Source organism: Lactuca virosa, chromosome 5 (genome assembly GCF_052849685.1).
Source record: "Lactuca virosa cultivar CGN04683 chromosome 5, Lactuca_virosa_CGN04683_v6, whole genome shotgun sequence".
Taxonomy (NCBI): Eukaryota; Viridiplantae; Streptophyta; class Magnoliopsida; order Asterales; family Asteraceae; genus Lactuca; species Lactuca virosa.
Genome location: NC_136430.1, coordinates 459,667,329 through 459,739,417, shown reverse-complemented (window position 1 = coordinate 459,739,417; position 72,089 = coordinate 459,667,329). Strand labels below are relative to the sequence as shown.

At 36.0% G+C, this 72,089-nt stretch overlaps 5 protein-coding genes and 1 long non-coding RNA gene across 7 annotated transcripts; 3 read left to right on the top strand and 3 right to left on the bottom strand.

Moving 5' to 3' along the window:
* The first annotated feature begins 8,860 nt into the window (after positions 1-8,860).
* LOC145114559 (R3H domain protein) lies at positions 8,861-10,919 on the top strand. Its single transcript, XM_079050604.1, has 7 exons — positions 8,861-9,054; positions 9,188-9,255; positions 9,655-9,763; positions 9,878-9,960; positions 10,026-10,187; positions 10,286-10,387; positions 10,559-10,919. Exons 1-7 carry the CDS (start codon positions 8,979-8,981, stop codon positions 10,709-10,711), a joined length of 753 nt encoding a protein of 250 aa, XP_078906730.1. The 5' UTR covers positions 8,861-8,978; the 3' UTR covers positions 10,712-10,919.
* A 9,110-nt stretch (positions 10,920-20,029) lies between these two features.
* LOC145114557 (uncharacterized) lies at positions 20,030-21,953 on the top strand. The gene is made up of 5 exons (XM_079050603.1): positions 20,030-20,187; positions 20,346-20,546; positions 20,784-21,077; positions 21,185-21,346; positions 21,588-21,953. Exons 1-5 carry the CDS (start codon positions 20,158-20,160, stop codon positions 21,777-21,779), a joined length of 879 nt encoding a protein of 292 aa, XP_078906729.1. The 5' UTR covers positions 20,030-20,157; the 3' UTR covers positions 21,780-21,953.
* A 302-nt stretch (positions 21,954-22,255) lies between these two features.
* On the bottom strand, positions 22,256-23,087 carry LOC145117515 (GATA transcription factor-like protein). The gene has a single exon (XM_079053802.1). It carries the CDS (start codon positions 22,973-22,975, stop codon positions 22,256-22,258), a length of 720 nt encoding a protein of 239 aa, XP_078909928.1. The 5' UTR covers positions 22,976-23,087.
* Positions 23,088-43,231: 20,144 nt separating this feature from the next.
* LOC145114556 (uncharacterized) lies at positions 43,232-45,092 on the top strand. The gene is made up of 6 exons (XM_079050602.1): positions 43,232-43,385; positions 43,525-43,725; positions 43,950-44,258; positions 44,341-44,502; positions 44,596-44,679; positions 44,807-45,092. Exons 1-6 carry the CDS (start codon positions 43,356-43,358, stop codon positions 44,912-44,914), a joined length of 894 nt encoding a protein of 297 aa, XP_078906728.1. The 5' UTR covers positions 43,232-43,355; the 3' UTR covers positions 44,915-45,092.
* Positions 45,093-45,654: 562 nt separating this feature from the next.
* Positions 45,655-49,048, bottom strand: LOC145114555 (uncharacterized). Of its 2 annotated transcripts, none has more exons than XR_013711075.1 (3): positions 48,682-49,048; positions 48,505-48,573; positions 45,655-46,930 (listed from the first exon to the last, which is right to left on the bottom strand). It is a non-coding gene; the product is annotated as an uncharacterized LOC145114555 (long non-coding RNA). The 2 variants fall into 2 exon arrangements; XR_013711074.1 differs by having other exon boundaries at positions 45,655-45,975.
* Positions 49,049-55,585: 6,537 nt separating this feature from the next.
* LOC145114554 (SNARE associated Golgi protein family) lies at positions 55,586-58,351 on the bottom strand. The gene is made up of 9 exons (XM_079050601.1): positions 57,928-58,351; positions 57,262-57,323; positions 57,047-57,101; positions 56,863-56,961; positions 56,618-56,704; positions 56,402-56,518; positions 56,223-56,315; positions 56,095-56,125; positions 55,586-56,009 (listed from the first exon to the last, which is right to left on the bottom strand). Exons 1-9 carry the CDS (start codon positions 58,039-58,041, stop codon positions 55,834-55,836), a joined length of 834 nt encoding a protein of 277 aa, XP_078906727.1. The 5' UTR covers positions 58,042-58,351; the 3' UTR covers positions 55,586-55,833.
* Between the last annotated feature and the right edge of the window lie 13,738 nt (positions 58,352-72,089).

Below are 72,089 nucleotides of genomic sequence, written 5' to 3'. Positions count from 1 at the left end.
TCAATTAAGTTCTATGTCAAACAAATCAGAAATCGGGAAACAAAATGTTGGACATTGAGTATGACTCTATTCCATGTCTTTGTCCACAAGATATTTTATAGAACGAATGATTATATGATCCCTTATCTAAAGGACGCGTCATTGACTAGGTCAGAGTTCGACAATGGCTTTTGAGAGCTATGATTGCTAATTCGATTTTGAAGTCGTACTTGCAGTCATAGTTATTAGACTTATCCAAGTAGGAGACTGTAGAACTAGGTGTCTAAGCCCATAAATATAATTGGTATGCACTTGATCTGATAGTAACATGGTCCTTTTGGATTGCCTTCACCATAGCAACTTGATAGGATGAATTATGGAAAAAGAGGTTGATAAATGATTTATTAATATATTATAAGAATAATATATTAATTGAGAAATCATATTATTTAATTAGTACTAATCAGAAATTAATTTTGGGATTAAATGAACTAATTAAAAGGAACAGGGACTAATATTGCAAATCATTGATAGTTGCAAGTTGGGCTGATGGACTCCTAAAAGAAGGAGTGGACGAAATCTATGGGAAGCCCATAGAGATTTCACCCATAGGCTTTTTAGAAGGGTTCCATGGACTGCTTAAGGCTTAAGCAATCAGATTAGGGTTTCACCTGGAAACCCTAGCAGCCTCAACTATATAAAGGACCCTTGGCTTACAGTTTTCGGCCTATGCATTCTAAGAAGAACCCTAGCCGAATTTTGTAGAGCCTTCATCACCTCTCTCCTTCATCCTTTGTTAAGTGGTGTTTGTGACTCCATTAGAGGTGCAACGCTTGCGGTACTAAGCTCTTGAAGGTAAAGATCAAGCTAGGAACCACTTGTTGCTACTAGTTAACAAGAATGGTATTCTTCTAACTCTAGTTAATTCATTGATTTCGAAAATTGTATGCTAGATTAGGGTTCTTGCTTTGGAAAATTAATTTGCATGTATAACTTGAGAAAAACCTAGATCCAAAGAAATTATGGTTGCATGTGCACATAGGAATGTCATAATGCTCAAAACTCATCAACAAAGACATTTAGCATCCTACATAGTATAGTGAGAAGACTAACATGAATTTGAAAACAAACAAATCTCACACTCGAGCTGTCGGAACTGGAACTCCCCACACTAATCATATACAAAATAAGACCCTAATTAGAAATTAAGGTAATAATCCACACTCGAGGGTCTTGGTTCATAGTTGCTCCACTTGGGATAAAAGACCATTTTACCCTTCCAAGGTTAGAACCCTCTCCACTTGACCTAATATCTGAATTGACCAAAGGTTAACCTTCTTGTGATACGCCCAACATACACCATGCTCTACGCCCAACATACACCATGCTCTACGCCCATCATAGAGCCTCTTGATGGAACACGAGGCATAATCAGGCTACGCTCAACATAGCTAAAATTAGGCCCAACGTAAATACGATGTTTTGCCAACTTCTTATTAATCTTAATACACAAAGACTAAATGTCCAATTCTTAGATCTGGACATAATGAACATCCTAAGTGATAAAGTCCCTTACTTTACACCTTTGCATGGCTTAAAAGAGCACAAGACCAAACCCTAAGTCCATAAAACACTCCAATGCTCAAAAGCTCATGCATGGATGGATGAGAGTGACCAAAATCCTATTTTTATAAACCTACTAGCTCAGAAACGACTGGAAATGATACTCATGTGACATCCCCAAATTTCACGGCCAGAAAAGACCGATTTGTTTATGCTTTATTTGAAAATCAGAGTATATTTTTAAATAAATATATTGTGGAATTTGTTCCTAGAAAAACATGATAAATATTTTATCAAAGCATTTCTGAAGAAATATATTTTATTCATATTAAAACTTTGGGATGTCATCGTCGATACTGAAACATAAGCATAAACAAACCTTACATTTATTTACACTTGTGATCTACATCTCCTTTAATCTCACAGTGTAAAGTAGCTTCGTATCGATACTTGTGATACAAATAAAATGAGTGGGTCAGGTTGGGAAACCTGGTGACTACATAGAGTTTTCAACCCACAATAATATAATTATTATGTTTAAACATCAAACCATCAAACAATCAACCCAATTACCCATCCCCATTGTCTTCTTTTTTCTACCCTAAGAATCAGCTATTCCTCGTTCATTTATTCCTAAGGGTTATCCTAAGGAATAGGCACGAAGTCCATCGTTACCAGGGTTTATAGATTATAACTGGTGACCATGTAATTCAAAACATCTAGTGAACACTTAGTTCTAAAATACCTAGTGAACACAATCAGTTCAAAAATACCTAGTGAACTCTTAGTTAAAAAATACCTGATGAACACATAGTTCAAAAACACCCAATGAACACATAGTTCAAAATCACCTAACAAACACATAGTTCAAAGACATCTAATGAACACATAGTTCAAAAACACCTACAGGTTACGAGTCTACTAACGTTCCACTTGACTGTCTAGAAAGGTCCGTGGTTGTCATCTATACTCCGCTAGATGACTACAACAACAACAACAACATCGAGGCCTCTCCTCTTTTTAACACACATTTACTATTTCATCTACCCATGTTTTACCCAACATATTTGTAGATAAAAATACATATACAGTATAAAACTTGTATAAAACATCTATTCAACACCATTTCAAATAAACAAACAACATATATACACATAGCACATATTTTATATAAAATACTTCATATCTATGTGTAAGATGAAAGTGACTATACACTCACATTAGTAGCATGATCTATAGAATCTAAACGGTCAGAGGCTCGTCCTTGTCAGGATCGGGAAGGGAAACGACCTTTGGAAACGAGAGAGAGGGAAAAGAATTGGTGTAAGGAATCAAAGGGCTGAACTTGCTATTTATAGGGTGTTTTGGGCCAATTCACGTCGTGAACATGATAGGTTTACGTCGTGAACTTCCATGAGTCACCCCGTAGCCTTAACACGTGTTTTCTAGCCCCGATTAGTGTCCCTGACACGTTTCACGTCGTGAACTTCATGTTCACGTCATGACTTAAGGCGAGTAGGGTTTCTGCCACGTGTCATGCCCTTACACAGCCGAATCTTCGGAAGGCCATAACTTTTGCATACGAGCTCCATTTTCGACGTTCTTTATATCCACGCGAAGGTGGAGACGTTCTCTAAAACTTTCATTTAGAATCCTAAGGCTAAAAAGTATTCTATCATAAACTCACTTTTTATGATTCCCGGTGTCGTGTTGGTTTTGTCGCGAAACTTCGACATGTCATAACTTCTTCGTTATAAGTCAGATTTCAACGTTCTTTATATGCACTGAAACCTTGTGACATATACTAAAAATTAGTTAAGATTATTTATTCTAAATAATCATCTATAAAAAAGTCGTTTTTTTACGCTTATCGTCTCTAAATTGACTAGTCCGAATCTGCGGGCGTTACAACTCATAAGGTCTGGAGTAGCTCATACTCATTAAGACCAAGGTTATGTGTAACATCCCAAAATTTAAGACCAAAAATTTCATTTTTAAATAAGTTATTATAAAACCAATTAGTATAGTAACCTCCATAATAACATCCCATGTCAAAACCAAAGTGTAAATAATCAAAACATAGTAACATAAAACAATATCAGAGTGTAATCCCAAGGATCTCATGTGCGGAAAACATAGTGTGATGCGCTGCGATCAAGTCGGCTCCTTTCCTTTGAAAACGAGTACCTGAAACCAAAACTGTAAACCGTAAGCACGAAGCTTAGTGAGTTCCCCCATCATACCACATACCATATAACAAACATACTGTCAGGTAATTCTGGGGTGCCTGACTTACCCATGTCAAGCCATTTTGGGGTGCTCGACCTACCCTGCCAGACAATTATGGGGTGCCTGACCTACCCATGTCAAGCCATTCTGGGGTGCTCTACCTACCCTCCGGTTTATCTGAACCGGCTAAGGGACTATTTCACCCCTACTACTACTACTACCATATAATAACATAACATAAACATACTGTCAGGAAATTCTGGGGTGCCCGACCTACCCTTCGGTCCTTACGACCGTGACACAGGGACTATTCCCCCTACTTCCAATATCACACAACATCATATCATGCTAGCACATATAACATATCAGGTATTAGCAAACCTAGATAATTATCACAAAGACAATCATCTAACAAACAACTCCTACTAGTGGGCCGACATTGTGGCCGTAGACCCACTCCTACTGGAAGGTAACTTACCTCACACTGCTGAAGTCCCGTAGACAAAACTCTAGCTGCTGGATGACAGGTTCTCGAACTGTCCATCATCAAAATAACACCCTATCAGCAATTGGGTTCCAACATATATCCATAAGTCCATACTTGGGGTAAAAGGCTACTTTACCCCCATCTTAGCTTGATTCAAGCTCAAGGCCCAAAGGTCAAACTGTGAATAAAAGCCTAACATATGGCCCAATTTTCCAAATTGGGCCGAAACCTTTACATGGTCTTATTCTAAGGCCCAACTAATTAGTCCAGTCCAAACATTTGGCATTTCTAATGGCCCAATATCTCATAATCATAAAGGCCCAATTATAGCCCATCTATGGCCTAATTTTCCAAATTGGGCCCGAACCTCACATATGGGTCTTACCCTCTAGCCCATCTAAATATTTTAGTCCATATGATTGTTCTTGGATGGCCCACCAATAACCCAATCATCAAGGCCCAATAGAAAGGCCCAACTCAAGGCCCAAGTGAAATTAAGGTTTTCATATAAAATGATGATTAGGGTTAAGTGTTTCTCACTTAACCCATTAAGGACTTAATCCATTAAGTCCATCACTCTACTAGACAAATCATATGGTGTGGTCGGGCTTAATACATAATCCAATTCCAATGGCCCAAAATGCGGGTCCCGATAAGTCCAAGCCCATAATTCCATAATTAGGGTTTTCTAAACCCTAATTAGGGTTTCCAACCCAATCACAACCTAATAGGCCCAAAAGCTAAGTCCTTAGATCCATTAGGGTTTCATTAGGCCCATTAGGGTTTCACTAGGCCCATTAGGGTTTCGCTAGTCGGGCACCACCCACTACCACCTCGGGTAGTGGTGGTCAACGGCGGCTCAAGGCGGCGGCCACCACCTCACGGTGGTGGTTATGGTCCTAGCCCATTTTGTCCAAGCATCCCAAACGAATCAAACACAAACAAGGCACACTGCCACCCAACACGGCGGCTGGTGGCGGCAGGAGGCGGCAACCACCACCTCACGGTGGTGGTTATGAGTTTTCTTATTATTATTCCGACACGATTACAATTTTACAATGCAAAGTCTCAAATAAACACACACACTCACTAAGATAAAAACACACACACGGTGGTACATGGTGGCGGTGGCTTTCTTGGTTTTTCGGTCAACAAACCCTCACACAACACCCACTCATAGCAAAAATACACACTCTATATGTTCACAAAACAACCCTAGCCACCCACCTGGTGGCGCACGGTGACGGAAGTGACACGGAAAGGTGGCAACAACAGCGTCACAGCGGCGGCGGAGGAGAGAATATGCGACGGTGAAAGAAAACGAAGAGGGTGGGGTGCTTCAACTAGTGAGAAGAACGGTGGCCACGATGGTCCACCACTCGACGTCAGCCGACGAGTTCCAATGTCGTTGGCAGTGGAGCGGTAGCGGCCCAAAATAGCGGCGACAGTGGCTCTGTCAGCCGAAGATGGCGGCTACGATATGCTTCCCTTCATTACCGACTGAACGGCGACATCACACGATGGTCTCCGTCTTCAGCAACGACGGAATGTGTAACACCCGGAATCCGGAAGACCAGGAAAGTGAAGGGGTAAAGCCTAAAGTTAAAGAGTCAACTCGCCGAGTCCAGGGAGGAATTCGACGAGTCATGATCTAACTAGATCTAACACAAATGAACATCAAGATGCAAGCTTTATACCTCCTGGAGGTGGATGATGAAGTCAAAAGTTTGGATCTATAAGTCTTGGAGCTCACAAATGCTTCTCCAATGGAATCCTTCATCAAGAATGCACACAAAAACACAATCAAGCTTCAAAACTCTCACAAGATGGCTAGGTTTTCGAGGTTTATTGAATATGAGGACAAAGGTTGAGCATGGGGAGGACCTCAAGGAGTTAGAGCCTTTAAATAGGGCTCATAACCCCTCAATTAGGGTTTAGATCTTGCGCTCATACGCCCGGTGTAGACATCTCTACGCCTAACATAGGGTATTAAGTCCCTCGATGGAATCTTTCACATACGCCCAACGTAGGAGGCCATCCTACACCCAACGTAGGGCACCCAAATGTACAAATGACAAAATTAAATATTAAGAATCATGCCTGAGGATACAGGTGTTACATAGTCTCCTATGGAAATAGATAATTCAAGATCAACTATCAACTTCATAACATTTCTTTCCCATGTTCTTTCTTTCGCACCAAGTTCTTCTGTCACCACATTATCCTCCAGAACATATTCACTAGAATTAAAAGTTTGTAATGGTGATGTTGGGATAGTATGTGAACTTTCCTAGAATCTTGTCTTTGATTTAGAAGTTTCTTTCCAAAACTAGGAGAATTATAAAGATTGACCATGGTAGTTTTGATTACTCTAAATATGCTATTGTCTTTCAACCAAATAGACTGCAATATCATTTAGATTACTATGAAAACCTTCCTTGCCAAGAGAATCCTTAATTGAATCAAAGTTACTATATGATGCCCATAATGCAAAGCTTGTCTCCTGTTGAATGAATAAATGTATCCTTAGATTTACAAGGATGTCAAGGACAAACTATGATTCTAGCTATAATCCAACAACAAAAAACCTTTTAGTTGAGTTAGGTGAAAATACCATGTTAGCAAGTTATAACCTATGAAATTATTGGAAGAGAAAACACGAAGATTCTCTTGTTCAGAAACAAACCCCATATTTGGTTGAGGAGTTAAGCACCGAATAGTGACTTACAAAGAGAGAATCCAAATTCTTCCTTCTAATAGAGACTAATAATCATATAAGAAAGAAGGCCATGTGACTAACATGTTTCCGTTGAAATGTGAGGCAATCAATTTCGAGCTAGAGGCCGAATATAGGGATTTAAAGTCGAGCTTTTTGCAATGGTTTTCTTGACTGCTGAAAGGAGGAATTATGTTTCTATGGAGGCATTTGAATTTTCATTGTATTGGATAATATTTAAAGTTTAAACCTTTTATTAGAGGGTAAATTGCACATTTTATTAATGGAGTGTCAAAATAAAAAAATAATAATAATTTAGTGTCAAAATCGCAAAAAATGAAAACATAGTGGCTTTTGTGTCACTTTTTTCGACTTCGACATGTCATCATATAACCAGATAATATCCTGTAAGCATGCCACATCATAACCCCATGCCACGACAGCAGTAACAACCGGGTGACCTGAAACAAACCGATCGAAATTGCAACAAATTGAAAACATAGTAATTTAATTGAAAAAAACACGGTGTGATAATCTAGGGATGAGATTTAGAACCGGAAAACCGGACCGAAACCGCAACCGTTAGAACCGGAATATATCGAACCAGTTCCGGTTCCGGGTTTAAAAATTGGCTTTATCCGGGTTCCGGGTAATCCGGGTTTGGGTCCATCGGGTCCGGGTAAACCGGGTCGAAAAACCGGAACCGGTGTTAGGAACCGAAACCACTTTTAGGGCCGGAACCGGTTTTTGTGAAACGTTTAAAAGATGCATATCTCATTCGTTTCAACTCCGATTGACATGCGATTTTTTCCAAAGTGTAGTTTAGAGTTTGTACATGATTTTAGACTATAAATATTCCACTTTTAGTTTTATATTCATTGACTTACAGTCCCCCAAAGTCGAGATATCAAAGCTGAAATTTTTAGTTTTTCAGTTTTTTTGTATTCTGTGAAAGTTTTAAAACATGCATATCTAATTCGTTTGAAGTCGGATTGACATGTGGTTTTTTTTAACTTGTAGTTTACAGATGGTACATGAGTTTAGACTATAATTTTATCATTTTTGGTTCAATATTCAATGATTTACAGTGTCCCGAAGTCGGGATATCAAAACTGAAAATTTTCAACTTTTCAGCTATTTATTTTTGTACTTTGTATTCTGTGAAAACGTTAACACATGCATATCTCATTCGTTTAAAGTCGGATTGACATGCGGTTTTTTTCCAGAGTGTAGTTTAGAGTTTATACATGATTTTAGACTATAATTTTGTCAATTTTGGTTTCATATTCAATGAGTTACAGTCCCCCAAAGTCGGGATATCAATATGAAAATTTTCAAAGTTCAACCCATTAAATAGTAAGTTATTAACAAAAAATTCCGGTTTTTCCGGGTTTTTTGGTTCTAGACCCACTTTACCCGGTTCCAACCTACCCACTTTGATGTTTGCGGGTTTTCTGGTTCTAGACCCACTTTACCCGGTACCGTACCCGAAACTGGTTCTTATATACCGACCCGGTTTCCGGTTCTACAAAATCCCGTTAAGCGGTTCCGGGTTTTTCGGGTCCGGGTCCATCTGGTCCGGGTTTGGACCCACTTTCATCCCTATGATAATCGCAAGAAATAACAAGTTAGTGACTTTTCTGCAATTTACCTTATAATAAATCCATTTAGTTTTTTTAATTTTCACCCTACAAGTTATTGTTTCAATGTTTTCATTCCACATGAGGATCTTTTGCAAATTTTCATACCATATGGATATGGTACCTTTTTGTAGTCTTTTATATACTGTGGGAAGTTCTGTGCAATTATTCATACTTTAGAGGACCCAAATCGCCTACTTCCCTAATCTACAGATATACACACAAGAAGCATCCCGCGTTCGACTGCATCGCATCACAGCATATTCCCCCTTTTCTGCTTATTTCTATTTAGGGCTCAGATTCCGCTAATCTTCTCTATCTTCAACAAGATATCAGCTTCTGCTATCCATCAAAACGTTCAGCCATGGCAACCCCAGATGTTTTTTTGCAGGGAGAACACGATATTTTCTCATCGGCTTCTCGATTTGATCATACGAAAGGTACCAATATTTACCCTAAATTTATCGTTTTTTTTTTCTTTTGAATATAAGTTAATTATCTGTATTCTGGTTTGAATTGGACAATTTTTTGGCTAGCTTTCGAACTAAAAGGGAAATTTTTGGATCTTTGCAGGCGATGCGAAATCCCGAGGATTTGCGCTTGAGAAAAAAATCGAATATCTTGAGAGCTTGAACGACAGAGTAATTAAAACTTACCCTTACCATCTTTTAACTTTCCGGAGTCGATTTTTAATTTTTGTTGATTTCAAAAGAAAACACCACGCATATGTAATACTTAATGTGATAAATTGAATTATTGACGGACAAAATTGACAACTTTTTGGTTATATGTTTAGTGCCATGACTATGATCTTGCTGATTGTTTATTGAATCTTTCAATTTACTAAAGCTTCTTGTTTACCTTATTTATGGGAAGCTCTATGCTAAAGATTTGGTCTTGTTTGTCGACTGAATAATCCGAACATGATATGGAAGTTGGATGATTTTGATAATACCTTAATTTTCAGCCATTTCGTGTGGTTTCTCCATCATTGTTTTTGAAATCATGTAGTTAAAAGTTAAATCTTCCATTTTGTCCAGGTCAGCAACAGACGTGCACGAAGATGGATAAATGATCGTATCTTGTTGGAGCTTGTACCTCGTTTGACTGGAGATGAAATTAGAGGCCTGTTTGCTCCACCACCTTGGGGTAAATCCATTTATACATCTAAATATCTTTTTGAATTTTGAATAATAGTAGCTTTTGTATAAATGGTTTAGTTTAGACTTTATTAGATAATTGAGTTGCCATTTCATTTTACAGGTGATGAGGCACAACCTTCACCCTTTTGCTTCACAAATGTGGGGGAGTGGGACAAGTTTAGGAACATAGACATGGATAAGGAGGTAACCCTGTGTCTTAATGCTTGTAACAATGCTTCAACTTTGAAAGCTTTTGTTGTTTCTGGTAGGCTGGTGCAATAGAAGCACTTAAAGGTTCTTCTTCATCAAAGAAGAAAAGCCGTGTGGATGCTGATAAGATAGCTGCTTTGACTGCATGGCACAGGGTTGACTGCAAAACTAGAGACGCATTCCGCCGAAGCTTTCTTCCTGAACTTGTTAATGGTTATGAGGTATTTTACACCTTCACTTGGTTATATCATATAATATATGTGATTGAATGTCTAAAATTCCCTTCAACAATGCCAAAATAATGATATGACAATGGCAGGAGAGCATTCGTGGCTTTGTCTCGGAGGCAGGTAATGAGGAGGTTCTGGTGATATATGTCCAAGACCCTTTCCATAGGTTGCTACTTCATGGTGTTTGTGAGGTAACATTTAAAATCTACTTCAGACTTTGCTAAAATCATATAACTGATTTCATGTCTTCTAGTCAACCAAACATGACGACAATGGAATGTAATGATCCATTCCATTACCTTCACGTTGTCGATTCCATTCCATCACATCAAACAGACTTAACTCTTGTTGGTGGTTGACAGTTCTATAACTTGGTCTCAACAACCGAGACGGAAACAAAAGGGACAAAGGTTGTGAAGATGACAAAAATCAAGAAGAAGAAAGCGGGTAACAACGACCTCCCAATCATTACACTTTGCCAGTTTATGAAAATGGCAAAAGGCGGGTTCTGGTAAGCGGATCCGGATCCGGATCTGGATCCGACCCATGTAAATAGATAAGTTTGAACCAGTTAAAATATGTCTGGATGTAAAAACTTATTCTGTTCTGTTTTACTCTAGCTGATAGATATAGATAATATGGGGAAGTGCTGAAGATCTTTGGCTAATACTATATGTTCCCCCTTTTCTGTTGCAAATTGGGTGGGACTTCTCTTTTAACCAATTTGTGTATGTCTGTGTGTAATTTCCTTTTTATTGCAACTTATGTAACCATTTGTTTCATTTGTTATAAGTAAAGAACTATTTATTTGTATATTTCTATTATTTATTTATTATAACGATGCATTTTATTATTTTAATCTGTTGTATGATCTTTTTTTGGAAAGTCAACTGTCATGTGCCAAGCATAGAAAAACATACTATATACGCATCATGTTCAAAAGGATTTGAATTACTTGTTACACAAGAAAAATCAAATTGTAAGAAAATATCTAACGCAAATCACGTTGTATAAAAGGAATTTGTAAGAGAGTTTCCAAAATGTTTAAAAAATTCAATTGTTTTTTTAGTATAAAAAATTATCATTGAAGTACTAATGAAGTACATATTTTAGGAAAAAAAAATACCATTTGAAGTTTCCAAAATGTTCAAAAAATACTATTGTTTTTTTAGAGCATGTTTTGTTAACTTCGTTGTTTTCGGATTATGTAGAACACGGTGATCAAAGATCATTCACCGTCATATCAATTCACACCAACCGTGCACTCTCTTTCATTCCCTCACTCGATCAGTTTGTATCAAAATACAATCATAGAAAAACACATAACTAAGAATCCATCAATTAGGATGCAAGTCGTTCAAGCGCTCCTATACATATGCTTCTCTCTCTACTTTGACTAAAATTCGTCATCAAATCAGCCACATAATGCTGAGTGTTGTTGGCTATTCATCTCTCACTGGTCCTGAAGAATTAAACGCAACTCTTACTCTCTACATCCACATTTAGGAATTCTCATGACATAATGTCACACTCATTTCTCCTTTGTGTCTCTCTTGTCCCACAACACTAATCAACGACTAACCTTGATATATATTATGTGTATCTGTATAACGTATATATGTTTTAGGTTTGAGGCATATAATGCGATCGGGAAGCAAGAACGTTTAACTAAGGTTATTACCTACTTACTTCTCATGTTACCACAAGAACGGTCGAGTGAGGGAATGAAAGAGATTGAACAATTGTTGTGAATTGATATGATGTTTCATGATCTCCAGTGACCGTGTTCTACATAATCCGACAACAACGAAGTTAACAAAAAGTGCGGTATTTTTTAAACATTTTAGACTTTTAAGTAATTTTTCCATTTACATGAAGTAACCAGTTACCACAAGGTTTTATTTGAACACATGTGTACTTCGTTGATATTCTGTGTACAAATAGTATACTTTAATGATATTTTTTTTTACTAAAAAACAATGATATTTTTTGAACATTTTGGAAACTGGGTAACCTGATGGTTACCTACAATAACCGATTCAATGATATTTTGTATACTTAAAAAAAACAAGTATATTTTTTTTGTACATTTTGGAAAACTCATTACCTTTTTAAATCATTTTCCCTAATCTATATTAATCCTTAAAGAGCATCTATTTTAGGTAATCTAACCTTTTATTTGAATATATAACTAAGATAAATTCTAATATAAAATACATATATAAAAATAACATTATATATAAGTATATTATTTTACTTATAATTTGGTAAGTTTTTTTTGGAACCAACAATTTTTTTAAGAGAAGAAGAGAAAGAGAGCCCTACCTAGCCGTGAACTAGGCAAGGGTGGAGGAGCACAAGACCAATACTATCCAGAAACATCACCACCGTATACACCACCAAATACAGATGACATACTTTTATATTCCTACTATTACATGAATGGATTAATACAGTATACTCACCACTGTATACACCACCATATACAGACGACATACTTTTATATTCCTACTATTACATGAATGGATTAATACATCAATCTACTCAATTATATGCTACTTTACTACTCTTGTGTTTAATCCAAATGAATACCAATGACTTAATTATGTCCACCACCTTTGTTGATATAATCCGCGTTCAATTGAATGTTCTGTCATTCCTTACTTTCCATAAACTCCAAATCGTATCATAGCAAATGTTTATTAATTTTTTTTGACAAAACTTCAAAAATGGTCCCTGTGGTTTTCGAAAATATCAAGTTTAATCCCTAAGTTCAAAAAACCTCACGGATCGTCCCTGTGGTTTCAAAACTTTTAACATTTGGTCCTTCCGCCTAACTCCGTCAGCTTTCTACCGTTAAGTGAGGGGTATTTTCGTCATTTCAACACCCAGGGACCATTTATGAGGTTTTCTATTTTTTTTTTGGAAAAAAAAGAAAAAATTAAATTTAAAGGGGTCCCACCCATCTCTCTCTCTCTCTCTCTCTTTGTCTCTCTCTACAATGGAGGAGTCCTAAAAAAAGCTACAACAATGGAAGCTGCAACAGCTGTGTTACCAAATCTCACTCATTCAAATCCCCCAAAACCCCTGAATCGCTCCATAAATCTCACACCCAAGTCTACTAACTATGGTTCTTAATGAAATCTCCAACTCACAGCTCTCCAATTCACAGCATCTGGGTCTCAACCATCTGGGTCTCAACTTTTTCTGCTCATTGTCTTCCCCATACACACCCACAAATAAAGAAAACCCAAAATCGGAAACTCCAGATTTGTCCACCGAATCACATCTTCAGAATCCGGTCTCGACCCGTGAAGAAGTACTACCACGTACGATCCAGAATTGCAAACCCGGAATCCCATGAGATAAACATCGAAACCCAGAAAAAATTCGTAGAATCTTGGTTTTCTTGAGTAGAATCAAATTGAGTACCATTACAGGAACCCACTAATCTCTCATTTGCCTCAAAACGTCCCAATCTATCTAGTAGCATCTCGATCTGGTAACTGCCAAATTCCTTTATCTTGTTGGCGTTTGATATGAGTTCTTACAGAGCCTTCATCCTCTCTGCAATAAGAACAAGATTTTAAAGAAAACATAATACAAGGTTTATTGGAAAGATAAGAAACATGGGCCTGAATCTTCTAGCTCTACTTCTCTGACGTGGCTGTAATGGTGCTCCACCACCAGTGTTGCAGTTGCGGTCTGTACTCATGATTGTTGACAACGATTTCAACAATGTATTTTGGAACGTAGGTCAACTACTCACGATTGTTGACAACGATTTCAACAATGTAATTTGGAACGTATACAAACACAGGACGAAACAATAAAAACCACGCACACACATATGGGGAAGGGCGGTGATTATCGCATCCACAAATTGATGATGACAACAAGCAGCTGACAGTGGTTGGGAGATGTAATCGAAATCGACGGCGCTAGGGTTTTAGGAGGTGGTTTCGTCGTCGGAGTCGATGGGTATTATATGATGCAGTGATAGTCGGAGCGACTGTATCGTGGAATCGTTACAGAGCAACAAACTTCAAACAAATATGGTTACGATGATGCAATAATGATGATCATAAATTATGGACGAATGTGGTGGAGGTGAAGTTATATGATAGCAGGGATTGAAGTTATGTGATGGTGCTCCACCACCAGTGTTGCAGTTGCGGTCTGTACTCATGATTGTTGACAACGATTTCAACAATGTATTTTGGAACGTAGGTCAACTACTCACGATTGTTGACAACGATTTCAACAATGTAATTTGGAACGTATACAAACACAGGACGAAACAATAAAAACCACGCACACACATATGGGGAAGGGCGGTGATTATCGCATCCACAAATTGATGATGACAACAAGCAGCTGACAGTGGTTGGGAGATGTAATCGAAATCGACGGCGCTAGGGTTTTAGGAGGTGGTTTCGTCGTCGGAGTCGATGGGTATTATATGATGCAGTGATAGTCGGAGCGACTGTATCGTGGAATCGTTACAGAGCAACAAACTTCAAACAAATATGGTTACGATGATGCAATAATGATGATCATAAATTACGGACGAATGTGGTGGAGGTGAAGTTATATGATAGCAGGGATTGAATTTTCCCTTTTTATTTTAGGTTGCAAGTGCTCTTCCTGTGAATGTAAGAGAGAAAACAAAGAGAAAGGGGTGGAGTGGAGTGGGGAAGAAGGGAATAAGGGTGGGGTTGTTGGGGGGAGAGAGAGAGAGAGAGAGAGAGAGAGAGAGAGAGAGAGAGAGAGAGAGAGAGAGAGAGAGAGAGAGAGAGAGAGAGAGAGAGAGAGAGAGAGAGAGGGAGAGAGAGAGAGAGATGGGTGGGTGGGTGGGTGGGCCCCCTTTATATTAAATAATTATATATATTTTTCTTTTTTTAAATGAGGAAAAACTTCATAAATGGTCCCTGTAGTAGTGAAATGACGAAAATACCCCTCACTTAACGGTAGAAAGCTGACAGAGTTAGGCGGAAGGACCAAATGTTAAAAGTTTTGAAACCACAGGGACGATCCGTGAGGTTTTTTGAACTTAGGGATTAAACTTGATATTTTCGAAAACCACAGGGACCATTTTTGAAGTTTACTCTTTTTTTTTTTCTTTTTTGACAATTCCCCCGTACCGCCGCAAACTCTATCACCTCCCTTGTCTTACCGAAAAGAGGCATCCATATGTTTTGTAAATATCCAATAAAGAATGGGATAATGACTTGAGAGGGTAACATACTATTGCATTTTGTCACATTTGGTCACTAAACTTTTTTTCGTGCTCTAATAGCCATTTAACTTGTTCATTTATGTAAATTTCCCCCTTACGACTGCTTTTTGCCGGTTTCAATGGACTGGTCGATCCTACGTGTCAGTTTGATCCTACGTGGCATGTATGGCTAATGTTATTAAAAGAGGGATGTATGCGGTTCCTTGATTGTGCCCTAATACCCCGATGGCTTCCTCCTACAACTTCTCATCATCCCTCAATCGATCAAGCAAGAAATCAACTGCGAACGATCCAAAAACTTGTGATTGTGGGTTCCCTGCACGTATTCTAACATCAAAAACACCAAAGAATCCAGGGAGGCATTTCATGGTGTGCAATGAGGTAAACTATTTCACTTGAATCTTCTCCCTTTTCTGATTCTTTTTTCCTAATTTGAAATCTTATTATGAGTTATTTGTGTTGAAGGGTAAATGCAAATATTGGAAATGGTTGGATGTAGAACCTGTAGAAATGCCTCTAATGGAAGTGGTGGAGGGAATGAAAGCTGAATTAGTAGCATTGAAGACCGAAGTAGAGAAGGTGAAGGAAGACATGGAACAAATGAAGAAGGAAAAGTACTCTGATGCCATTGCAATGAAGGAAAAAATATATAAGTTTACCATAGGATTTCTTTTCTTGATCATCGTGTATATGATGAAATGATGTGAATGATGTATTGAAAGATGTTGTTTGAATGGAATGAATGTATTATCTTAACTTCTTGTTGGAATGGAATGAAGTAATTTTGACCGGAATGGAATCACAAAGTAGTAATTTTGACTAGAATGGAATCACAAAATAGTAATTTTGACTGGAATGGAATCACAAAGTAGTAATTTTGACTAGAATGGAATCACAAAATAGTAATTTTGACTGGAATGGAATCACAAAGTAGTAATTTTGACTGGAATGAAGGCATATATGTACAATTAATAGCATTACACATCAAGACTTCTTTCTAACTCCAGTCAAAAGCTTAGCTAATTCCAGTCAACAGCTTAGTTAATATGACCATAATCTTTCATAATGCTCAATTAGACTTCCTTCAACTAATAACATTACACATCAAGATGTGTAAATAACTTGTAACAGACTAGAAAGTAGGAATTGACGAAACTACCCTTGGTAGTTAAAACTGATTAACTGTCATATTATCTAAGCTAACAATATAGGATTCCATTCTTTGACTGTAATGGAATCAATGAGACAACAATGCATAGAAATAATAAGAAACTAATTGAATATGGTGGTTGAATTCATTGAAATACTCCATCAATATTCTAAATTAAATAAAGGGTGAGTAGTTGTCTGCATACACAAAAGATAGGACAAAAGATTCCTTCTAGGGACCACAAAAGAAGGGCCACCATGTGCCCACAAACCCAAAAGAAAAGCATAAATAAAACATAGTATTGTCTTTACATCACAACTTGATAACAAAAGATGTGCCCACCCACTACCTACACACCAACTTAAGTAAGGACTGCAGGGTTCTCTACACTGCTCCCAACCCCAGGTATGTTCCTCCTCAATGCCATTTTGACAATCCTTTCAGAATATTTCCTCCGTCCAGTTCTACCAATTGGGGCCCTTCTTGGGACAGGCCTTGCAGCTGGTGGTGGTGGAGATGGTTGGGCTGCTATTGGTGGTGGTGGTGGTGGAGGTGGTTGGGCTGCTGGTGGTGGTGGTGGTGGAGGTGGTTGGGCTGCTGCTGGTGGTTGACTTGGTCCTGCTCCACTACCCCTGGATGAACTTGGTGCTGCAAAAAAAATTGAAGTCTCAATTACTTATCAAAATGATGTATTATGTTCAGATGATTGGGACATTTACCTGATGTATTTGTTTGCTGCTTAGATGGACACTTTTTCTTGTTATGACCTGGTTCCTTGCAAATACTACACTTTATCAGGGATCCCCTTCTTGTCATGGAATGTCTAACTGGTCCACTCAACTCCCTTTCCACTACATCCCTCTTCCTTTTCACTGATGGCCTACCAGGTAATCTTCTTCTTTTGGGAGGCAAAGGCTTTCGATAAGGAACTTCTGGCCACATATCACTACCATTGAGAGGGTTAATGATATAATTATAGCATTTTAGATAAGCCTCTTTACTGTATGATTGGGACACATATGTTTCTGCATCTTGATTCAGGGAAGAGATTGCAGCTACTCCATGTAAGCATGGTATCCCTGTAAGTTGCCATATTCTGCATGCACAAGTCTTTGCAATTAGATCCACTCCATATGCTGCATCATTGAACCTAACTTCATACTTTTGATAACCACAGGGAGTAACCCCCACAATCTGTATAAGGCAATAATGACTACAAATTAATAACTAATAACACAAACTAATACTTGGACAGATGAATTGTAAAACTACATGTTACCTCTGTTTAACCTTCAAATCTTGTATAAGCTTCCTAATACTTGGACAGATATTCAAATCCCATTCAATTCCTTCTACTCTTTGACTGTATATCCTCTCCATCACAAATATCCTAATCTCCTCTAGCATAGTGATGATTGGTTTCCTTCTAGCATGCCTAATAGCAGAATTGAAACTCTCACTCACCCCATTCTCAACTGCATCACAATCTCTGCCCTCTTTAAAAAATGCCTTAGACCAGGTAGTAGGATCTCTGTCTATAAGGTAGTCATATGCTTGAGTATCTAAAGATTTGATCTTTTCCATTACATGTTTGAACTTCTGTTCAGTACTAGCTCTGACAGCCCTCCAAAAAAGCTTCCTGAAATGTTGACCGGTAAACCTTTTAGCAAAATTAGCCACAATGTGCCTGGCACATTGTCTGTGTTCAGCTTCTGGACACCTTTCTTTTACTGCTTCTAGCAACCCCTACAAATAACAACAACAAAATTAGTGAAACATGCATAAAAACAGATGTATAAATATGAACCAATGCTCACCTTGTGTCCATCAGAAAGAAGGGTAATGCCTGCACCAAGACCACCATCAATATCATCCATGAGGAGATCTATGAACCACTTCCATGTGGCCTTGTTCTCAACTCCAACTCCAACTTCAGTACTAGCCCATGCTACAGCCCATAATCTCCCATAATGTTCAATTAGACTTCCTTCAATTTCTTGTAATGCAAATTTCTTTGCATTTCTGCATTGCCCCTCACTCACATTTATATTGAATGTTGTTGAAACTTTAGCTTTCATCTTCCTAACACTCATTTTTGGCTTCTCTATAATTTCACTCATAAACTGTTTTCCTAACCACTTATAAGTTACTATGGACCCAAACTTAAACACCTTGCTACAATTATGTTCACTAACTAAAGATTTTATCTGAAAAGTCCTCTCTTTACTCATCCAAGAGGCCCAAAGTCTAAATGGACAATTAGGTGACTTGTTTTTTTTTGCAACACTTAACTAACAACCTTTGGGAGTCATTTTTTTCAAACCAGAGATCATATCCATTAGCAACTGCATAGTTGCTCAACATGTTTTTAAGCTCATCAGGGTTAGAAAATCGCATACCTAACAGTGGTTTCATCTGATTCCATGGTTGTCTATCATCATGTACAGGGTATTGAGGTTCAACATATTCAACATCTTCATCTAATGTGTGTAGACAAAGTTTGTTTAAGAACCTGTCACCCTTGGTTTTGTTGGCTGGGAATGGATATTCAACATCATCTTCTTCATGGTTAACAGAATAAGTCTCCGACAATACTGAGTCTTCATCCTCTTCACTGCTGTAGTCTTGATCTTCATTTTCCTCTTCCTCAATCCATTCGAAGATTGGTTCATTATAGTGGTCCACATACACATTCATTCTCCTCTCATTTGCATAAGCCAAATCCAAAAATTCTTTGTAATCACCGTCATTCACCAGTGTATGAATTCCCTGACTTAAAGACTCTTGTGGAAGGCAGAAGTAAATGTCTTTGCTTCTAGTTCTGGTGAGCTTTTGAAGGAATTCCATGAACTCCTCGTACTCAAATGCACTGAAGTCAACATCTCCTACTGATTGTCTGTCGGGATCAAAGTATACTAATGGGTTGGGTGCAAACGTTCCATTATAGTGGAAATCCACTACAATGAAGTTTCGATCAATGGGACATTGTGATGAAGCCATTACAGAGACCGATTGAAGATTGAAGGAGAAAAAATCGGGGGTTAATGAGACGTGCCCTAATCGAATTTAAGAACCAAACGAGACTTCACTCTTAACTTTAATGAGGATGGGAGGCAAAATCGGGGCCTACATGCCACCTCATTGGCCACCTAGGAAAAAAAAAGTCACATCAGACCCATGCAATCATTGAAACCGGCTATAATCAGTCATAGGGGGAAATTTTACACGAATCAACAAGTTAAATGGCTATTAGAGCACGAAAAAAAGTTTAATGACAAAATGTGACAAAAATCAATAGGATGTTACCCGCTCAAGTCATTATCCCATAAAGAATTCATATTTTAGATTATTCAAGGGATGTGATTTACTTGTTGCACAAGACTGGGTGAAATTATCAATAAACATTTATGTAATAAATCGGAAGTGAGACTTTTTATGTAAATTCACCAATTCTTTTCTACATTCGGACACAGTTGCCACTTGCCAGGAAGGGGAAACCAGTCGGATACTAAAACGCAGGTGTCGACTCCGGCGGAGAGTGGCCGACGTTGACCTGAAGGCTTCCTGTTAAAATGGCGAAAAAGCTTGTCAAATATTCCGTGGTAAGTTCCTTATTATCATCTCTCTCGCACTTTTCACGCACTTGCCAAAAACACATAAGGGCAAGGGCGCATTAGTATATGAGCTGCAAATTGCGTAGTAACCGAAAGCTTGAAAGCTTAAAAGGTTATTAATCTGGTGTTTTTTCTTCGAGAAACAGGTGGATGCATTTACTGATACCGCGTTCAAAGGAAATCCGGCGGCTGTTTGTTGGTTAGAGGAGATAGAGAAAGATGATAAGTGGATGCAGTCAGTTGCGACCGAATTCAATTTATCCGAGACTTGTTACTTGACTCCAATCCTCGACCACGGCTCGGAGAATCCTAGATTCCATCTCAGATGGTTCACTCCTGTAGCTGAGGTTATCACCAGTTTGATTGTTTGAATTTCTATATATGATCGCCTTTATTTATATGTTTATTTAGGTTATCATTTGTTCATTTAGGGGAATTTGGTAGAACTTCTGTGAGAACATTTGCCAAACAATTCTATATGCGTACTTGCAGATCAAACTGAATTTAGTAATAGAAACTAAGCTAAGATTAGTTTGTTGCCATTCATCAATCTAAGTTTGTTCTATTCTGATTTCTGATGATAGGTCGAACTTTGTGGTCATGCAACTTTAGCAGCCTCCCACTTCCTTTTCGAATCTTGCTTGGTGAAAGCTAACACAATTGAATTCTCAACCCTTTCTGGAATTTTAACTGCCAAAAAAGTTCCTGAAAGAAGCAATGAAAATGGTGCAGCACAAACCAGCTTCCTGATTGAACTGAACTTCCCTGTTGTTCCAGTTTCAGATTCTAATGATGTTGAGGTTTCAACAATAATTTCTGAAATATTGAATGGTGTTTCTGTTGTTGATGTAAAGAAGACAGCATCTGATGACATCCTTGTATGTATCTTATTAAAACTGCTCTTACATGAGTCTCATTTAACAAAACAGTTGTGATCAAAGTGAATGAAGGTAGTACATGATCTTTTGTTCTTCCTTTGGTGCAGGTGGTTCTTCCATCAGGAAAGGAAGTTGCAGAATTGAAGCCGCAATTTGATAAGATGAGAAAAGCACCAGGCAGAGGGATATTAATCACAGGACTTGCGCCTAATGGATCGGGGTTTGACTTTTATAGTCGATTCTTCTGCCCTAACTATGGAATTGATGAGGTAATTTAATTATATTGAAATTCTTTTTCTTTCTTTCCTTCAAATCAAAGTGTCCCATTTGAGAATTGAAGCAGGTAGGACGGAAGCACACCAAAATAACACCAACTTTATTATATCTTAGAATATTCTTTGGGCTTAACAATTTTAGCAAGTTGAGTAAAAAATTTGCTAGTTTGGTATGCAATATATGTTGTTACTGTCAGTAGTAGCAGAAATGTTTATAATTGTCTCTCTCTTTTAGGATCCTGTTACTGGAAGTGCACACTGTGCCCTAGCAGCCTATTGGAACGATAAGTTGGAGAAATGTGATTTTGTTGCATACCAAGCATCACCTAGAGGTGGCATTTTAGATATCCATCTAGATAACAAGAATCAAAGAGTACTTCTTCGAGGTAAAGCCATCACAGTCATGGAAGGCTCTCTTTTGGTCTGAAGATGTAATAATGTAATTAATCAAACGCCATCTTGGATCCAAGTAAACTAGCTATTTTCTGTTATTGCAACCAAGATCAAGATGCATGGAAATTATGAAAGCATAATTAGTTTACTGAACCTCTATGTATAATGTATTTGTGGGTTATAAATTTGGTTCCTCGGAGTTCTGAAAGCTGCAAGTTTATAGTGAGCATTTCGTACGTGCACCGATTCTTAATTTTTTTTATATGCACAGTTTCTGCAGATCATAAATGGACAAAATTCTGCGCAGTGCAGCGATTGTAAGACCAATATTCGGCGCACACGTTGATATATATTAACATTGAACGTAATCCTTAATTAATTATGTAACACACCATATATATATATATATATATATATATATATATATATATATATATATATATATATATATATATATATATATCATACAATACTCGATATGACTGAAAAAGCAATTAATTAGAATTAAGGCTACCAATCCTCGCCACGAAGTTGTCGGAGTCTCCTTGAATGAGGCAGTTCCGGAATTCCTCTCGCAGCTGATTCTCGAAATATCTGTGAGGCTCTTAGTAGAGACTGCTCCGCAGTATCAAGTTGCTCCGGTGTCCACGTCATCACCTGCTCATCACCAAAATAACCACCCGCCGTCCCATGAATGACTCTAGTAAGAGGTTTCCTGGAATCAGCTATCTCAATTTCCGACAAGGGAGAAGCCTTGTGGTGCTCAAAGTAGTGTTTGTCATCCTTCTCTTGCTCTTGCTCTTGCTCTTGCTCCTTCCTTTCATGAGTTCCAGTACCCTTGTGATCATTCTCATTCGGCCATGGTGAACCATCTAGTCCCGCGCAGCTGAAGCTGAGCTCCGCCTTGGTGCGCTTTTGCTGGACGTGAGGATCAAACGGCGTGTTCACCCCCGGAGTTTCTAGCTTTGAGGCTGACAAATTTGGCGGCACTGTCTTAGGACGCATATAACGATGGTCTTCTCTGGTTGGAATAATATTGTCATCATGATTATCTGGTTTGGCATCTCCGGTTTCACCCTCGGTGTCAACTCCTTGTGTCATGGCATCCTCCATGTTCTTACCAGAGGAGGAGGAGGACGAGAAGAGTCGTGGGTGGATTGTTTGATATTTGGATTTGGGTGTTGCCATTAATATCCTGTTGAGCTTAGAGACTGCTAATCTCGACTGCATGATTGATTCTTGGGGATGCCGGATGTGTGTGATTCGATAAAAAGCAAGAGACGAGACTGGGTTCTTGTAAATATATATCAGATTTAGGTGGCAGGTAATTTCGAGAGGTGTCTTGATTTTACTTGGACGTGGCAGATACTGGCGGTGTCATGTGGAAGCAAGGCCTAGTCCCAGCTTTTATGATTTTGCTTAAATTTAAAATAATGAGAAATCAAATTTCTTTTAATTTTATGTTTTTATCATTTTTTAAAAGCAAGCATTAAAATCAATAGATTTTATATAATATACAAAAAATAATAATAATAATAATAATAATAAAATAAAAGATATTTATTTTTTCATTTAAAATTTATGATGAACGACAATAATAATATGTTAAATAAGTACAAAAAAAACATAGACATACTTCTATAATACGTTAATTCAAAATGAGTGCTAACGGTATTTTCGTTCACTCATATATAAATTATCAAATGATAGGGAACACAAAAATTATTCTACTCACAAGGAAAATACATTAAACAATTTGGGTGATACATATAGAATTTTCCTTCAAAATTATCTTAAATCCATTATCGTATTATATATATATATATATATATATATATATATATATATATATATATATATATATATAGGTTTAGGTTCTATGGAAAACAAAAAAACCCTAAAAATCATAAAAATGCATAAAAAAAAAACTTAGAGATCACAAAACTTTTTTTTGAATTTTTTTATCAAAAAATCGCAGCTTTTAACATAAAATCGCTGAAATTTTTTTTGAAATTTTTTTTTTTTTTACAAAAAAAAAAAAAAATTGATTTTTATTTTTTTTTTCAGCGAAATTGTCAAAAATGCTGCGATTTTTTGATAAAAAAATTCAAAAAAAAGTTTTGTAATGTCTAAGTATTTTTTTTATGCATTTTTATGATTTTTAGGGTTTGTTTTCCAAATAACCCTTCCCTATATATATATATATATATATATATATATATATATATATATATATATATATATTAAAGCGCATTACGCATTTCAACAATAACATTTCCATGTTTATAATTTTAACACCATATTTTTACTTTTTTTTTTAATTTTGCCACTAAATTTTCAACAAACTTTTCATTTTTATAATTTTGCCACTTTATTTTTACTTCTTCATAATTTTCCCACTAAACTTTCGCTTTTACTTCTATAAAACACTTTTTCTTTATTTTTTTATAATTTTACCACTTTATTTTTACTTTTTTATAATTTTGCCACTAAAGTTTCAACAAACTTTTCCTCTTTATAGTTTTGGTACTTTATTTTTACTAATTTTGCCACTAAAGTTTCAACAAACTTTTCATCTTTATAATTTTGGCACTTTATTTTTTACTTCTTTATATTTTTGCCACTAAACTTTCACCCGTACAACATACGGGCCTTTTCCTAGTTATTATAATAACACGTTAATTAAGTGTATGATGCATAACAATAATACGTGAAGTCTCAAAAGCTCGTTGCCGACCTTACCCAATAAACCTATCGGGAAAAACAGCAAAGACATTGACAATTTAATACCATCTACATCAATACAAATATAAATTATATTTTAATTATGTTATGTCAACTTTTGCAATTATTTATGACAACAGTAAAATATCAACACTCTTTCAAAAGTAGTATCCACGGACACATCAACATCTATTATTAATCGGTTATAATTTATAAATAATTGTTAAAATATATTTTTCAGTTTGTACACATTCAATCATCCAAACTTGAATTTGAGTCACGTGGAAGTAATCATAAAGAAATCTCGTTGTCTGCTATGGAAATATACGAAACCGAAATCGAAGACATCTTCTGTTTAGAGAAAACTAGAACACCATTATTATTTGACAAATTCGTAAATTAGGTTACTGATATAAGTGAGGGAGGAACAATGTATGAGAACATCTCATTAATAATGGTCTCACGTATGAGAACATCTCATCTAAACACTTTGATTTTTTTATTAAGCCTTAGTATTTTGAAAAAAATTTAGCATTATGCTTTAATTATTTAACACGTATTAAGATATTGCACTTTTAATATCTAATATTTTAATATATTGTACTTTGAAAAATTCTAATATTATTCGATTTTGGTTACAAATTATTGCATAATAAGTTCAAAATTTTGGTTACAAATTATTGCATAATAAGTTCAAATGTTTTCTTCCTATAAGACATCCTAGTTTGAAACTTTTATCAATTCTAGCATTATTCTTCGACTATAACAACATTATACCTTTAAACTTGTTTAATTTCTATCATTATATGTTGAGTCTTTTTTCCTATAATACCATCCGTTATACACACAACTCTAACCATTATATTGGTGGGTGTTACATCATCATCACACTTCCTACAACTAACCATGAGATACTTACCATTAAACACACCACTCCACCTCATTTTTAATTAAATTTAAATAAAAAATGCATAAAAATCATATAAAATTGTTTAAATACTAGTTTTTTATTAAATTAAAATACCAAATTACATTAAATAAAAACTACACTAATTAAAATAAAAAAATAAAAATTACATTAAAAATAAAAATTACATTAATTAAAATAAAATAAAAAAAGTAACATTAAAAATAAAAAACCTAAAAATACCAAGCATAACTAAAATAAACTACCCCCTATTCCTACGTCGGACTCGAACTGACTCTTTCATCGCGATAAAAAACTCCAAATCCTCGCCGTCGAGGTCGTCCGCTTTCATTTTCAAGATTTCCATATCGGTTTTTGTTTGAAGCGTCTCTTGTGCCTCTTGAAATGACGTTTATGCTTCAATCATTTTTTGTTCCATCCGAGTCATTAGCTCGGCATTGTTCGTTTGAACTTGCACATATCGATCAAATTTCTCTCCAAAATGATCCATAACACTAGAGCTCGAAGTCGTTGAAGCCGCTTTTTTTGCTTTTTTTCTTCCAACGGGCCAACGAAGAGGTTGCTCGTCTTCAAGATCGAGCGGATCATCGTTGATGTCGATGTGTGTTCACCCGCCCGATTGTTGGGAAGTTGCATCGAGGTTTTGTGAACGCTTTGAACTGGAAGATTGTGAAGTTCCTTCCCTTTGCTCTTTCCATTTTGGAGCATCTTTCAACTTTAGCCACAGTTTCACATACGGAAAATCTTTACGGGTTGGTGTTATTTTTTCAAATTGGTCCAAAGCCGCCTTGAAGACATCGAAATCGTTTGACTGCTTCTTCGTATGTTTAGGAGGTTGTTGTAAATTCCTCCAAATTCGGTGCATTTTAGTCGAATATCGCACCACTTCGAGCTAATTTGATCGGGATTTTATTTTTCACTTCCCGTTAAATCATAGAACACGACTCAAACTTTCTTCCAAATATAACCGAAGGTTTGACTATCTCCTTCAATTGGGTCTTGGGAAACCGAAATCCATGTCTCCGCTAGCTTTTCTTCTTCCTCTTTTGTCCATGAGATCCTTTCTTGGGTGGTGGTGGGTCGGACCGGTTTTTTAATTTTTTTTTCTTTTTTGGTTGTGGTGGTGGTGAAGGTTGAGTTTCCGAAACAAAATTCGGCGAATGAGGGATTGTAATGGTGGTGGTTGTGATGCTTGTGGTTAGAATTGTTGTTGTTGGAATTATTGGAATTGTTGTTGTTGGAAGGTCGGAAAAGGTTGATATTGTTGTTGGAAAAGTTGTGTTTGTCGGATAGGGGAACCGGTTTGAAGCAAATTGACAAAACCACCTTGAGGTGATTCCATGGTGGGGAATTGACGAGGGGTTGTATCTGATGCAAAAGTGTTATCAGGTTTGCGATTTCTAAAGTTTGGAGGGGTATTTTGGTTGAGATCCATGGTTTTTGGTTGTGAAAATGTTGTGTGTATTTTGTGTATATAGAAAGAAAATAATGATGTAAGAAATAAAGGTTAGAAGAATGTATTTATATAGGTAAATTTGGTATGTAAAAAATGTTATTTAAAAAAAAATATTTTTCAAAATTTCGGCAGTTGGAACGGCTAGTCAACCGGTCAAAGGAAGAAGAGCCCTCATTGGGCGTTGTTACTCGTGGTCCGGACAACGAACCATCACGAAACGGACTTACCACGACCGGTCGGGATGGTGTGCACGGTCGTGGTCCGTTGCCATGTATACCACGAACCTCCTCGTGCAATGTATACCACTCGACCTAAAGACATTTGTACTTCTTTTTAGGACGTTATTCTTTTAAAAGTTAACCAAGTATAGTATTATGATTTCAAAATATAATTTATACAGTTCTTCGTTTACCTCTTATAGCATTACACAAAGTTTTTTCCTTTTAGGACATTGTTATTTAATTTTATTTCCAATTAAGACATCATATTTTAGAAATCCAACCATCTTTTCTCATCTTCCCCAAAACAATTTTTTTGTACTTTTGTTATCCGTTGTTACCGACTATCATCAACCAGTTTTAATACTTATATGGTGTTTAACAAGTGTTATTGAACATATATTTGTCCATCTAAGGTCCCTAAAACCCTAACCAACAAAAAAAAAATTATTTTACTGATATTTTTACCAAAACCTAAATAGATACCAACTCTTCAGTCTATTAATTCCCAAAACTCCAACCTTTCTGCTTGAGACCGAACCCAAATGATAACAACTTAATGACCTATTACTCGGTTAATTAATTTCAAAAACTGCAACCTTTTGAAAACCCAAAAAAAAAATCAAAATTATACCCTACAACATGAAGTTTAGATTAAATAAAATCCAGATCAAACTAGTTATCAGGAAATCCAAAAAAAGTCAAATATGAAATGTTTCGTCATACCAAAAAATAAATATCAATAATATTATTCCTTTTGTTTAGGGACTCTAATAGTACAAATAAATGTTCAGTTACCATTTTGAAAAACCATATAAGCCTTAAAAATTAGTTAAATATGTGGTAATCGGTTATAATGGTTAGTAATGGTGAACATGATACGATACTGAATGTTATTATTATTATTATTATTATTATTATTATTATTATTATATTTTCCTTCTAAACCATGTAACGTACTAAGTACATGTTGGGTTAAGATGTCTAAGATCTTGACTAATTGGTATAATTTTAGTAACTAAAAGTAAAGTCTTTTGTGGGTTGTCCTCATAACCAAAGAAATATCTAAGATTGATATTAAGATAGAGATAAATGATTTGTTAATATATTATATAATTAATATATAAATTAGAAATAGTTAATATTGATTAAGAGTTAATCAGAATTAGATGAAATTAATTTTGGGTTAATTAGAGTTAATTAAGGGTGCAAGGGTTGAACTACAATTGTTCAATAGTTGAGCAAGGAAGACAATTCTAGATCATTCCCTTGCTATGTACGATTTTAAGGAGCTAAAGGAAGGTTTCTGGAGCCTCCTGAATCGGATAAGGAAACAAATTTGAATCAGATTAAAATACTATTATTTTAATATTCAAAACTAGGGTTTTAGGGTTATCTGACAGCTATATAAAGGGTCATAACCCTTTGCAAAACCGATCCCTTGCCATACATAAGAAGAAATCGGTTTCCCCCCTTTCTTTCTCTCCATATTTCGATCCTAGGGTTTCCTAGGTTTTGGGTGTGTCATTAAAGGCTTCTACATTATTGGAGCTAGCTTTCCAAGGAGATCTACAAGAGAGTTTCTTGCATCATTAGATTGTTCCAAAAGGTATCTTCTCTAGCCTTATGTTTTCCGATTTTCACAGGTTAGACATGGTTTCATAAAGTATGTTGCTATAATTAGAGAAAATGCAATAGTATTCTACGTTGCATGTACCCATAAGAGTTTATGATAAAATCCGATGTAACATCCCAAAAAATAAGACTAAAAATTTCGATTTTTAAATTAATAAAACCATTATCCAAACAACATCATAGAAACCATAGTGAATCAAAGTGTATCAATAAACATCCAAGTACATCAGAGTAATACAAAAGGCGGAACAATGTGGTGTGTGCACTGCAATCATCCCAGACTCTCCCCCTTTGAACCATAAGTACCTGAAACATAAACTAAAAATCGTAAGCATAAAGCTTAGTGAGTTCCCCAAAATACCACATATCATACATATAAAACATATAATGGGCCCCGCCCGGTATACATACAACATATAAACACATGCATAAAATCACAAAGATAAATAGCATACAATATAATCATCAGACCCCGCCCGACATCGGTCCCCGCCCGGTATACATATAAACACATAACACATGCAAGATTCACGCATAAAACTAGCATCCTAAACATAATAAACCATGGACCGACATTGGTGCCTTTGACCCGCTAAACACAGTGAGGAAACTCACCTCAAGCTGCAGAATCACTCAGATAAAATCTCAGTCTGCTGGTCCGGAAGATCCTCGTGCTAATATCATTAAATAAATATCCAACTAATAATTGGATCTCGACCCATAATCAAGAATCTAAGTTACTTGTCTAATATCCAGGGTAAAAGACCATTTTACCCTTTTTCTTACTTGACCCAAAACCAAGGCCCAACCCATTGCTTAAAAGACCCAAATTCCTAAATGGCATCCCAAGGCCCAATAAGGCACATCTTTGAAATTGGGCCCAAAAGCATCATGGACCCAATACCAAGAAAGTCCATAGTCTATCCATGGCCCAAAGTCAGAAGTCCAACGGCCCAACAAGGCCCAAACCCTAAAAGACCAAAATATGGCCTAAACCGAGAAAATCAACCCAAAAGTCAAACAGCTGAGTACGTTGGGCGTACTCAGGCTTACGCTTGGCGTACTCCATCTGGGACTAGTACGCACAACGTACAAGCTGTGTACGCCCCGCGTACTCCGCATGCAACCAAACCAATCCATTAAGCACTTATTCGGTTAAGCCAACATGCCATATTCTTAGATCTGATTCTAGAAGGCGACTTAACACGGAAATTTGGCAACTTTACCACCTGCATGACTTATTAAGACCCAAAACTCAAAAAGAACCATATTAAGAACCCTAACACTTGCATGGACCAAAATAACCCATAAAGATTGCATTTTTATGGACAATGGACCTCAAATGAGCAAAGATCTAACATTCATAGCTTATGGAGTAGACTATAACTTCATATATGACTTAAAAGACCCAAAAATGCATAAATAACACCCTAAGTTGGATCTAGTACATAGAATCATCAAGATGAGATCTTTTTACCTCAAATGGGTTTCTAAGGTGAAGATAACTCTGGATCTACAAGCTCAAGAAACTCCCAAGCAACCTCCAAGTGTTCCTCTTCTTCTTCTTCACCACAACACACCAACAAACTCACTTTCAAGCTCAAATCTCACCAAATACACTTAGGGTTTTGATATTAGGGATAGGGTGATGGAGGGTGATTAATAGAATGTCCAAAGGTGTTGTATGTTGTTTAAATAGGGTGCAAACCCTAAAAATTAGGGTTTGCCCCTGCACCATGTACGCCATGCGTACTCCCACGTACACCCCGTGTACGTAGGCGAACCTGCGATCGGGAAATGAGCTAGTACGCTAAGCGTACTCAGAGTACGCCCCGCGTACTAGCTAGGGACTAAAATGAGATGATTTTTGTATTAAGTGGCTAAAAGAAACACACCAAATTCTCGAGTGTTACTTCCGATGTGCAAATCCTTTTGTTGTAACCTAGAAAACCCATCAGTGGTATCAGAGCCTATGATTTTCTGTTATTAGTGCATATTATGAAACTGGAATCAAAACCCTGATGAATTCGATAATATGTTCGTACCACGACATGGTGTATCTTCTGCCACGACGTGACGCGCCTCCTGGAGAAGTTACAAGATTTACTTGCCTTTTTCAAATTGTAGGATAATTATTAATCATTAATTGTTATTTAATTGATTAAAATTTGCACCTTAAGACTTGATAATTATGGAATATTAATTCGAAAATTGAGGAAGTGTAAAAGGAAACTAATATTATTTAATTTTAAGATAATTAAGATAACAGATAATCCTTAACAAGATTTAATACAATTAATTAAATGTTTAATTAAAAGATAAATATTAAATCAAAATTGGTTTAAAAGATTAATTAACTAAAAGTTAATTAAATTTAAACCTTGTATTATTAAAAGGTTTTAATATATATATATATATATATATATATATATATATATATATATATATATATATATATATATATATATATATATATATATATAGGCTTAGGTTATTTTATTCTAATTATTTATTGTGTGGATGTAGGATTGATTGTGGACCAATCATTTTAGTTATTTTAAGAAAGTGATTAATATATAAAATTGAATTAAAGATAATTGAAAAATAACATCTAATTTCATGATAATGGTATTTTAGTCAACTAACATAAATTTAAAAAAGGAAAATTGAAGATTTTATGGAATAACTAATTCTTTTAACTTTAAAAATCTGATTTTTTTTGGATAATAATTTTATTAATTCGGACATTCTAACAGAATGTGATTATGGTTATCTTGAAAAAAAATCATTTTTTTCTGATGTTATCAATACTACTAAAATCAGTTATTACATTCATTCTTAAAGAATACAACTATGAAGGGCATAAAAAAACATTTTATTATGATGTTATCAATACTACTAAAATCATTTATTACATTCATTCTTAAAGAATACAACTATAAATTACATTTATTCTAAAAATGTTTGATTATCACTATAACATTCTTGAAATTGTTGTAAGAATCATCATCTACTTCTTGTAACAACTTCATCTTCTACCAAAATCCATCTTCTACCGGAATCCAGAATACACTTGATCTTCTTTCAGAATCCAAAATGCGTTTGATCTTCTTTTCGAATCCAAAATACACTTGAGAAAAATTATTTTTGCAAGCTCATTTGATTCCACCATAATAGGAAAAGTCCACATGACTTGATATTCTTTAAGAATCCTGAACAAGTGAACTAATTTGTTTGTAATTAGAATATTAGAACTAATTTTTGCATTCTTCAAGAATTTGAAGATCAAATTCTCTTTCAGACATTTCTACAAACACCTAGTGTGAAACTAAGGGTTTTCGAGAGAAAAGTAATGAAAATTTAAATTGGTAATGCGCATATAGGGCGTACGTGAGTGTCAGAGTCAATGGAAATTCAATGGGAATGAAATACAAGAAGGGTTTTCGAGAGAAAAGTAATGTAAATGAATGAAACGCAAAACAATTTTCTCAGGGGAATTTGATCGAGCAGTTGAACTACAATGAAAGAAGCAGACGCATCTACGCACCTGTGATCATCTTATTGTTTTGATCCCAAATGCAGATCAAAGAACTGAAGAACACGTGAAATTACACAGTGAAAGAATGAAGATCGACAAAAGATTAAATGCAAATTTTTTGTTGTATATAATACCGACCTTCTACTGTGCACAGTACCGAGAAGTGGGAAATACACGTAAAAGTTGATTCTGAAACCAACACTTGCTTTTAGGGGGTGTTTGGCTTAGCTTTTTAGAGGTCAAAAGTCCTTTTTGGAAAAGTTGCAAAAAGTCAGGTTTTCCTGACTTTTCCAAAAAGTTGATTTTCCTTCTATCCAAAATCCAAAAGTAGCTTTTAAAAGTCTTTTGCCAAACATCTTTTACCTTTGATCTTTTCTAAAAAGACTTTTGGCCTCTCAAAAGCTAAGCCAAACACCCCCTTAATCGGTGAAGCATATGCTTGGCTTACTGGAGGTTGCATATACGATGCTTGTAGATAGGCCCATGAATTTGAGGTCGACCTGAAACATATATCTTTGAACTTTTTCCACCCATGACCTCTATCCAGTCCTCACGGGTTCTGATTTCTAAAGAATCATGGCTCGTTTCCTCTCTCAAATCCTAATTCCAACGGAATCGCCATCACGAGGAAAGCGCAATCAATCGAAGTCGATAGGTATGTTTTAGGGTTGTGGAAGCTTAATGATGTAATCGACATCATCATGTGGTAATAGGCTCGAGATATCTTCTGATCACCACAAGAACACCAACAAGGCATGAAGAATGAAGAACTTGACATCGGCTTTGAAGATTTAGGGATTTAAAGATGATATTGGCTTTGAAAGAAATTAGGGCTTAACGAGTTGAAGAGATATCGGATTAAGATATATATATATATATATATATATATATATATATATATATATATATATATATATATATATATATAAGAGATTAAAAGATGGATTTTTTTATTTGAATTTAATTGTTTCCATAAAAAATAGGATTATAATTAAGGATATTATTTAATGAATATGTAAGATTACTATTATACCCTTATCTATTAATAAAAATCAAATTAATTAAATTTGAAATGATTGGTCCACAATGATTCTTACATCCACACAATACTTAGTTAGAATACTTGAACCTATCTCTATATATCTTTATCTCTCTCTCTTAGGGATGGAAAAAAAACCCGAACCCGACGGGAAAGCCCGAAACCCAAAGATTCTGGGGCGGGGCGGGTCGAGCTTATCGGGTATCGGGTCGTTATCGGGTTTGAAGTTCGGGTTCGGGGCAGGGAGTGGGATATGCATGCCCCGACCCGCCCCGCCTCGAATATATATATATATATATATATATATATATATATATATATATATATATATATATATATATATATATATATATATATATATATATATATATATATATATATATATATATATTTCAGCCCCTGAAAGATTCAAACCCAAAAATCACGTTACTAGTTACCACTATCCAGATTTCCCTTCTCTTCTAGCCGACATCGAAATTTCCAAATTGAAAAAAATCAAAATCTCCTCTCATCCTCTGTGTAAGCTCGTTCCACTTCCATTTCATCGAAGACTTCTATCCCTAATCGTAGAATCGAACTGCATAATCGATGCCTTCCAGCCTACAACGGACTTTGCAGCCTCGTTAGTCGCTCGTTGCAATAGAAGCAAACCCATTTGGAGAATCGCTGGTCGCTCGTTGCAGTAGAAGGTCACTCGTCCGTCGTCGTATTACGCCAACTATAACATCGATCGAGTTCTGTTGTACTCACCAGTCACCAGCGCATCAAGGAAGCGGGTAGCCTCCACTCCGGCGCAGCCAACTCTAAGGACTCGAGTATGTTTGTATTTTGTTTACCAGTCATATGAAACGATTTTTTATTTTTGTTATATGTAATTTGTTTTGCTGTTCATTCTGTTGTGTATTTGTGTGATTTGAGAGCTGTGAATTTTAATCTGATAACCTCTTTGTTGTTATGTGATCTGTAATTTCTTTTTTCAAGCTCAATGTTGCAGAAAAACATGTTTGTAAGTTGTATATGTGATCTGTTTAGAACGGTCCTGTTGAATATTCACACCTTTTATGTTGAATTGAGTTCTGATTTATGATGAATCTGAGTTCTGAATTGAGTTATGTTGAATATTCACACCTTCAAACTGTTGAATCTGATTTCTGATATCACATTGCTTGTTAATTTTCAGGGGATATGAATTAAAAGAGTCAAAATCATGCTCCAACTACAAGTAGTCAAGAATATTACATTTTATAGTTCAAAACTTCAGATGATTTGGTTTGATTTTGAGTTTGTTTAACATTTTGTAGGAAAGCACTAAAGAAAAGAAACCATAGGACAACAAATTTGGATGATGTTGCTTGATTGGGAGTTTTATTTAATGTTTAAATGTAATGTAATGTTGTGATGAATTTAGTTTTTCATATTTTGTACTTTGGTGACATGGTTGCTTTTTTTACAATATTAGACTTTGGTAATTTCTATTTTGTTCAATTAGTTTGTTTAGAACTTATTTGGTAGTTTAAGCCTTTGTAAGGTTTTAATTACTTATTGTTCAGTTGTAGTTTTTTTTTTCTATTTTCGGGTTTTGGGTTCGGGTTTTCGGGTCTATATCGGGTTTTGGGTTCGGGGTCGGGGTCGGGAAAATTTTCTGCCCCAACAGGGCGCCCCGATAAGAAACCTGTCGGGTTTCGGGTCGGGTTCGGGGATGATTTTAAATATCGGGTTCGGGTATGGGATATGCTGCCCCGCCCCGAACCCGCCCCTTTGCCATTCCTACTCTCTCTCTCTCTCTCTCTCTCTCTCTATATATATATATATATATATATATATATATATATATATATAGGCTTAGGTTATTATATTCTAACTAATTATTGTGTTATTGTATGAATGATTGTGGGCCAATCATTTTACTTATTTTAAGAAAGTGATTATTATATATTATTGAATTAAATATAAGTGAAAAATACCATCTAATTTAACTAGAAGGGTATTTTAGTCAGTTAATATAGATTTAATAAATGAAATTTGCATATTTTAAGGAAAGTTGCATATTTTAAGGGAAAATAGATTCTATTAATTTTAAAAATCTGATTGTATGGATAATAATTCTCCTAATTCGGAAATTCTGACGGAATATGTTTATCAATATATAGAAAAATAACAAAAATTATTGAACCATACAAGAATACACATTCTGACATAATATATATTCTGATTTAATGAACTTCTTGAAGAATAACAAAATTTTGGATACAAGTTAAAAAAAATTTCATTACATTCTTAGAAAAGAAAAAAACTTATATACTATTCTATGAGAATGTTACACTTATTAATAACAAAGAAATACAAATATATAAATCATTCTACCAGAATATACTATTATATATATTTCTTTTTATTATATTGTATATTATTATGCTAGAATAATCCATTCTTTTTGGAAGATTGGTGGTCATTGTTCATCTTCATCCCATACAATGTTCATCTTCAAGATTCTATTCTGACATAATCGGAATTCAAGATTCCATTCCAGTAGAATGTTGTAAGTCTCATATGTACCATTCCCAGCCAAGAAAACAAGAACATTCTTGTTCTTGATTTCATGTATACCTGCAAATGAGAAATACAACCACTCATTGTTATTGCTTAATCTTCTTTCCGTGGCAATTTCAAGCAATAAACACCACATCGAATTCTGTCAAGCAAAACAACCAATTTCCTGTAAAACATTAACCCCAAAAATCCATTCCATTTATCCATTTCTATCAAGAACAATCAAACCCAAAACCCATCAACACTTCACTGAATTTTTGTCAAAACAAAGGAAAGAAAAACAAAATCAAAGGAATATCCATGGCCACATTTGGTCTACTGCTACTCAGGTGACAAATCCCTCTAGATGTCTAGTCTTTCTATTAGAAAGATCACTTCTTTGCCTCTGGATAATCAGAATTTAATACGACTTATAATCATCAAATCAGAAAATAATTTGTAGAAATCATCGCTCATTAAAAACAGAAAAAAAAAATCAACTCAGTTAGAAACAACTTCAATACTATGCTGAGAAATCTTTGCCTCTGGATAATCAAAAATTAAGAAAACAAGAGAAGTTGTAATCAGAAAACGCATACATCACATCAAAACCAATGAATTGACAGTGATTGAAGCTCGAGAATCAAATCAAAATCGGTGAGAGAGAGCGACAGTCGACAGAAGTGGAGATTTCAGAAGGAGAATATAGAAATTTGGAAAATCATTGAATCGATAATCAAGACTACTTAATCGTTTCAGAATGAAAAGAAGAAAGAAAAAAAGAATCGAGAAGTTTTACCTGCTGCAGCCGATCCCACAACCAAATCCTTCTTCTTGCTTGACCTTTCGTGCCTCGTCTTCCTCCTTGGATCGACACCACAACTTCTGCTCTTTTCTACATATCACAATCTCCTCTTTCTCCGCTTAAGCAAATACACGCCACAAAAGGATTTAGGGCTAGGTTGGTCTGTTAAGGCCGAAACAGAAGATCGCACCTCTGATTCGGAGGAGAAAGAGCGAAATCTCGCTGCCTCGTGCCTTCCTTCCTTTGGTTCGGCCAAAAACTGGAGATGGTCACTTAGTTCGATCGATGGTGGTGGTGGCAATCTTCTGTTTTGGAGCTAGGGTTAGGGAGGATCGAATGGGATAGAATACAATATTGTTGATTGTTTTAAAAAGGGATAAAGGTAGGTCAAAGTAATTACCATAAATATAGGAGTGTATTTGTAGAAATTATTTATCAAATTACTAAATTACCCTTATTTATTTGTTTGATTATTTATTTATTTATTAAATTTTGATTGGCCCACATTTATGCATACAATAACACAATAATTACTTTAAACACCTGAACCTACCTCTCTCTCTCTCTCTATATATATATATATATATATATATATATATATATAAGGATGTATTTAAAAACCTTTTAATAATACAAAGTTTAAAGGTTATAATACTATATGTAAAACATTAAATCATTCAAACCAAGATTAGGCCTCATTCATGCAACGCCCATTTTGACAGGTAAAACTCTTGCTAATTAATTCATTTATCCATGGACTAGACTTGAGTACGCTGGGCGTACATAAGGTATGCACGGCGTACTCCTATGCATGGGCGAAGTAGGGATGTCCCCTACGTACGTTGGGCGTACCCATGCGTACGCAAGCCATGGGAAAAACCTAATTTTTAGGGTTTGCACCTATTTAAGCTCATTAAGCCCCCTAAGTCCTTCACCGTATCAGCCTCCATTGCCTTTTTGCCTGGGGGTAGTTGAGGTTTTCATCAAAGTGGTATAGCAATCTTTAGCTTCTTGTTGGTCATTTTTTATTTTGACTACTCCCCATAGTATAGACATCTTTACACATTGGTGGTAAGTCGAGGGGACAAATTTCATGTCATGGATTCAGGGCCCGCCTAAGATAATATTATAGCAAAAAAAAATAATCAACAGCACAAAAACGTTGGTTAGAGTTAACTCCTTCTATGTATATTGGTAGTTTGATCTCTCCAATGGTGTTCTTGGTTTCACCACTGAATCCTACTAGGACTGAGGATCTTCAGACTATTTCATATTCTAGGATGTTCGTCTTGTTGAGTGTGTCTGACAGGATGATGTTGACTAATTTGCCGCCATCTATCAAGATCCTTCAAACAAAGTGGTTATCCACGTATGGTGTTATGACTAGACCATCATAATGTGGGTCGAGGACATTTTCACGGTCATCTTCGTTGAAAGAGATCCTCTTCTTGTTGTTCAAGAATACATTCTTTCTTGGCTTGTCTTATTTTTACATCTTGGAACTTCTTACATGTCGCTTTGCTACAGTTCCACAAATGTCAGATCCATCGGAGATATAGTTTAATACCTTGGCGTCCGAGGGAGGAGATACTATTTTTTTGCGGAAGAGTTTCAGGATCTTGGGACTTAGGGCAGTATTGTCCTTTTTTTTCCTAAGAGTTCTTTCAAATATCCCTTGCTCAATAGATAGTTAATCTCTTTTTTTAGAGCAAAGCGGTCTTCAGTAAGATATCCAAAGTCTTTGTGGTAAGCACACCACCTGGACTTGTCCTTCCATCATGTGGTCTTCTCATTTTTCTTGGGACATCTTGCCTTGTCCCCAAGATTTTTCATTGCATAGAGTAGACCTGAAACATTAACGGAAAAACAGTAATCAGATATATTTGGATAAATTTCATTTTCCTCTTCATCCTCTAGAGCATTGATCTTATGATTCTCAGATCTTGATTAAGGTTTAGCTCTATAGGACTTTTGGGAGGAAGATTCATTCTTTATGTTAGAATGATCGTATGATGTTTTTGTCCTTTTTTTGGATCTTGTTGTCTTCTTTTAGCCTGATGGATCTCAAGACTTTATTTCTGACATCGTCTAATTTCTTGCATGGGGTCATGATGTCACACCCCCAAACCGGAACGGCGGAAACGTTCGGGGGCAGAGGACGTCATGTCAAGTATCACAACACATGCATTATAGTAATCAAAGTACAACAACCATTGCATTAATAATGTATAAGTTTTTACATGAGTGCTCAAACACTAGATGTTCAACATCAAAAGTAGATATAGTAAAAGACAAAAGACGCAACACGGTACTAGGCTGTCTTCTCAAAAGCTCCGGGAGTGTACCTGTCTACTGGATTCCTGAGAATACAAGTTATTTTGAAAGAGAGGATCAACATTTAAGCTGGTGAGTTCATAAGTATTAGTTTATACTCAAATCCGTTTTCTCGTTATTTGATAAGGTAAACACGTTTTTCCCTAGAAAATCCTATATTTTATGATGTATTATACGGTAAGTAAAAGAGTGAAAGTTTATGCGTTCTTAAGTGGAATACTGTGTTATAGTTTACAAAAGACCATAAAGAAAAGGCGTTTACCAATACGAAAATAGTATTTCGTATTTATACTGGTAAAATACTGTGATATAGTTTTATAAAGATAAAACTATGTGAATTTCTACTTATTCATACAATAATCATTTTATTCAATATCAAAATGTGAGTTATCATAACCATACTTGGTGACCAAGGATCGCCTGAACACGACGTTCTCCAGGCGTCGCAATCGGTAGGACATTTGTCACCACAGGTCTGCCGACCTAGCTGTTGCAAGCAACTCTGGCGCGGGATTGTCAGTCCCGTATAAATCTATACACAAGTGCCGCGCTCTCCCCCGATGAGACTCTGGTTATAATTTCAGGACTTGGGGGATACTTATAAAAGTATATGAAGGTTGCCTCACAAATGCTATATTGATGATTATGTATAGAATATTGACAAGTTACTTTATAACAAATACTCAATAAGTTAGTTTCATAAACTATATAAAATATAGTTTATATGGTTGTTTTCTGATTGATGTTTTCCAAAGAATGTTTTCTACTTGTTTTCTGTTAAGTACCAATAAATGAGTTCTCTAAACTATACCTATTATAGTTTAACTGTTGGTAAGAATCAGTAATATTGTTATTCCATGAAGTTCGTTGTTTGTACCAAAAAGTACCAAACAGTTTGAAAACCCTTTTTATATTTATATAAATGTAATATTTATATAATTGTGATTAATTAGACCTTCGATTATATAACTTTACCCCAAGCCCACAACCAAACAAGGAACAGGAAATGAGGTCAAATTATATATTCTAGATCTTTTGAATCCAAATTATTTAATTTACACATATATAAATATGTAATTTTTGATAATTATAAAAATTTAAAAACTTTAAAAACATTTAAAAGCATTTTAGATATTAACACAATTTTCATTGTGTTTCACCTGTATTCCCCCTTAAAACAGTTTAAAATCATAAAAATGTAGGGGTATGAACTCACCTTATGTGGGTGATTCAATTGAAGATTCGATATAAGATGATAAGTTTCACGAGTGAAGTCTCGAGGCACAAACGAGTCCTAAACACGATTCATACAATATACATGTATACTTATAAATAAATATACTCATAACAGTGATAGGAAAACGAACTCATCTGCAAGTTTAACTTACAAATTAAGGTGTTAGAAGCAAAGTTTGAAGACTGCAAGAGAGTTCACGGCCTGATGGAGGGTTCACGGACCAAGAAGAATTGATGTTCTTGAGTTCACGACCCAACAAGCTTGAAGAATGATGAAGATGCAAGTGTTTTCAGCCTAGAAATCCCTAGAATGATGATGAAATGATGAACACCTTGAAGATCCAAGCAATATTCCAAGAAGAGTTGAAGGTTTGAGAGATGATACTTGAGAGAGAAATGATGGAGTTTGCGGTTAGAAGTGAAAGAATGAGGAAAAATCAGTCTCACTTATATATATATATATATATATATATATATATATATATATATATAAGGTAAGGGTTCACGGCTCCGAAGACTGTTCACGGTCCAAGGGTTTGCGGCCCATGTTTGCGGTCGTGAACCTCGCATGAAGGGGTTTACGGTCCGAAGTTTTGGCCTCGCATGGGTTCTCAGTTCAACTTGTTTCACTTCTTAAGCATACAATACCTTTGGCACAAGGTTTATACACTTAAAACCCATTAATTTAGCCATATAAGAATAATAAAAGAAATGAGTTTGACCTTTACACGATATGTTTGACTTTTACAAGAATAAAATTTTCGAGTTGTCACATCATCCCCCCGTTAAAGGGAATTTCATCCCGAAATTAAGTCTAAGGTATACACATGGACTAAAGGAAAAGAGGTGGATACTTATGTTTCTAATGATCCTCACGCTCCCAAGTGAAATTGGGTCCTCGCTATGCACTTAAGCAGTCCCTCACTATCGGGATAGGGATTTGATTAGTCCTATCGACTTTACTGTCTAGGATTTCTACGGATTCTTCCACAAAGTTAAGGCTCTCGTTTACCTCGATCTAATCGAGTGGGATAACAAAAGTCTTGTCGGACAAACATTTTTCAAGTTAAAGACGTGGAAAGTAGGGTGTATGTTATTGAATTCTCGAGGTAGTCGGGGTTTATAAGCTACTGGATCAAATCTAGTAAGAATCTCGAATGGTTCTATGTACCTTGGATTTAGTATTCCATGCTTTCCGAAGCGTATCATGCCCTTCCAAGGTGAGACTATCACATGACGTGGTCACCAACCTGGAATTCCAAGGGTTTCCTCCTATTGAAGGCGTAGCTTTTCTGTCTGACTTTGGAAGTTTTATGTCGCTCTCGGATTCGTACTATCTTCTCGGACACATGTTCTGGTTAGCTTCTCCATTTTGCCTGTTTCCTTCAATTTGCAGGAAATGTGCGGACTTGGTTAATCTGTCGACGATCACTCAAAATGGTATCAAGTCCACCTATTGCCTTGGGTAACTTGATTATGAAGCCCATTGCAATTCGCTACCACTTCCACTTAGGTATCTCCGGTTGTTGTAGTAAGCCTGCGGGCTTTTGCTCTGAAGTTCATGATAAGACTCATACTTGGCTCATCCACCATCACCTCTTGTATACAAGTCGTATATACTTTAGATTGACAAAACGTTCGGATGGGTGGCTCTGCCCCAAGTCCACAACCAGACAAGGAATAGGAGATAGGGCGGAATCACACATCCTAAATCTTGTTAAGTCTAAATTATATACCACTCTCGCGTATACACTTAACAGCGATAGATTAACCTCATGAGATCTATTGGGGATACTTCGGGTGGTTACTGACTTCTGAGACTTCTTTGGTGCTTTTCGTTTCAAGTTTCCTATCTACTGAGTAAGCTAGAAAGGCATTTCTAGGTCACACAGTGTGTATAATGGAGCTTTAATTAGGAATAACACCCTTTGATAAACCTTTATTTTTTAGGTGTTGTTCGATTATGAAAGGATCTTCGGTAAGTGGTAGTTTTATGGTAAACGTTTTGCACCCAAGATCTAAATATTCAACAATGAAATAACATTTGACCTAGAAATGCACTTCTTGCGACAAATCAACATGATCCTTTTAAGTTATATAGGATCTAAATTGTATCTTTATGATTGTAGTAATAATATTTATTAAAGAGAATGACAAAAAAAAAATCCAAAAATGACATATAAATTATCATTATTGTGTTTTTAATAAGATAATATATTTATTTTGAGTTTTTTTAAGAAATAAATATAAGTTTTTTTTTTCAAATAAATTTAGTATATATAAAAAAAATCTCTAGAAAAGTCCTTAAACCTTAATCTTATTAACGAAAAAGTCATACATGATTTTTTGTTTGTAATTTAAACATTAAAACAGTTTCAAAGGTTATTTTTCAAGTGTTTACCGGTTTCAATGGTTGAATCACAGGAAAAAAAATCAAAAAAATCAAAGATAACTTTTTTGTAAATAAAAACAAAATATAAAGATTTTTTTTTCAAAACTCCCTAAGGGAGGAGGGAGTCATTCCCTCCAAACTCACTGAACTCACTGCCACATCACTTTTTCTCTTTTATTTTTCTTCATCTTTCCGAACCCACGACATCCGTAAATCCTATCTTTTTGAACCCACTCAATTAAAAAAAATACAAAACAATCAAATGTAAAATCTTAATTAGCAATAGAGTTATCGGCGGTACCACTCCCGATTCAACGAGTGGGTTGATTGGTTTCACTAACCCACTTCATCATCTCTCTCTACTTTCTCTTTCTTATTTTCTCTTGTACCATGTGTTTTAAAACTTGTATTTTAGTTGTTTTGTATTTTTTTTTAATTGAGTGAGTTCAAAAAGATAGGATTTCCGTGTGTTGTGGGTTCGGAAAAATGAAGAAAAATAAAAGAGAAAAATTGATGTGACAGTGGGTTCGGTGGGTTGGGAGGGAACAACTCCCTCCTCCCTAATAGATGAAATTGTCAAAGAAGGTTTTATGGACCATCGAAGTTGAATAAATCGGAAGCGAGAGACCTTTTATGTAATTCACCTATTCTTTTCAACAATCGGACACAGTTGCCAGTAGGCCCATACTTGCCAGGGGAAACCAGTCGGGTTGTAAAACTCAGGTGTCGACTCCGCCGGAAAGTGGTGGACGTTGACCTGAAAGCTTTCTGTTAAAATGGCTAAAAAGCTTATCAGATACTCCGTGGTAAGTTCCTTATACTCATCTCTCTCGCACTTGCCAGGCACACACAAGGGCTTTAGTATATGAGCTGCAAATTGCTTAGCAACCGAAATCTTGAAAGTTTATTAATCTGGTCTCTTTTTTTCTTTGACATACAAAACAGGTGGATGCATTTACTGATACGGCGTTTAAAGGAAATCCGGCGGCTGTGTGTTGGTTAGAGGGCATAGAAAAAGATGATAAATGGTTGCAGTCAGTTGCGGCTGAATTCAATTTATCCGAGACTTGTTTTTTGACTCCAATCGTCGACGACGCTTCGAAGAACACTAGATTCCATCTCAGATGGTTCACTCCTGTAGCTGAGGTTATCATGAGTTTGAATTTCTTCTATATATTATCGCCTCTATTTATATGTTTGTTTAGGTTATCATTTGATCATTAGAACTTCTAATTTGAAAATTTCTTCATTCTTACTGAGAGAACATTTGCCAAATAATTCTATATGCGTACTTGAAGAGCAAAAGTCATTCAGTAATAGGAATAAAAACTATGTTGATCTTATTCTGTTGTTCTATTCTGGTGATATAGGTGGAGCTTTGTGGTCATGCAACTTTAGCAGCCTCCCACTTCCTTTTCGAATCAGGCTTGGTTAATTCTAACACAGTTGAATTCTCAACTCTTTCTGGAATTTTGACTGCCAAAAAAGTTCCTGAAAGCAGGATTAAGGACCCATCATTCACAGAAAATGGTGCAGCACAAGCCAAGTTCTTGATCGAACTGAATTTCCCTGTTGTAGTAGTTTCAGATTTCAGTGATCTTGAGGTTTCAGCAATTTCTGAGATACTAAATGGTGTTTCTGTTGTTGATGTAAAGAAGATGGCATCTGATGACATCCTTGTATGTATCAAATTTCTCTTACATTCACTCATTTAAAACAAGAGTAGTGATCAAAGTCGATTGTTCTTCCCTTGGTGCACAGGTGGTGCTTTCATCAGGAAAGGAAGTTGCTGAATTGATGCCCCGACTTGATAAGATCAAAAAAGCACCAGGCAGAGGGATAGTAATTACAGGGCTTGCACCTAATGGATCAGGCTTTGACTTTTATACTCGCTTCTTCTGCCCTAAATATGGAATTGATGAGGTAATTACATTGAAATGCTTTTCTTTCATCATGTTCATGTTGTTAGTAGTAGCATAATTGTTTGATCTTTGAGTATACTTATTTCTCTTTTAGGATCCTGTTTGCGGAAGTGCACATTGTGCCCTAGCAGCCTATTGGAGCGACAAGTTGGGGAAATTTGATTTTCTTGCGTATCAAGTATCTCTCTTTCTCTCTCTACAATTATATGTCACCTTAAATTGTTATTTTTCATACATACTATTATTGACTACCTACTCACTCTATTCTCTTACACTCGTTTGTCTGTGTGTTTTCTATTCATCAGGCTTCACCTAGAAGTGGCATTTTAGATATACATTTAGATAAGAAGAATCAAAGAGTACTTCTACGAGGTAAAGCCACCACAGTCATGGAAGGCTCTCTTTTGGTCTGAATTAAGATGATTCAGATTGTAATCAAATGCCAAAGTGAACTATTTTCTGTTATTGCAATAGTTTTTACTTCCAAGATGCATGGAAATCGTGAAAGCATATATAGTTTCCTGAACCTCTATGTGTATGCGGTTATATTGTGAATTTAAGCGTTTGCTATTAAAAAGGTGTTTTTTGACATTTTTTCGGAAGACAAAAAAACAACTTATAACTTTGGAAGACATTTTTTAAGTTCTAATCGAAATGTGATATTTCTTTTCCACCATCACCATTGCCTCCGCCACCGCCATCGCCACTATCACCACCACTGCGGCCGCCACTACCACCGCCTCCGCCACCACCTCTGTCGCTTCCTCTACCACCACCTCCGCCACCGCCACCACCGTCACCCAACCCCTTTCCTATCTCCGCCACCACCAACACCAATATTACCATTCTTTTTTGTAAAAGACTTTAAGAAACAAACATTTTTTATGATGACTAAATACATGAAAAAAGACTTTTGGTCCACATCTTATTCCGCATACATGGAAAAAGACCAAAAACATTTCACCTCTTCCAAAACAAATGTCACCTAAGTGTAATGGTTATGCACGGCCATTGACTTTCAATGTCCGGGGAGAGATACTAAAAAAATGCCCTTATATATAAAAATGTTATAGCAAAATTGAAATAAATTTTATAACCAAATTAAATCATGGTTATACAAACAAAAACATACAAAAAATCATCTAAAACGATGCCTACGTGCATTTTTTGAATAAAAAACATCCCTAATTTTATGATAATCAAAGACTTTGTCGAAATTGACTTTTAACACTCAAAATCGCCAATCCATTTAATCTTTCTTGACTCATGGTACTTCGAAGATATGATTTCAATAGTTTCAGTTTTGAAAAACTTCTTTCCACGGTAGCTACTGTAACCGGCACTATCAACAAAATCTTATATGCTACCAACACATTGGGAAAATTGTCCATTTTCTTTACAAACTCCATAATTTGAATAGCCACCCAAGGAAGTTCACATTTGTATGCTTCATCCGGCAACCTTACTTGCAAAACTTGTAAGTATATAAATAAACATTTTCCATCAATATCAAGTTCCTCACTGGCTGTCAAACTAGTTTCAAGTTTCATACAACAATTTTTTAATTCATCGTCAAGTAAAGATTTTAACTTTGAACCATTAAACAAAAATCCAAAAATAGATTCAAAATGTTGCATTGGCTCAAATCTACTTTTCAATTGTGTAAGAGTCATGTCCACTAGAACAATAAAATAATCAATTTTAAATTTTTCTTTAGACGATTGTTGTTATCTTTCAGGATTTGGAACTTCGTCAAATTGTGTTTTTCTATAAGCAATATGTTTAATAGGAAATTCAGGTTTAACTCCAATACTAAGTGTTATTTCTTTAGCTTCATTAATAGCAGAGTCAAGCCCATTTTCCCTATAGTTTTCAAAATAATTAACTAACCCTCTAAATTTTTTACCGCAACATCAACAATCATATCTTTAGATTGTAACTTCTTACTTACCAAATTAATTCTAGATAAAATATCATGTCATATTATTAAACTTAAAATAAATTCAAAACTAGAAAATTCACCATTTATTAATGATTCGGCATCTCTACAAACTTTCCCATCATCACTCACTTAAGCTAATTTTTCTAAAGTTTTTTAATTTTGAAAAAGTTGAGTTTTTAATGCTCCAACACTTTCAATGTGACTTTCCCAGCGTGTTGGAGACAATGATTTAAGTGTTAATTCATCTATATACTCAAGTAATACACTCCATCTATGTGTAGAACTAGAAAAAACATGTGGAAGATATGATGGATAACCTATTGACTCATGTTCAAATCCTGACACTACTCAACCCTTGTGGCCATGGAGGTTCGCCTGCAGTGACTCCAGGGCATGAGGCAAAGCCTCATGTTTGCAGCGGGGGATTAGTCGGTGCGCGAAAGCTGGCCCGGAAACCCTTGTTAGGGAAGTTCCCTTTCCAAAAAAACTAGAAAAAACATTATATATCGTTTGACAGGTACCAAAAAAAGTTTTTGCTTTGTGACAAGAATTTGCCATATCACGCAAAACTAAATTTAAGACTATGACATCCACAAGACATATAAAAAACTCTTGAATTTATATCAAACAATCGTTTTTTGTACACCTTGATTTTGCCTTTCATATTTGCTCAATTATCATACCCTTGTCTTCGAATACAATTAAAATCCAAGTCAAGAGATTTCAAAGCATTTTGTAAAACATTAAAAAGTCCTAAACCAGATGTATCTTCAACAACTAAAAATTCTAGAAAAAAATCTTCTATTTTTATTGGCACACTTGCAACATCGACACATCTTATAATCAATGTCATTTGTTCTTTGTGACTTGCATCCGCCATCAAGGATTATAGAAAAATATTTTGCAGTTTTTATTTTTTTAATAATTGTACTATTTACTTCGGATGCCAACATTTCGATTAATTCATTTGGAATTTTATGACTAAGATAGTGATTATGACTTTTTTTTATCTTGAATTAGTCGAAAATGTTGTTTCATTACCGGATCAAATGCAACAATCATTTGAACTATACGTAAAAAGTTACCATTAGAATCCTGATATATTTTTTCATTTGTTCCACGAAAAGCCAAGTTACTTTCAGCTAAACATTTTACAACTGCAATTATTCTTACCAAAACTTCTATTTAATCTAATTTGTGTTTCAGTCCAAGTTTTTAAATTACTCATATGTTCAGAACTATTTTCATGTTCAACTAATTTTTCACTTAAGATGTTTCCAATCTTTTATTCCTTCGGTTGCCACATTACTTCTAGACGGAGCAGTTTTAGACAACTTACAACAAAAACAAAAAACTTTATCTATTTCTTTTGAATACTCCAAGCATTTTCTATCACAAGTATCACCATTTGTTAATTTATGAACATAAAATTCACAAGAAAAATGTCTAGCGAGTGCATCTTTTGGAAAACTCTTGTTAGTTTCAATTTCTCTAATAGGCCATTTTTCTATAACCAATCTTTCATTTTTAAATCTAACTCATTCCACACTCTTGGATAAAAAATATTCAAGTCACTTGGTTTTTCAACAAAGTCATTTTCGAAATCATTAGAATTATCAACAGGCTCATTGGAATTATCAACGGGGTCATTAGAATTATTAACAGCATCTTCAGTAGAATTGTTTTCAACAAAATTTTCATTTCTAGGAAAATAATTATATATAGACCCATGCATTTTTTTAGCAATTTCTTGTTCTCTATTTTTTCGTTTTCTATTTTGAGCACCCTATGTTTGTTTACGTGGAAACATATTTAAACAATTAAATTCAACAAATAGAAGTATATCAAAGAAAGATACAACCTGATGGATGGGAGAGGCTAATGTTGAATAAGAAATTGGAGATTGGAGAAATGACAAAACCTACTTTGCTTAGGCCTTTCAAAAACTTTCATGCATTAAAAAAATCACTTAACTCAACAAAAGTTTCACACTTTCATTCAATTCAGAAAATTATTTGTCTATTACCTAAATATCAATTCAGAAAAGAATAAAGTTATTACCTTACAAAAAAAGAGCCGACAATCACTTAACAGAATTAATATTCTCTTTAACTTGATCGATCGATAAGTCTGGAATAGAGAAGATGCAATAAATTAAATCGATTTCAATAAAAAAACTGTTCAAAATCATCATTCATCAAAAACTAAATCTAAAAGGAGGAGAAGTGGAGAACCAACCTGATGTGTGAGTCGTGATTACATACACTAATGATAATTTGATACCGTTTCTGATTTCTGAACTCTCAAGATTCAAGACTCAACCAGTCAATCAGATGGGGGGCAAGATAGTCGGACAACGTGAACTCGGGAACATGTCAAAACGTGGAGGAGAAGAATGATCAATGGATTAAGTTTAACTGATTAATGCTTGTTATTAAAGATTTCATCGAGAATAGGTCAGAAGTGGATTATCGGATTCACAATATCGTTGATTGAATGGCCGATTGCTTCAATTTTACCGTGTGCGACTCCGAGATTTCTGCTACTCCTGCTAATTCAGGAGTATTCAATTTTTGCCATTCTTGACTTCGTTCCCAATTCCTACTAGTCGCTCACAATTGACAAACATGGACTCACATTTGGCCCAATTAATTAATACATATACATAACAATTTTTAAAATTTTGTTGCCCCTAGGCCCACTGATACATATCCATGGTTTTTTGGTGTTGTTTTTATTATCCTTACTTATGTATACCAATGTCGAATACCAAATCATGTAAATACAATATAAACTATTCATATGTTAATATAGTTATTTATGTTAAATAATTATTCATGATATATTAACATATAAATATACATGATATTCAAATATGAATTTTACATGGTATTAATCTTACTTAACCTTACATATGTAGACTATCCTATTCACATATGAATACACTTGTTTATGTTACATAATTATAATATCTTATCTTATCTTGTACTATATTATTTAGTCATATCTTGAATTTTAAGATATGACTAAACACAAATATTTTATTTAACAATGGTAATTTTTTATTACATAATAGCTAATAATAAAATCTAATAATTATTTTCTCGTAAGAAACTATTCGCCAAAAAATGTATTTATCGTCGTCACTTTGTGCGGGCAGACATCTAGTATTCACATATAAATATACATGGTATTCACAGTTATCCTCAAAATAATCGTTAACCAAACGTTTATGCCCTTCTTCGTGATCTCCTTTAACGCTACACGTCGTTTTAGTAGTGGAGCTGCATCTGGTTGTAGTAGCACGTCCACAATACTTGTACATCATAGTCGCAAAGATATTGTCATCGTCATCATCGTTGGACAGGGCGAACGAATCAAGCGGATCCTTTTTTTTTAATTGTTGAAAGTTTTTATGAAATAGAGAGAATAAAGGAAAGTGGTAAAAACAAGGTGTTGTTTTTATGTATTTATAGGTAAATAATTTTTTTTTATTGAATGTGACCGTTTGAAAATGGTCGAATTCATGGAAAAGTGGACGTTGCTCGTCGTTACCAGCACAACGGATGGCCACATAACGCCCAAAAACGTATAGGTGGGGCGGTGTGCTGTCGTTAACATGACGTTTTCCGGCCTCCACATCATTGTAACGGGAGTGGGCGTTGCCCACACCCAACACTCTAAAGAAAGTAGGAGAAGTAGATAGCAACTTCACGCCTTATTTTGATCCCACATCGCCCCTGGACAAAATTTTGCTCACCACTTGCTATATAAATGAACTCCATGCGTCATGTCTCTTCAAGGCCTTTTCATTTGCTCTTTGCAAATACCGAGCTTTCATTGAATTTTCTTTTATATTAAGGGAATTCAAAGTTAATATTTGTTTTAATTCGTTTAGGTTTCACCTGATTCTTGCTCGTTCAAACTAGTTTTGACTTAGTTTGGTCTTAGTTATCTTAAAACAAATAATTAAAGTGAGTATCTGGTATTGGAACCGGAACCGGCGGTTTCGGTTCTGAAAATTTAAGATCTGGTGAAACCGATTCTAGTTATGGTTCCTGTCAAATTAGATGGGTATGTAGAAAGTTTTGGTGCGAAGATTACATGAGACTGATACTAGAAAACGATAAAGTAGATTGAGATGGGTTAAGTTGTAAGAACATTTTGAAGTAATTTGATATGGGGAATGCAAATCCATGTAGTGTACCCAGGTCGATGCATATAAATCTTTTGGCCCATGACATACGACATAATATGTGCAAGGTACTTATGTGAGAGCGTTTGAGAGCATCATGTATGTTATGGTATGTATGTACAATACTATATTTGTAGTAAGCGGTTAATGTTATTAGTCGGTTCATGTTCCCCACAAACATGTCATACTAGAAATTTGGTGGTGGTGAATTGAGATACCCAAACCCGATCCACTTGGCTTGAAAGTTGGCTTCACTTTGAGGACGAAACATATTCATGTTCAATATTTTTCCTAGTGGTTATTCACAAAAATAAAAAAAAATCAATTTACAGTATTCATACATATGACAATGTGGCGAATGCGTTTACCAAGGCTCTTTCCATTGGAGAGTTCGAGCATTGATTGGACATCATAGGTTTGCTCTTGTGCTGGTGTTGTTTGAGAATTTAAGGGCAAAATGATTTTGAATAGCTTGGGATATTGTTTGTATTCATAATCTATTGCACGTTGTTGACCTTCATCATTTTTGATTTTAAAATGGCAATGTCGAAGATTGAGGTAGCATTTGGAGTGATTTTTAATAATGTCGTGTTATTCGTTACCTAATCACAACCTTTGAGAACCGTTAAAAGAAGGCTTCATGGCGTTTCTGCAACGTCTCATTTTCACAACAAAAATTTTTATTTCTAATTAAGGTAAAACTTCACGTTTATATAATCCAAGTTAAGAAAATCATTTGTTCCAAGATACATTTGTTAAAAAAAAATCACAGTGATATAATAAACACGGAAACTCCATGGTTGCTGATGAATGTATACAGTCACGTCTTCGTCTTCCCACGATCACCAATAATACTTGAAAAACATTTAATCCACAACTGTAATCCAAAGCTTAGTGAGTTCCCCCAAAATACCACACACCACAATATACATACAATACATGCATACCAGGCCCACAACACGAATATTGGATTGCCCTAGGCCCACAACACGAAGATTGAATTGCCCCTAGGCCCACAACACGAAGACTGGATTGCCCCAAGGGCCACAGGACAAAGATTGGATTGCCCTGGGGGCCACAACACGAAGACTAGATTGCCCTAGGGCCCACAACACGAAGACTGGATTACCCCTGAGCCCACAACTTAAGACTGGATTTCCCTTTGGGCCCACAGCCTAAGACTGGATTGCTCCCAGGTTTGTTGGCCTGTAGCACAAAGCAGTACTGCCTCAACCCACCCCACCACAATATGTCGACATATGAAATAAGCAAGTAATCAAGTAATCACATAAGCACATGCAACTATCTACCCTAGTCTACATGTTTAACAGTTCACTACTGCATACCTGGCCTTATACAATACTACACCATTACTGGCAGATCTCTAAGGAATGCATAGCTATATGTAATTAGAGGTGAGATAGACATTCGAACATTATATCTTACTCTAGAGCCACAACCAAACAAGGAGCATGCAAGAAAGCCTAGATCAAGAGTTCTCAAGTTATCCTACATGACTACATACAGCCCCTAGGGCACTCCACTAGACGGTCACCAACCTACTGGTACTCTAACCAGCATACTACTACTCTTATATCCTAACATACAATATACACTGTAATACATAGTATAATGAGGAAACTCACATGAATCGAAGACCCAATAAATACAACAACGCTTACTCCCTGCACTGATTGCTCCCATGAACCGACTAGCACCTTAATCAATAATCCAATTCCTTTAAGTTTGACCCAAAGTCAAACTGGTCAAAAAGTCAACAGTCAACAAAAGTCAACAGGTCAACAACACCCCACGACATGGCAAGCTCTTGGTCACGTCGTGGCCAACTAAAGACAAAATAGTCGGTCATCCGAGAATCGTTACGATGTGGCAATCCCTTGGCCACGTCGTGAGATCTTGCAGAATGCCAACGTTTCCACTAAGTTCTTAATACCTTCATATCAAAGCCCAAAATCTCATATCTACTCTTTCACACTGACTTAATCGATAAAGTTTCAAACTTTATCCATTAGAACTCAATACCAAGGCTAGATCTAACATTCTAAGTCCATTGAGTCCTTATTGAGGCTAAATTTTGAACACGAGCACAAGATACACCAAACATGGTCCTTTTTTTCATTCCACAGAAGCCTAATGTCCTAGAAAATCCATCACACGCTCTGGAGTTCTTCAAACTCCAAGAGCATCCAATGAAGGGACCAAAATCTTACAAAAAGGACTCAAACTTGCACCAAGAAGAACATGAATCAAGATGAGAGCTTTATACCTCTAATCACTCAGAAATCTAAAGTAGATGGTGGATCCAAGCTAGTTTCCTTTCCCCCTTGCACCAAGATGATCTCCGTCTTCTTCAAGCTCCACCAAAGACTAAGAACTAAGCTTCAAACCAAAAGGAAAAGCTCTCAAAGTTTCAAGGAGGTTGGGGTTTTGTGTGGAAGGGATGGAGGCTGAAGAGGATACCCTAGGTCATGAGTTAATGGCTTTAAATATGGAAGAGACCCTAAAATTCATGGGCTTGGGTTGCAGCTTCTGTCACGTCGTGACACTAATTGTCACGTCGTGACAACCATTCCGAAAACGCAAACATCGAGTTGGCACGTCACAACTTGACACCCCATTCATCACATCGTGACACAAAGTCACAAAGTTTTTCCCAAAAAACCTTACATTTAATCCTTCTGAACTCTCAACTGGGAAAACGGATGTTACAGTTTCACACGGCTTGGTTGCAATTTGGTCATTTCACATTGAAACCACATAATTAGACCTGGCAAAATCTGACACGACACGACAACCCGGCACGAACCCGACACGAAGTTAGCGGGTTAGGGTCAGAGATTTCGACCCGTTTATGTACACGGGTTGACACGACACGATAATTAAACGGGTAGGGTTAGGGTCAAGACTTTCAACTTGAAGATGACTCGAAGATGATCCGTTTAATATATATATATATATATATATATATATATATATATATATATATATATATATATATATATATATATATATATATATATATATATATATATATATATTTCATATTTTTATAAATATTTTCAATATTATACATTTGTAGTGGCCTAAATTCAAGAACTAAAAGTAAAATTCAAAATTTCAAAGTGACTTAATTTTACTCCTCCTCACTACCTATCTCAATTGCTTCTTAACTCTAACTCTTTTCATTTTGCTTTCTAAACTTACTACTACCTTCGTCTCATATTTATTGTACAATTTTGAGTTTTGAAGTCTTTATTCTTCAAATTTGATCTCAAATATTATTGTTTTTGATATATAACACTTAATGTAAAATATATGAATGAATTGTGTTTTAAATGTCTTTTCATTGTTATAAGTTTTATCAAGTAATTTATAACACAAATAAAAATATTTAATGTCAAAGTAGAAAAATAAAAACTTCAAAAGTAAAAAATGAACAATAAATATGGGATGGAGGGAGTATAATTTTTTTTCCGTTTTACCTCCCAACTCCAGCATTTCACTTTTTCATTTTTTTTTCCTCCATGACTCTTACTTTTCAACATTTAAAATGTTTCAACCCGGCATGACACAACATATTTATAAGGTTTAAACCTTAACCCGAAACCCGACGCGAAATCGACATGAAAATAAATGGATTGACACGACACGACACGATAATTAAACGGGTCGGGTTAGGGTCAAACACTCTCAACCCGTTTAATGTCTTGACACGGCACGAACCCGACACGACACGACACGTTTTTCAGGTCTACACATAATATCATACATAAACTTGAACTAGGGCTGTTGTTATAGGAACATAACATGATTGTTGGTTCATGATTGTTTCAGGAAGTCGTGTAGGATCAGGTGGGTTGGCCGCATGTGTCCAATCCCTTGTCAAAGCTACACATCGCATGTGATGACTTTAAGAGTTAAGACATGTTAGTTCTCACCTTTGTCGGGAGCACGGAGGGCCAGGACCACGAACCACCGGGGTGGTGTGCACGGTCGTGGTTCGTGGCCACCTAGACCACGACCCACTTCGTGGTCACCATACCGGTAGGCCTTAAGATGTTTGGGTAGTGTAAGTTGCTATTTACGTCACACCCAGACACCCTCAAACAATATAATTAGTAAAATAAGTACATTTTAAAGAATTTGGAATTTTGTTTACGAAATGTAATGTTTCATATTTTTCAAATTTAATTAATTAACATATTAACATGTCTGACTAGTTAAAAATGTTAATTTAATTTATATAGTTCATAGGATACAACTTGTAAAATATGATTTATTATTATTATTATTATTATTATTTGCAAAATTTGGACTTTTTACGAAATGCTATATGTAACGCTTTAAATTATTCTTAGATTAATCAACATAAGGAAGGATATATTAACATGTTGTGGGAGATTAAAACTGCTAGTCACACACATGATTTCCAAAATAAGAACATGTCACATCATTGTGACCTTTATCTTATTTAAGGATAAAATCAAATTGCTCGATCAATTGTTGGTTCCAGATGGTGTGTAAACACAAAATAGTGAGCAATAATCAACCTCTCTTGTGAACAAATATTTATTACAATGAATACACAAATGTCAGTTTGCTGAAAACTTAACAGGTGTTAAGTGCCATAACAAACTCCCTCAAGCAACTCTAAAACAAACACTTTGTCAAATGAGTATTTTTATGACAGGCATGCATTGCATATATTGTGGTTATTATATGTTTTGAGTCGTCATATTTGTGCATGGGGTTGTCAACTACCTTGATGACACATCACACATGGGTGTGATCAAATTGATCATGTGTGATCACATGCAACAATAATGAAGGAAACCTTGATTTGTGTATGTTACCAAGTAATATTTGAGATAAAAAAAAAAGTCCCATTTGGGGAGAATGAAAGAAAAAAAACAAATGAGGGAAAACTTTTAAAACAAACAACACCTTACATAGATACTTACGGATTTTGTATATAAACTACAAACAAGTGGGGCTGATTCAACGAAAAAACAAGTCAGCAAACTAAACTTAGAGAAGTTTTTTTTTTCTTTCTTTTCTCAGTTTCTGTAATGCATGTGCATGAGGTGTGTTGATTTTAGCAAGTTTCCTAGCTTAATGTTATATGATATTCTAAAGGGAGAAAGAATTTACAACATATAGTGAAGTGAATGGAGTCACAAGAGATCATCTGGAGTGGCGTGTATGAGAGGTTGATGTAGACCAAGTGCCGAATCTGCTAAAATAGGCAGCCCCGGTGAATCCAAATCTATCCCATCTATCTCTCCATTTTCAGCCAGTGCTTTTTCCAAAGAAGCTTTTGCAACTTTAATGATGTAAACAATCATTATCACTATCAACCAACAAACCAAAACAATTGTCATATTTCATAAACTAGTCATGTCATGACATATGAATGTGTTATAATTTTGATTTACCTGATATCATCAGCCCAGAACCTATAAATATCTGCAATTACAGAAAACAAAAAAAGAAAATGTCATGTGAAATGTACATTTTGCTCTTTTTTTTTTTTTTAAAATCAAGTTCTTTTTAGAGACATTACCCAACGGGTTTTTGATATCTCATGCCAGCCATGTGTTACATCAGAAAGGTCCTTGAGAGTTGTTCCAATGTACACAAACACAAATGTGATTGGCTGCAACCCCACCAAAACAACATAGGATTAAAAACTTAAATAATAATAATAATAATAAAATTATGGGAAAGTTGAAAGGAGCATACCATCATCCCAAGCCAAGTGGCCAAGATATACTCCCACAAGTGAACAGGAGTAACAGATAAAAGGTAATTCAACACGTTAAATGGAAGCAAAGGAACAAACCGAAGCAGCAAAACAATCTGTCACAAATAAAATCATTACATGTTTACATTTTAATAAGAAATAAACAAAAATTCAAATGGGAATTATTTAAATGGTTGATTTATCATATCATATACCTTGAAGCCAGATCTCTGTATTGCAATAGCGATTGCCTGGAATTTGGGATACTTTTTTAACTTAGAAATGACATAAGAACGTCCTATCTGTGCATATACAAGACCAAATGAAAACATACAAATAAGATTATATCATTTGGCATCCTGAAGTGCTTAAAGAATATGGAAACTGGGAGTCTCATCTTGAAAGGAAGCAGATATGCAACATCTTATGAAATACTGAGTTCAACTATTAAAAAACATACTGTTTTGCCAACAAGGAAAGCAGCAGTTGCACCAAGAGTCGCACCAATTGAATCAGCAACAAATCCCACTGGCAATCCAAAAAGATATCCACCTCCAAGCTGAAACATACATTAGAAACAAACACATAAGGACACTTACATCTACAGTTTACAGATGAAGAACAGAAATAAGTTCATTTCTCACTGTAAGCACCGAGGCGGGAACTGCAAATACTGTTAGAGGGATGTAAGCAAAAGCACTGCAAATTTGAAGGGAAAAAGAGAACATGAGACAGAATATTTGATTGGATAATTAAGGGGAACAATTGATATGTAAATAGTTGATAATTTCATACAATGGAACTTAATACAAAAGAATGTATAAATAGTAAGATACATTGGAAACAAGAAATGCCTTACAGAACAAGTGGACCCCAAGGACCCAACTCTGCCTTAATCCACAGCAAAAAGTTCTTCAAAATCTGTAGAAACACATCAAGTCATCAACATCAAAATGAAGAGAATACATAAGCTGTAATGATGACAAATATTGGGAATAAACTCAATTAACAGTTTTGGCAAGACCAAATTAAACATGACAGAGGATAAAGGACAGATAGCATGTTTTTCCTGATTCTCAATGAGCAGTTTTGGCAAGACCAAATCAACATCAAAATGAGGAGAAGATATAAGCTGTAATGATGACAAATATTGGGAATAAACTGAACAGTTTTGGCAAGACCAAATTAAACATAACATGAGGATAAAGGACACATGGCATGTTTTCCTGATTCTAATAGAAAAGTAAAGAGAATATGTGAAAATTTCTTATATTCTAGGAACTCAAGTGGGAATCGAAGCGTATAGTTACAACTTTAACTGTTCTTGTTTCGAATTTGTTTCCATAACCATTAAATTTAAGCTCTCATACGTAATTTGACGTCTATTTCAGTCAATTTATTCTCAAAACCCTGTATTCACAAGCAATAAACCTTTTAAAAAAATGCTTCTATTGTTCTGAATTTAACCATATACAATGTTCTAAACAGTAAAAGCAGGTACCGAAAAAGTATAATGAGGCATAACCTTTTCGACCGGGAGAGAGTAACATGCAAAGGCGAAAACAGCGAGAAGAATAAAAAATAGTAAGGCGCGGGCGGCGGACGACCATGTAAAGGCGAACGAAACCTTCATCTTCATCGACGATAATAACCGGCGACGCCACGGCCGGGAATCTTCGTCGTCTTCGTTTCCGGTCAGGTCTTGCTTTAACGACGACCTTGCTCTCAATCCCACTGCGTTCGCCAGATTTATTGAATTCGCAAAGGAACTAATTGTACATATTTTTGCTCAAATTCGCAAACAGAAAATCATTCAATTGTACCCGAAATGAAATTGAATCACAGAGATCTTGGTAATAATATCGAATGTAAATAATCGAACTCCGTCGCCGACGATCGGGATTCAGATTTCTCCCAAACCTAGACTTCTGCATCAAGTAAATTATTATAGTATTTCACACTTGCTTCCGGTGGTGGGACCCACTCACCTAAAATCTCAGCAACGCGGAGTCGGTCCAGACAGAGAGGGCGATTGGGAAAGTTTACATTTGCCACGTCATCGTGGGCCTGAACTGGGGTAATATTTAAATGGGCTTGTTTCTACACCGGCATATGGGTATAGTTTTAAAAGCGATTAATACAATTAGTGTTTATAAAAACAGATTGATTATTAAATAAGAAAATTATTATTATCAAGTTAGAATAAAAAGCAAAATATAAATTATGAAAAAAACGAGTCAACGGGTTTGACATCTGTTTACAATATATTAAAAAACTCGCAGCATCTTGAATTATATTATAGAAATAAGTAAAATCAAACTTTATCCTATACTAATAAGGTTATACTGTGCACCATTTACGGCATACCGCAGTAAGATGCGGTATGCGGTAAACACCGTACCAAGGTGCCAAAAAAAATATAGTATAGCTTTGTTCGGATATAGGTTTGCTGCACTTGAAATGGGGAAGGAGTTGTTTCTAGCCGTTGCCAACGGCTAGAAATTTATATTTTTAAATTTAAAAAAAAAACACTATAAATACAATCCTTTTGTTTCATTTTTGAAACACAACCCACCTTCTACACAACTTTTAAAACCTTTGTAATTCAATAATGAATCCACACAACCCTCAAATTATCGCTCGTAGCAAATCGTCTGCAAATTTTCGTCCGATTGAGTCGTCGGTTTACCGACCACAAATGGATCCGTCTTCAATTTTGCCCTGCCTCCCACTCCAACCCCAACAATTTATCTATCAACAAATGCCACAACAATATTACACGATGCAACCACTTAGCCCAACCACGTTTCAAAAATTTCCCCCCTCCCGGAATACGGCCAGTCACAGGAAGTCGAATTTGTTGGGGAAACTTAACCGGTTTGTAGCCGAGCCCCAACCGGAAATTGTTCCGGAAACCCAACCCGAATCATCCAACCCCAAAAACGCGGAAAAGGAAAAGTACTGGTTTGTAAAGAGAAGATGTCGTCTCAACAATGGCAATCGGACGAAGAGTTGGTTTTAGCGCGATCATGAGTCGATATTTCGGAGGATTCAAAGAAAGGAAACACGCAAAAGGATGACCATTTTTGGCGAAGCATAAGGGAACGTTTTCTTAAGGTCATGACTTGTGGAGGTACCACACCAAAGATCAGTGTACTATCAAGTTTCGCGAGATGAATAAACTTATCACTAAATTTAACGACATCTACAACAATTTGTTAACTCAACGGAAAAGTGGGGAAGGCGATGAACAAGTTTTAGAGACGGCTCTTAAAATTTTTCTTGTTGATAATAATAAGAAGTCGTTCTAGTTTTTTGATATTTTGAGATTTTTATCCAATTCCCCGAAATTTATAAAAGAGTATGGTAGCGGAGTAGGTGGTTCGAAAAGAACCAAAGTTTCTGAGACAACTTACACTACTTCATCGGATGCGTATTTTAGGGTTGATTTGAACAAAGTGGATGAGCTCAAGCTTGAAAAAATAGTTCGTCCAACGGGTCGAGATAGGGCAAGAAAGAGAGGATCGTCGTCAAATACATCGGCAACGGGAAGAGGATATGAAGTGAATAGAGTTGTTACTAGTTTGGAAGTTTATAATTTGCATTTTGAGACTCGTTTGACTTTTGAAAAGGAGAAGTTAGAGGAGAAAAAAAGATCAAGAGATGAAAAGCAACGAGCTCGAGAGGAGAAACAAAAAAGTAGGGATATAAAATTTTTAACAAAACCTTTAGATCACCTCCACGGAGACGAGCTCGATGTGGTTTTGAAGGCTCGAGCGGACATCATGAGAAAATATTACAATTAGTAATCATTTTTAGGATTGTAATCGGTTTTATGTTTTTTTTTTCGTTTTTTGGGATTTTAATCGTTTTTATGTTTTTTTTTCGTTTTTAGAAATGTAATTGTTTCAATTAAATTAATCAAGTTTTTTAGTTAATTACATGTTATTCAACTAAAAAATTTAAAATAAAATGTTTTTTTAACTAAAATACATTTTGTTCAATTAAAAAAAGAAAAAAAAATGTGGTAAAGTGGGGTATGACACCCACCACTTTTCTGGGTGTGGTATAAATGATGTGACACCTCAAAAGTGTAGTGAGTGTGGTATGACACTCACCAGCCTAAAAGAATAGTTATTAGTGTCATTTGTCATTTTCTCATAATTTATGTTTTCTTTTCGACAAAATTGCAAGAATGGTCCTGTGGTATGTCAAAACTAGCAACTTTGGTCCAAAATGGGTTTGGATCGCAAGGATGGTCCAATAGTTTCGTTTTGTTGCGAGTTTAGTCCAAAAATTTTAAAACTTTTTATAATGACGGATTTGCCCTTCGTATTTTCCCTTTTTTAGTTTTTTTATTACATAAATAAAAAAAGAAAAAAAGAAAATCTCTCTCTCTCTCTCTCTCTCTCTACACAAAACACATCTTATTCGTTCTGAGAAGAGGGTTTCGGTAAAGAGGGCGAATGAGGCTTCTCGCGAAGATGTTTCCGGTGAAGATGCTTCCGGCGAAGGTGCTTCCGGTGAAGAGGGTTCCGTCAAACGAGGCTTCTGGCGAATTATCGTCATCGCTGCTATCCTTCTTCCCAAACGCCGATGGTTGTGAGGGTTTTCAGATCTGGTTCATCGTTGTTTTATCGTGGCGGCAATATTAGGGTTTCGTTGGTTCATGCTTCTTTTCCTCCGACTGATACAAGGGCGGCTAGATTAGGTTTTAGGGTAGCGGTTGTAATAGGGTTCTTATACCCAAATTTTTGCGAAGCCTGAGGTGTAACTGCCACCGTCACCTCCATACAGGCGACGATTCCGTGTATGTGGTGTCTTTGGCTCCAATGATGTTTTAGGCGACGTTGAAGCCAAAACGGAAATCATAAGGGTTTTTTTGGAGGTGCAATTCTACTAAAACAAGATCAGGTGCAGCTCCGCTTGTAATCATCTCATGTATTCCCCACTCCAACTAATTGTTCTTGTTACAAATCTGATTGTTCTTGTGGGTTTAAAAATATGGTTGTTCTTGATTTTGAAGTTGCAGATCAGGAAAAAAATATGTTTGAATTCATCATACGGTGGTGGTAGTTCTTGAGTTTCATTTTGAAATTGTAGATGCAGATTTATATGATGGTGGTGGAAAAAATATGTTTGAATTCATCGAATGGTGTTGGTGGTGACCGGCGGTCACGGTGGCAATGGCTATTGTTGGTGACCAACATTGGTGGTAGCGGTAGTGCTCGTGACAGACGGTGGTGGTGATAACATAATCAATAGCTGTATGCTAGAGAGGGTGGAGGGGTGGGGTAGGGATAGTGGTAGTATTATTTTGGTTTAATTATGTAAATTGTAAAATGTATTTATATAAATTAAAAAAAAACTGAAAAAAAAAACAAAAAGTAAGGGCAAAAACGTCATTATAAAAAAGTTTAAATTGACTTGGACCAAATCTGCAACAAAAATGAAAAGTTTGGACTAAACTCGCAACAAAACGAAACTATTGGACCATCCTTGCGAGCCAAACCCATTTTGGATCAAAGTTGCTAGTTTTGACATACCACAGGGACCATTCTTGCAATTTTGTCTTTCTTTTCAAATGCTTTATAAAAATGAAATTTTTCATTTTCTCATCATTTTTTATTTTTTTAAAAATATTGATGTTGATAATAAGTTAGAAATTATTTATTTGATCCTTGATTTTTAGGATAAATTTAATTTCGTCTCGAATAAGTTTCGGTTATTATTGTCGATAATTAATTGTATTTCTATATTGAAAATCCTACAAAATCATAATTAATAATTTATTGAAAATAATTGATTAATGAATATGAATTTTACTATATAAATTTAATTATTTTTGTAATCGTGGTTTCTACGGGCTATAACCTAGTTTTTAATAATATATTTGTAGCGAAAAGATAGAAATTTTAAAAGTAATAACCTATTTAAAAACATTTAAAATTAAGGGTATTTTTGTCAACCGTCATTTTTTTAAGGAAAAAATCGTTTAAAATTTTTCGTCTCAAACTATAAAACCCGAGTCTATATCCAAACTCATAATTTAATTATATTTAAACTAATATAATAAATAAAAACTACCTAAAAATCAAAATTCCATATGAATGTACTAAATTGACCTTCCACTATTTTCTCCCTATAGAGAGATACATCATTCTATTTCATTTATCTTCGCCCATGGGTGATATTTTTGCTATATTTTGTCGTCGTCATCACTAAAATATGTTTTTGCTCTTAAAAATGATTTGAGCATTGTTATTATCCTGCCTCCACGTTCGTTAGCAATCGCTACACCATGTTTCTACATCTTTTCCCCTCCCTTCCTAACTCATCTCGGATCTCCGGTGATGTGATATCTCGATGCTACCTCCGGTAATGCGATGCTCCTCAACCAAACACTTGCATGACACTTCATGATGATCCCAACCTCAACAGGTGATTTTAGGCATTTTCTAGATCTATTTCAGTGAAAAACAAACTTCGAGTCACTTCAATTTTGAAAATTCATAATTGATTCATGTTGTATTTATGTTTTTCAAAATTGAAAAGTTTAGTGAGTTTCTATTTGTTCAATATTTAAAGGTAGTGTTATGAGACTACACTCTATGTGTAATTTCATTGATGATTTACAGGTGTTACACTACGAGACTCTGGATTGGATAGTTATCATAGAGATTTGCACTGATTTTTGATACATGGAGTAGTGTATTGTTATGTATGTCCCATGCGCTACCTATGAATATTATGGCAAGCATCATGTACTTTCTTTCTGTGTCGCCATTACAGTTCATTTGTTTTATGTGGTCTTATCATTGTATTTGCTTATGTTCAGACTATAGTTAGGGTTTCGAATACTAAATTTTCACACATCTTAACACCTCAGTACCAATTTAACCAGTTGTTACTGATCTACCAGGACCCGAACTATGATCCGTAATCATCCACCTCCTAAAAGCATGTCTAATGCAACATGGACTGCACATGTAATAACAACAAAGAAGAATGTGTCTACGAAAAGACAATATGCAAAAATGAGTTCCGACCGTGGTGGTCTTGGTGAAAATATCGTATATTTTTGCAACTAAAGTGTTCTTCAACCCAGTGTGATGCTTTCTCTCTTGGAAAATTTAGAGAGAGGAGAGTGAGAGGGTATTTTAGTACCATCATATGGAATTTTGATCTTTAGATATTCTTTTTAATGTTAAATCAATTTAAGCCTGATTAAATTATAAGTTTGGAAATAAACATGAGCTTTATAATTTCAGTCAAATATATATATATATATATATATATATATATATATATATATATATATATATATATATATATATATATATATATATATATATATATATCAGTGTTGCAGAAATCTGCCTTGGCGGTCGATTAATCGGCGATTAATTGCTTGACGGTCTTGAACCGATTACGATTAGGGTGCTTGGCGGAAATCGATCGAACTCGGTCTTGGCGGTCATAGGAGGGAAATATTTACAAAATTCAAAATTTTTAATTTTCAAATATTACACAAAAATTTTAAATTTTCAAATTTGAAAGTTTTCAAAATTTAAAATATTATACAAAAATTTTCAAAATTTCAAAATTTTAAATTTTCAAATACTTAGTTTTTTAGGAAATATTATTATTTTTAAATAATTTAGGGTCTCCGATTAATCCCTGCCAAGTCCAATTAATCATTTATCGGCAGTCAACCGCCGAGCTACCGTCGAGCGATTTTTACAACATTGATATATATATATATATATATATATATATATATATATATATATATATATATATATATATATATTTGAAATTTATAAGGATGTAGCGTAAATTGACAGTTCTAAGGATATAAATGAAAATTTTCTTTTTTATTCCCTTACATTAGATATATAAGATCTATTCTAGAACACTCAAACTTTCTCACCAAGGTCCAAGAACATTCTTGTAACGCCCCAAGAATACTAAGTAAAAATTTTTATTTTTAAGTCAACTAAACCATCAATCATTCATTTCATAAACCAATGAAAGTGTGACAATGTAGAAAATAGTTATCATAGTACAAATCAAAGTCATCGAATGTAGAACACTGGTGGATGCAGTGCGATCATGCCGAGCCTTTCCCCTTCGAACCAGAGGTACCTGAAACCATAAACATAAACTGTAAGCACAAATCTTAGTGAGTTTCTCCCAAAATAACACATAGCATACATACATCGGGCCCCGCCCGGTACAGATCTGTCAGTCACATGTGGTGGGCCCCGCCTGAAATCGGACCCCTCCCGGTATACATACAACACATGCAAGAGTTACACAAACAGTTAGCATCCTATAAACATAAACTAATGGGTCGGCATTGATGTCTTCGGCCCAGAAATATTGTGAAGAGATTCACCTTAAACTAAAGATAACTGAATCATACACACATTGCTGCTATAAAGGCTCCTCATACAAAGGTAAAAGACCATTTTACCCTTTCAAATCTAATCTCAACCAAACGTGGCCCAAGGTCCAAAATGACCCAATTACACTTATGGAAATACGTCATGCGTACTCCTTCTTTACGCCCTACGTACCAAGCTCTCATGGAAAAAGAAGGGGCATAGTCCCGTTACGCGCTGCGTACTCATGGATTATGCTCGGCGTAACCGAGCAAATGGCCAACATTAAGCTCTTAATTCATGAAGATAAACGTACAACACTCATATCTGACTCTTATGGATGTCTAAAGTCATACAGTTCCTGAATTTATGACTTTTCATGGCTTAATGGAGTCCAAAACTAAACCCTAGGTCCTTAACATCTTCTAATGACTCCAAACCATTGCATGGGTGAAAGGAAACCATCAAGATGCCATTTTATAACTTCAAACCCTCCGAAATGAGAAGATATGACAATCACAAGCTCTGGAGTAGCTTTTACTCACAAGAGCCAAAACCATTGGAACAAAAGCATGAAAAAACTCTAAGCTAGTCTAGATCTACACCAAGGAATCATAAAGGTTTAAGCTTTATTCCTCCTGGGACTTGCAAATGGGATGGAAGTTCTGGATCTTCAAGCTCCAAGCTGAAAATGCTTCTATAATGGATTCCTTCTTCACAAAACACACAAAAACTCACTCAAAATTCCCAAGATCTTCACAAAGTAGCTAGGGTTTCGAAATGACTGCTTTGGGGAGAGAGGAGGTTGAATATGAAGAGGCCTCAAGGGACTTAAGATGTTTAAATAGGCTCTTAACCTTAAAATTTAGGGTTTTGGGATCAGCGTGAGTACCCCTTGCGTACTCCTCATGTACGCCTAACGTACTCAAGGAAGTCCCCATCATTTTTTAATGACTTACGCCCAACGTACTCCATAAGTACACCCTGTGTAAGGGCCAAATTTGCAAGAAATTGTTATTTTAAGCAGAAAATGAAAATACCTGGAAAACGGATGTTACAATTTAAACCTTAACACCACCATCGTTGCCTACCGCCACCATCGTCTCCTCCTACAACTTCTGTTACCTTCATTTCACCCCTCCCGCACCACTACCATCATATCCTCCTCACTGTCACCCTATTCATCCATCAACGTCTCCTATCGTCATATCCTCTCTCCTTTATTGGTAACACCGACTTCTGCAACCACCGGCTAGGATTTCACCATCTCCTTTGGATACTTACCCCCTCTCCCCTACCACCATTATTGTCTCCTATTAACTGTTGTCTTCCTCATCCGTCTCGATATCTATGAAGTTCCAACGAGGATCCACCACAACCACCTCCAAATCTACAAAGTTTCGATGGCTATCCGCCACATCCATTACCATCATCTCCACGAATACGAAGTTTCGGCAAGGATCCACCACAGCTGCCTCCATATCTATGGTTTATGTAATCATTGCATCCATATCTACGAAGTACCACCACAACCGCCGCTACCAAACACCACCAAATATACCACCTAACACCACCAGATTTGTTCCACCATATGGTGTATATAATGTGTTTGATGAAATGCTTCAATGAAATTAGATAAGTTATTAAGATTCAAATCTAGTTGTGAATGTATATACTTTTTTGTATTAAATTTTTAATTTTATATGAATGTATAAGTTTATTTTTGTGAATATGGTGCACACAAGGTGTTTAATGAAATGTGTCAATGAGATTTGTAAGTTTTAACATGTAAATGAGTGTTTATGCTAATGTTTTAAAATGTAAATGATAATCATGAACATGTGTATTAATGTGTGAATTACAAACAAATTAGTATATTAAACTATAAATTTCTAATTGATATTTGATTTTTGAAGCTTGCTAGAGTGTAAGAGATCCATATCTGATAATGATAGGATGAAGGAAGGGTGGTGGCGATCGTAGGTAGTGATAGTGGTGGTGGTGATGTATATGATTTGGTGGTAGGAAGGAAGGATGGAGTCAAAGGTTGTAACACTCGTTCCATGGTTTTCCCTTGTTGCAATTTGGAAAATTGAGATTTTGGGCGCAACGTCGCACGTAGGCTAAGTTATGTCGCATGTAGGCCTATATCGCGTGTAAATTTTTCTACACCACGTAGGCTAAATAAAAAAACCCTAATTTCATATCTTGACCATATATAAATGCACTAACTTCTAGGGTTGGCTCATTCTCTCAGCCTCCACCCTCTTAAACGAAATCCTAACCTCTATTTGTTCAGTGCTTGTGTGTTTGGTGATTCTTGTGCATTTTGAAGAAGAAGAAGGTGTTTGGTGCATTGAAACTCAAAATCCACCTTTGTTCTAACATCCTTTCAATGATTTGGACCTCTATAAGTATTAAAGTTCCAAGCTTTTTGTGTTATACCTTGCAGATCTTGGATTTTGAGCATGTTTTGGTCCCCTGTATGATATATTGATGGAGTTTAGAAAACTCCAGGTCATTAAGAAGTGCTTTATGGTCTTCTGAAGCTTTTATGTAGAAATTAAGTGTTTCTATCTTTGTATTTGGTTAATGCAATACTTTAACTACATTTTAGTACCATTTTTTACCAAGATTGGAGATCTAGTTTTTAGAGCCATGCAAATGGATAAAGTTGTAAACTTTATCCATTAGAATCACTTTTGGTTGTTATATGGAAGTTTGGATCATTGGAATTTATATATTAACCACTTAAAAACTTGTTTAGGGTGAACAGTGCTACGTCGTGTGTACGTTTCTCCTACGTCACACGTAGCAAAGTTGAATCCACAGAATTTTGCCTCTACGTCAAACGTAGGTTTAACTATCTCACGTGTAGCTTGAGACCGTTTGGTCAAACTTGTTGGATTTGAGATATATACTAAGTATGAACCTAAGTTTAAGTTATATATGGTTCTTGATAGTTGTTTGTTCGTATGATATTGTAACATTGTTGTTGATTGATCAGGTGAGTGTTCTCACTATGTTATATATTATAGTACGAGTCATATGTACGTTAGGATGTAATTATGTCGTACTATGTTGTTAGGCAGGTAGACTAAATTAGTAGTTGCCTATTGATGTGGATTTTTTGTTGTCTATCTAATATATATGTCGACATATCTTGTGATGAGCTGGGGTCAACCAACTTTGTGTTGAAGGCCAAAGGGGCAGATCAACTTACTGCGGAAGGCCATTATTTATATGTGTTGGATATATGTTTTTGTGTGTGGTATTTTGGGGAACAATCACTATGTAACACTCATTGTTCATGTATTTTCCATTTTGACCCCTTAGGTTGAAATTTGTTGCAAAATTGGTCACATAGCTAGTTTAAGAGGGACACATATTTTTGTGAGTACGTTGGGCATACTCATGCGTACGTCAGGCGTACGTGGCTTTGGTGAAAACACTAATTTTTAGGGTTTGAGCCCTATTTAAACATCATTAACTCCTTGAGACTTCTTCCTTCTTTAGCCTCAATCTCCCAAATCGTCCCTGATAAACCCTAATTCATTGTGTAAGCATTTTGTAGCTTGAGAGTGTGTATTTTGTGTTCTTAAAGGAAGGAGAAGATAGTGGAACATCTTGGAAGCTCAAGGCAACCTAGATCCAGAAGTATCTCACCCTCAAGCATAATTTGAAGGTATAACTCTTGGAAGTTGATGAGTTATTTGCTTAAATCTTACTAGTCTAGAGTTTGTGTACATTTTTGGTCCCATAGTTTTGGTCTAGTGAAGTATGAGCTACTCCAGGTCCTTAAAATGTAGTTTTTTTTTTTTTTTGTAGTTTTTGAGCTCATGGATTCATAAAAATAAGAGCTTGGACACTCTCGTTAAGCTATGCAAGAGTTTTGGATCTTTGGATGACTTTTGGACAAAGGGTTTGAGTTTATACCCTCTTGTATGCATGCAAATGGATAAATTAAAAGAATTTATCCATTAAGACGTCCCTTTTTACATGGATATGAAGTTTGGTGCTTTTGATTTATGCAAGAAGGACTTAATGTTGAGTTTTGGATTCAACGATGGTACACTGGGCGTACTTGGAGGTACGCCGCACGAACCAGGTTTAGAGCCTGTAACGTGGAAGGCACCCTCTATGAGGGGAGTACATATGGTGTACTCGACCTAAGTGGGACCTTTGACTTTTTTACCATGATTTTGACCAGATGTGGTCTAAGGGCAGTTTGGGTATTTTGAGCAGTAGTTTGAGATTAGGTCATTGTTTTTTGTATAGGTGACCTATAGAGTCAAAAATTGGAGTTGTGATCTGTTCAGCTACATTTCAGACTGTGAGGTGCGTTTCTCCTCACTATACTTGTGGGTCGAAGGCACCAATGTCGACCCACTAGGTTATGTATCTTGCTATATAGGATGATGTTATGATGATTATATGTTAGATTGGTATATTTGTATGATTACTTGTATTTGTTTTCTATATGTTATCTGTTACATATATCGACATAGTGTGGGTGGGTTGAGGATACACTGTTTTTTGTTGTCGGCCAATAAACTCAGGCAATCCAAGTGGGAGAGTGTGGGCCAACGGAAATCAAATCGGGAGATTGTGAGCCAGAGTGGAAATCCAATCGGGGGATTGTGGGCCAGAGTGGTAATCCAATCGGGAGATTATAGGCCAAGATAATCCAGTCGGGATACTATGGAGCCAACATGTAGTATGTATATTTGTTTGATTGTGTGTGGTACTTTGGAGGAAACCTACTAAGATTTAACTTACAGTTTAAGTATTATGTTTTAGGTACTTCTGATGATCGGGACAAGGTGAAGGCTTGATTATGCACATCCTTTGGATTTTATGATATTTGATTTTGACATACTCTGATTTGTGATTTGACTTTCGGAAACTATGTTTTGTAAACATTATGGTTTTTGGTTTGGTTTTGAAAAATGAAAATTTTACCTTGATTTTTGGGATGTTACAAGTTGGTATTAGAGCCTTGGTGTGAGAGAATCGGATGAGCATTCGTGTGAATCCAGACTAAAACTATGGATTTATAAAAGTTATCAAAATGGTTTTCAAAATTGTTTTCAAAAGTAACCAAGGAAGGATGAGACGTGTATGATAAGCCGGAGCAAGAAAGTATACCTCACGTTACCCATATTGTTATTTGTTTATGATGTTTATGATAGAATTACATGCTAGTGATAGGCTAGGGATCTTCAGTAAATTGCATGATAGAATTTTTCCTGATGTATGATGCCTGATCGCATAGGAGAACTTCTTGTATGATAGATGAATTTGACATCATTATTGTAGTTGCTTAGTGCATCACGGTTGTACATAACTAAGATTTTATAGCCCGAGAATGTTTGATTCAGCCTTATTTCATGTTCCTTCTCTGGTTGTGGACTTAGTGTAGAATTAAGTATTCGAATGTCTATGGAATCCAATCTTATGTAGGATTAGCATGCACAGGCGACTGCAGGGTTGGTGGAAGTTTCATGAGTGAGTATGGGTGTAGTAGGTCGGTTAAGGGATGGCTAGCCACTCTCGGGAGAGTATGTATTGGATGAATGTGTATCCTAATTGTGGGTTTGTTTCGAATAGTTTGTGATGATCCTTGAGACAAACACGGGGAGGTGTGGAAGGTAGTATGGGCTCGTACTACTAAAAGAACATGACTCGTACGCGTAGCAAGGAATTCACAAACCCCGAGGGTTTAGTCTCTTTGTGATGGTTATAACAATGTGAATTGTGTCATTGCTGAAATATTTTCTGGTTCATTTTCAGTATGGTGTTCACGAGGGGTTCAGGATATGGAGCTAGTGGTCATGATAGGTCGGGGTTGATTGATGATCAGATACGGGAGATGATTGCCGCTGAGGTGGCTACTGCTGTTTGGGGTGCGATTCCGGAGTTGTTTGGGTCTATCAAGACCGTGATGATTGAGCTATTTGATGAGAGTTATGTGGCCCTCACTCTGACTGATACCGATGTAGCTACCACAGTCGTCGCTGTTGCGGGAGGCCAAGGAAGAGGTTCATTCTAGTACTAGGACTTCAACAACACGAAGCCCCCGAGGTTTGACGGGGTCAAGGAACTGATTGTGGCTATGAGATCGATTTTGGAAGTGGAGGGATGTTTCTTCACCTGCTCCTGTCCAGAGAACTGGAAGGTTAGGTGTGCCCTAAACCTTCTTCGACTGGGTGCGAAGGACTGGTGGAACTTGGTGACCGGTTCCTATACTCCTGAGCAGAGTATTGTTGTTACCTGGGAGCAGTTCTCGAAGATGTTTCACACGAGGTATGTCCTCTGGTGGAGAGGGAGAAATTAGCTCAGGAGTACCTGGATTTGATACAGACGATGGAGGCGGTGACGGAGATCACGAAGATGTTCACTGAGAGGGCCCTGTTTTGTCCCGAGTTTGCTGCTTCGGAGCAGACCCATATGACACAATACTTGAGCATGCTCAAGACTAATATTCAGCAGCTTGTGTCCACCCAATGTTACCATACCCTCTCCGAGCTTTAGAATGCCATCCGGAGACGGGAGATTGAGATTGAGACTCTGACAAGGGAGCAGAGGCAGGCTCATGTTCAGTCACAGCCTGCAGCCAAGTGGTTTAAGCCCGCTGATTCACAATCTATAGGACAGAGGGGCCGCACTTGTGGCAAGTTTAGGAGAACTCATGAGGGGGTGTGTCGATCATCAACAACATGTCGTAATTACGACAAAAATGGAGACTTTGCGAAGGACTGTTGCCAGCAGGCTCTACCACCGAGCACCATGATTTGTAGGCCGTGTGAAGGCTCGGTGTCCCTTGCTTGTTTCCAGGCCCATGTAGGCACCATCTACTTCTACCCTTTAGATCATGGATGGACGCCAGGGCAGGGCGGAGCCCTTGAGGGCTCAAGGTCATGATTTCTAGCTCACAACAGAGGAGGTCAGGGTGGCGGCGGGTGTTGTTACTGGTTTGTTTTCATTTATTATTTTGTCAAATTATTTTATGGTATGCTTATGTTCATGAATATGCTAGGTACCTTCTTAGTGAATTCCTTGCCTGCTCTTGTGCTTTTTGACTCGGGTGTGAGTCGGTCTTTTGTGTCTCAGTCCTTCAGTAGGATTTTTGGTATGACTCTTGGAGAGTTAGAGTGTCCGTTGCGGGTTTTCATTGCCAACGAACACAAGCTTTCTGCATCGAGCGTTTTTCGAGATTGTACCTTAGAGATTTTCAGGGTGTCTTACCTGATCGATTTGATCCCTATTCCTACGGGGGATGTGTGCGTGATAGTAGGGA

Excerpts from the sequence above, each read along its gene's own strand:
- LOC145114557 (XM_079050603.1), top strand. The coding sequence starts at position 20,158 with ATGGCGAAAAAGCTTGTCAAATATTCCGTG. Across the intron at positions 20,188-20,345 it reads AGCTTGTCAAATATTCCGTG|GTGGATGCATTTACTGATAC; the intron begins GTAAGTTCCTTA and ends TTCGAGAAACAG. Across the intron at positions 21,347-21,587 it reads CTAACTATGGAATTGATGAG|GATCCTGTTACTGGAAGTGC; the intron begins GTAATTTAATTA and ends TCTCTCTTTTAG.
- LOC145114556 (XM_079050602.1), top strand. The coding sequence starts at position 43,356 with ATGGCTAAAAAGCTTATCAGATACTCCGTG. Across the intron at positions 43,726-43,949 it reads GGTTCACTCCTGTAGCTGAG|GTGGAGCTTTGTGGTCATGC; the intron begins GTTATCATGAGT and ends CTGGTGATATAG. Across the intron at positions 44,503-44,595 it reads CTAAATATGGAATTGATGAG|GATCCTGTTTGCGGAAGTGC; the intron begins GTAATTACATTG and ends TTTCTCTTTTAG.
- LOC145117515 (XM_079053802.1), bottom strand. The coding sequence starts at position 22,975 with ATGCAGTCGAGATTAGCAGTCTCTAAGCTCAACAGGATATTAATGGCA.
- LOC145114559 (XM_079050604.1), top strand. The coding sequence starts at position 8,979 with ATGGCAACCCCAGATGTTTTTTTGCAGGGAGAACACGATATTTTCTCA. Across the intron at positions 9,055-9,187 it reads TCGATTTGATCATACGAAAG|GCGATGCGAAATCCCGAGGA; the intron begins GTACCAATATTT and ends GGATCTTTGCAG. Across the intron at positions 9,256-9,654 it reads TTGAGAGCTTGAACGACAGA|GTCAGCAACAGACGTGCACG; the intron begins GTAATTAAAACT and ends CATTTTGTCCAG.
- LOC145114554 (XM_079050601.1), bottom strand. The coding sequence starts at position 58,041 with ATGAAGATGAAGGTTTCGTTCGCCTTTACATGGTCGTCCGCCGCCCGC. Across the intron at positions 57,102-57,261 it reads CCTTGGGGTCCACTTGTTCT|TGCTTTTGCTTACATCCCTC; the intron begins GTAAGGCATTTC and ends TCAAATTTGCAG. Across the intron at positions 56,962-57,046 it reads TTCCCGCCTCGGTGCTTACA|CTTGGAGGTGGATATCTTTT; the intron begins GTGAGAAATGAA and ends TGTATGTTTCAG.